Raw genomic sequence first — 72,089 nt, forward strand, 5'->3', positions numbered from 1 at the left:
AACTATGAGTGGGTTCAAAGTCCGCGGACACGAGATGATTAAGTTTGTTCTTTAATGAATATAAATAATCGTTTTTATTTTGTTAATTCGTTTAAATGTATCATTTTATAATATATATCCTAATTTTATAAAAAATAATTTAAATTGAAATAAAAACATACGGAACTGCTGTTTTAATTAAATAATTATTTCTAGATTTAAAAATAAGTATAAATTATGTGACGTCACACTGGACTCTCACAAACGTGACAAGGACGAGGGGAGGGGTCAAAAATAATGAAATTTGTGTGACGTAATTTATGGATGGCCCCTAACACGATTAGCACAGGTAAAATCTGTAATACTAACAGATAATCAACAATGATCATGGCTGAAACGATGGTACACACACACATACATATAAATACGTCTACATTCCGGTGCAGTGTAGATAAAGCCGACAGTGTCAGCTGTACGCGAGGACGGCGCCTCATAAAATGAGCAGATGATCGCTCAAGTAGCCGGGGTTGTCTCTCACGTGCCGCAGCAGCCCGCGCGCCGCCCGCGACACCGCCCGCAGCGCGTCCTCGCTGCTCGCCCCGCTCCCCGCCCCGCCCGCCGCCCCGCCCGCCGCCCCGCTGGCCGCTAGCGCGCCGCACAGCGCGCGCGCGTGCGCCGGGATGGAGTAGCGGCGGAACGGCACCACGTACGGGAGCGTCTCGGTTTCTAGGCACTCCAATCTGGAAACATCGAGGCGGAGGTTGGGATAATTGAAGATTGATTTTTAATGTCCAAAAGATCGATTTTGTAAATCGATATGCAGAATTGAATCGATGCGGGGAATCGATGTTTCGCGCTTGGAAATCGTCTCCTGATTTTTTTTAAAGTTAAGAAATGAAGCATTAACTTTTCATTCATGTAATAAATACTTTTTGAAAATAAATGTCTTCTTTCATACTTGATCAGACTTTAATTTGATTAAAATATGATTGTTATTATCGAATTGCCTAAACTAAAAAACCTGATAAAAGATTAGTTATTATGATATGTATCTTATTTTTTATAAAATGGATTTATATTTATACTAAGGTCTAAAAGATTGTTTTTTTAAAAGTACACTTTTAAAAAAACAATCTTTTAGACCTTAATTTTTTTGTGAAACAATCCGCTTACGATTCAGTTCGATTTAAAAATCGATCTTTTTCAGAAAAATGTAGATTATATACATTCGTTTCGATTTTGATTTAAGAGATTATACTATTACCGCTTACAAAGCGCATGTGTAAAAGAAGCGGCGGTACATACTCTAACTGATGAACTGCAGCATTTTCATCGGACGTCAATTTACAAATATGTCTACTTTAAAAAACATGAATGAATGTAGAACTAGTTGCGTGTGGCCACCCTAAATATAGGAAATATTGTTATGCAAAACAATACTTACTGGGCCAAATAATACTTGTTGTAGGGCGTGACCGTGCACACATCTTCAGCCAGGATCCTCAGCGCCAGAGACAACAGCGCGTCGCCGGGCGAAGGCTCCATGGGGACCACTCTGTTCAGTAGGGATGCGTCCGCGCCGGGGGAAGGGGGGACCACTGGAATATTGTTTGGTTATTTCAAAAACGTATTTAAAAATCTAGAGTTAGGTATATCAATTTATAATGTTTTTATTGTGAAATAGTTACAAAAAGGTGACATGCTATTTATAAATAATACAGGTATGAAACGCGGCCGTAATGTAATTTTATTTTATCTTGGACTTTACGAATCAAGTTACAATGATCCGTGGTCACCGAATAACTCGCTGACCATGAGTTTAATACCTGTATTATCTGTATAAATAAATATACCAGCGTGTCAGTGTGTATGTACATCAGCGTGTCAGTGTGTCAGTGTGTATGTGCAATTAGCGTGTCAGTGTGTATGTACATCAGCGCGCCAGTGTGTCAGTGTGTATGTGCAATCAGCGTGTCAGTGTGTCAGTGTGTATGTGCAATCAGCGTGTCAGTGTGTATGTACATCAGCGCGTCAGTGTGTATGTGCAATCAGTGTGTCAGTGTGTATGTACATCAGCGCGCCAGTGTGTCAGTGTGTATGTGCAATCAGCGTATCAGTGTGTCAGTGTGTATGTGCAATCAGCGTGTCAGTGTGTATGTACATCAGCGCGTCAGTGTGTATGTGCAATCAGTGTGTCAGTGTGTATGTACATCAGCGCGTCAGTGTGTATGTACATCAGCGCGTCAGTGTGTATGTGTAATCAGCGTGTCAGTGTGTATGTGCATCAGCGCGTCAGTGTGTATGTACATCAGCGCGTCAGCGTGTCAGTGTGTATATATGTACATCAGCGCGTCAGTGTGTATGTGCAATCGGCGTGTCAGTGTATAATGTGCATCAGCGCGTCAGCGTGTCAGTGTGTATGTACATCAGCGTGTCAGTGTGTATGTACATCAGCGTGTCAGCGTGTCTGTGTGTATGTGCAATCAGCGCGTCAGTGAGTCAGTGTGTCACACCTGTATGCGAGTAGAGCGCGGCGAGCGCGGGGGTCTGCAGCAGCAAGACGGCGACGTCGGCGCGCTGCAGCTGCTCGCGCAGCCACCACGCCGGCGCGGGCGCACTCTGACTCACTATTTCTGGACTGTAGAGATCGTACACCTGGATTATTAGAAAAAAGAAAAAGATTTATATTCAAACTAGTTTTCAGCAGCTTCGTTTGTGCGTATTTAACGCCATCTATAATACAAAACATAAGGGATGAAATATACTGTACTTCATTGTATTTTGCAGCAAATAAATCGTTTTTCATTGCCATTTTTTTTTCAGTCCTTATATGTACATTATACTGTCAAGAGTTAACAAACAAAAAAACTCGTACAATTCAAGATATCACTAAATGACGTGAAACACCGAATATATAAAACTATTATACTTTCGATCACTGAAATTTAAATCAGATTGACAATAAAACCCACATTATAAAGCCTCCGAGGATAACACAATACCACTCCACCACAAAGGCCATCAACTAACTAACTAATTAAAAGCTACTTTTCCGTACCTGCAACTGCGCACTCCGCAAGAGTTCCTTCAAAGCCATCACTAGCGGTTCCCCCGCGTCGCCCTCCCTCGCGTAAAGGAATAAAACGGATCGAAATGTTTCTGCTTGGGTCACGAGTTCGACGTCCTGCTTCCTGTAAACCGAAACAAATCATATTTGTAATTACAAAAATTGGTAAAACAGGGTCTACTAAACTAAGGTACACTTATAACAGATCTTCATAGCAATCCTTTCAGATTCCACACTATACGAAACTAAACTACAACTAGGTACTAAACTAATCCATATTATTGTAAAATAAATAAATATCTTTTATAACATGCATATAATTACAGTTTAATACAAAACAATAATGTTTATAAGAAAAAGTTAAGAATAATGAAATAAATCATTTTTATAAATTACTGAAATTCATTTGATTGAAGATAATTCTCTAATGGCACAATTTGACGTTTTTGACATACGTTTATAACTATGAAGATTTATGTGAGACGAATATCGGGTCCAAAAACGTTAATATCAAATTATAAAAATATAAAGTGATTGGGTCACTTAATTTGTAATAGCAATATAGAAAACATTGAAAATTATTTAAATTTAGTTAATAAAATATATTAAGTTACTTAAAATCATACCATTAATATGTTAGGTCATCAATATTAATGTGGTATTATATTGAATTAGGTAATTAATGCAATCCCTAGCTAGAATACTCCCAACTCTTTCCTACTTGGCTACATACAAGTGATTTACGTTACAAGCGTTAACGCTCGTAGAAACTATTTTTTTCTTTGCATTGTCAAATCCCACGAATAGCAGTAAGTTTATTTTCTGGTGCGGCAACATAAAAATCAACGTCACTTTTTTTGTGAAACAAGACATCAGCTGATCGAGAACCGCCATTTTTTAGACCAAGTTTTAACGTTATCTGTAGAAACCGAGCAAGCGATTAAAAAAAAAAACGTTTAAAGAAGACTAACTAAAAAACATTTAATAAGCAGCAGGCCTTAAATATGATTCAATCTCTCGAACACAATCAAATCGAAATCGCACTAAAATGGCGACCCGTTAACCATTTCCGGTTGATGACGTAATTAACATCGACTGAAAGGTTCTTCATAGTGACGCTACATTTTAAGATTTTTAATTTACAATGACATGTTTTATAAATTCTGCATTCTGTTTATAAAGAAAAACTGTAAACATGATCTTGTTAAAAAGAATTACGACATAATATAAGGTAAACGTTCAATTACGTAACATACAACAATTTGGCGTTATCTAGTGGGATGATCACCTGTTATCGGTCAAAAGATAATGCAATGAATGAGAGAATTACACGCAATTGGATAGACTATGATAGGTACTTAGAATTACAATCTAGGATTATACTCATTCGTTTGTTTCAGTGATAATGATTTCGACATGCAATTCTATCATTAAGCCAAATAGCTGAACGTGGCCATTCAATTTTTTCAAGGCTCTGTCTACCACGCAAGGGATAAAGACGTGATCATATGTATGTATTTCGACATCAGTTTAATGGTTCGCCAGCTGTTGCCCGCGATTTCGTCCGCTTTAAATCTCCTTAAATTTTAACTTAGGTGTAGGAAGTATAGTTATTACATAAGTTATTTATTCCTACAAAAGATAGAAGGAGAAAATAATCAATTTAAAATTTCTATATTATTCAACGTAAAATTTAAGAATATTTGACATAAAAATTATTTTTGATATTCTTCCTAACTAACAATCCCATGGTAACCGTTGTATTAGTATCAGTATAGTAAATACAAATAAGTATCTAAGTGTCATATAGAAGTTTAGATCTGAAAGTAAAAAAATTGCATTACAACTACGGATAAAAGTACATATCTACGTAAAGTCTTCAATAGCAACTTTCATTAGAATTTGTTGCCTCTATGAGGTCCTTCACCGCACATACAGTCTACAGCTACCACAACTACTAACATATATGTAATTTCAGAAAATATATCTTTAACAAACCTTAGTGTTATCATTATTAAGTTCATTTTTTGATTTCTTCTGTTTCCTTAAAATGCTTTATAAAATTGTCATTTCTGAATTCATTTTAGATTTTCTTCTTTAAATGTCCTTCCTTATATGCTATGTATTCCATTATATAATTTAAATTCATTATTAAATTGTCATCATTAAATTGTTATCATTAAATTGTCATCATTAAATTTATTTTCTGTCTTAAAACTCTAAGCGCAGCACACTCCTTGCAGTCATCGCATATTTTCATCTTTTTCAGATTAGTCTAGAATTTTTTTAAAGTATAATTATTAGTTATGTTTTGGTTCGCAAACTGTTAATTTCATACCAAGATGATGTTAAAAATGACGCCGTAGTTTGAAAATGAAAATCGGCCGTAGTCTTCATGTCTCATTTTAACGTTAAGACTTATTGAATCACTTTTAGGCTTCGGTTTTAACAACAGCGGGTAGGAACAACTGCTTGTAAACTTGACTAAAATAATTTTACTAGTTTAAATGCCAATTCATCATAATTAAAAAAAGAAGAAAAAAAAATTAGTAAAGACAATAGTCCGTGGACCGCAAATGACCACAATCCAAGAACCTACACAAATTGAAAAATTATGAGAACTTTGATTAATTATTGTTATATACTTTTACCATCGCTAAGATCGCCGCCATTAGTTATAATAAAGTCACGGGCCCGGTATAGAATATTTATAAAATACTAACTTGAGAGTGTTAAATACTAACTGCTTTGCCCGCGTGCATATTCTTTTAACGCAAATTCTACGGGATCAGTACTTTTTATTACTAATGTACACAGAAACATCAGGAATGATAAACACAAGAATCAAAAGTAAATTGGTTCTGCTTATTTTTTAAAGAAAAGTATAGTGTGTCGCGGACTTTTTTGTAGATATTTATAAGATCTACAATTAATTAAAACATTTTATGGTTCTATCTTTTGTAGTTTAGGCAGCGTACGCAAAATAAGTAACTGTTTGGTTGATTTAAACACAATATTTGCCATATGAAAAAAAAGACAATACTTAACTAAAAAATAATTAAAAATATATTTTACCCGCTTACTACAAGGCCGCAGCTTTATGTGTGCGGTAGTTAATTAGAGCGGGTGTGATAAAGCCATATTTTGGATGTCGTAAATTCATAAAATAAAGATGTAATGACGCACATGTTGTAAGTCATTTAGCAACATTTTAATGACTGATTTGACAAATCATACAGGGAAAATAATGGATGATACCAGATTTTTTCCAGTTTCATAATTATCTGGTCTATAATAATAATCCGGTGGTGGTAGTTTAGAAATCTTAACGATTTGTTCTTAAAATACGGCCTGAAACTCGTAAAATTGTTATGAACTTACATGCTTGTTTGTCTTACTATTTAACAAGATGGTATCTGATCAGGTTTATAAGTCATAAGTCAGGTCAGTCAATTAATAATTCTGTGCCAAAATGTGTCTTAAAAGTTACATTGGTACATGATGAAATTTTGCCAAATTACAGACATTACAACTATTAACTATAAGGTCTTTAACTATAATTTTAAAGTTAATTAGGATTTCTATACATACAATATTAACAAGAAATATCTATACTTTGCCGCAATTTCATCGTGCACCTATGCATCTTTTAAATAATTTACATCGTTATATTTAGATTCTTAACTTATTCAATAGCAACAAAATTGGTGTTACAGACACCATGTTTTATGACAAAGAAATGTTAATTTGGTAACTTTAATACCTTATTGAAAGTTACCAAGCCAAATGAGAAGATTATTATGTTAGGTGATTTTAATGGATGGGTGGGTGTAAAGCGTGATGGATATGAAAAGGTGCTTGGTGCGTTTGGTGACGAAAAGGTGAATGATAATGGAAGAAGTGTATTAGAAATTTGTCTAGAGTGGGATCTTTTTGTGTCGAACTCAATGTTTCAACATAAAGAGATCCACACCTACACAAGAGTGGAAGGTATTTTAAAAAGTATGATAGACTTTGTGATTGTAGATGAAAGATTGAAGAACAAAGTGCTGGATACCCGTGCATATCGCGGTGCTGGCATTGACTCGGACCATTTACTGGTGATATCCCGGATAAGGGGTATCTTCAATCGCTGGCGGCACAGGGTAAGGGAGCAAACCAGCGCTTTGGAAAGAGTAAAAGTAGAAAATTTGCAAGATATGGATGTAGGTAAGAAGTATATTAATAGACTGAAGGATGAATTTGAAGATTTAGAGGAAATGAGCGATATTGAAGATGGATGGAAGGAATTTAAAGAAAGAATTGTGAAAGTAGCTGTTGAAGTGTGTGGTGTAAGTAGAAGAAGGAAAGGAAAAAATCACAAAAATGCGTGGATGAGTAAAGATGTGCAAGAACTTGTGCGATTAAAGAAGAAAGCATGGCTGGATTTGTTAGCAGCAAAAGCTAACTTAAGAATGCAAGAGGTTATAGATGAAGATGTGAATGAAGCATGTAAGGAATATAAGAAAATGAAAGATTTGGTTAAGAAAGCTGTGATTAGAAAGAAAGAAGAGTATAAAGAGGATTTTGATAAAAGGCTATCAGAAGACTTTCAGTCAAATCTGAAAGTATTCTGGAAATCCGTAAAGTCAGCCCGAGGAAATACTATAACCAGAGAGCTGACTAGGATCAGATGCCAGGATGGTAGCGTTGTGAAAGGAGAAGAATGTGTACTAAAGATATGGAAGGACTATTTTGAAAGTTTATTTGAAAAAAGGAAGGAAATAAGAAAGATTTCTGCTATAGCGAAGAAAAAGAGAATGAGATGGAAGGCGAAATTGAAATGTTCGAAATTGTGGAAGCACTTAAGAGTATGAAAGCGGGAAAGGCTGCTGGGTGTGATAGAGTGTCGGTCGAGATGCTTAAAGCAGGAAAAGGCGTAGTAGCTAGTCAGTTGTACTGCCTTTTCAATTTGTGTTGGAGAAGCGGCCGAGTACCTACCAAAAGATTGGTGTAAGGCTGTTATCGTGCCACTTTACAAAGGAAAAGGGTCACAGCTGGACTGCAAAAATTATCGTGGTATAAGCCTGCTTAGCGTCGTCGGCAAATTGTATGCTAAGGTATTGATTAATAGAGTCAGGAATGAAACTGATGACAAAATATGGGATGCTCAAGCGGGATTTCGAAAGGGAATGGGATGTACTGATCAGGTCTTTTCCTTGCGGTGCATAGCCGAAAAGTTTTTGGCCAAGAGTCAAAAAGTCTATTGCACATTCGTAGATCTGGAAAAGGCCTATGACAGAGTTGAGAGGAATGAATTGTGGTCAGCACTTTCTATGCATGGGGTGAGCAGTCTCTTAATACGAGCACTGAAATCCTTATATGAGGATTCGAGTGCTTGTGTCAGGATAAACGGAGCGCACACTGAGTGGTTTAAGATTGAGAAAGGCGTTAGGCAAGGATGTGTTGCGTCACCGTGGCTGTTCAACCTATTTATGGATAGCTGTTTGACAGATTTGAAAGAGTCTAAAAGTGGATTAAGGATGAATGAGTTACTCGTCAAATGTCTGCTCTATGCCGACGATCAGGTTATACTGGCGTCATCAGCGGAGGAGTTACAGGAGATGGTAAACTGTATGCATGAAGCTTTAAAAGAGAAAGGAATGAAAGTGAACGTAAGTAAAACTAAAACACTGGTTTTTGAAATGGAGAAAGAAATGACAGCATGTAATATTTTGATTGGAGGAGAAAAAGTGGAGCAAGTGAAAGAGTTTGTATATCTAGGATCAAAGTTTACATCAGATGGCAAGTATGATAGTGATATTAAAAGGAGAGTGAACACGGGGAACATGGTGAATGGAGCTTTGCATGCCTTTATGAGCAGTCAGAAACTATCCAAAAAGGCTCGACTGGCTGTGCACAGGGGCGTGTTGGTCCCGACATTAATGTATGGGAGTGAAAGTTGGGTATGGCAAAAGAAGCATGAAAGCAGAATAAATGCAGTGGAAATGAGAGCGTTAAGGAGTATGATGGGTGTGAAATTGAGTGACAGGATAAGGAACAGCGTGATAAGGGAATGTTGTGATGTGAAAGAAGATGTAGTTACAGGAATAGAAAAGGGTATGTTAAGATGGTTCGGTCATGTGGAGAGGATGAATGAAAGCAGGTTGACTAAGCAGATATACAAGGAGAGTGTGGAGGGAAAGGTCGGAGTGGGAAGACCTAGACGAACGTATCTTGATCAAATTAAGGACGTCCTGGTAAAGGGTCAGGTCAAAAGTACCCGAAACCGCCGAGCTTGTATGAAGAGAGTTATGAATGTGGACGAAGCGAAAGAAGTATGCAGAGATCGTGGCAAGTGGAAAGAGGTAGTCTCTGCCTACCCCTCCGGGAAAGAGGCGTGATTGTATGTATGTATGTATGTATGTTAATACCTGTATCTTTTTTTATTCAATATTGAATTAGGCATTTGTCTTCCACGTGTCACATGATGGTTAGTGATGATGAAGACGAAGATATTACATACATGCCTTTCTAAGAGATACCCATTTATTCCACTTTTTAATGTTTTTGGCCTGGGAATATAGACGCAGGCAGTTCATTCCACACCTTAGCCACTCGAATCAAAAAGAAACTACGAAGCGTTTAGTTCGACTATTTAGTATTACAACGACAAAAGGGGTGAAATTAATGCCTTTTTTTTACCCTTAATCTCTACTTGTTTATTTTTTCTAAGCAGTTTAAAGAAAAGTTTAAAAAAAGAATCTCTTATAGATACAAACATTATCACGTCTACATCCCATACAGGTTAGACAGAGCCAACGGTCTTGAAAAAACTGTAAGGCCACGTTCAGCTGTTTGGCTTTATGATAGAATTGAGATTCATATACTGACAAGTTGCTAGCCGATCGCTTAAAAGAATCTCTTATTGGCATCAATTTTTAAAACATTCAATTTTAATGTCTCTAGTGCTGTATATTCTTTAATAAATAAACAAAACATATTTTTTTTTTAAAAAAACAGCCTTTGCTCACAGTATTCCTAAAAAAAAAACTGTTAATAGATAAATGTTATTATTCTTTGAACGATTTTTTATTGATGATAAGCTATAGATTTATTTAATTATTTTATGAATTCACATTGACAATTTTTTTTAGGTATATTTTCCTTGACAATGAATTATTATGTATGGATTAAATTTGATTTGTAATTTTTTTTATAATAATTATAATACATGAACCTTTAATATTTGTATGCTTTAAACAGCAAGACATAGCGAACTGTATTACTATTCAACAACTGTATCTTTGTTTGACAAATAAATTGACAGATTAAAAAAAAAAAACAAATTTAAAAATTCGAATCTCGAACCAACGTTAGCAAACGCACCTGTTCTCGTGCCACTGCGTCCACACCCGGCGGCGCAGCGCGCGCGCGGCCGCCACGCGCGCCGCCACGAGCGCGGCGCCCGCGGCCGCGCCCGCCGCCAGCGCCGCGCCGCACCACCACGCGACGGGCGGCGCCGGCCGGCTGATCGTGTACGTCACGTTCAGTATCTCTGAGGGACAAAACGATATTAATCGCTGATACACGTGTGGTTCCCGGCACCAGTACAAAAAAGAGCAGGACCACTCCGTCTGTTTCCTGTGGATGTCGTAAAAGGCGACTAAAGGATAGGTTTACAAACTTGGAATTCTTTTTTTAGGCGATGGGCTAGCAACCTGTCACTATTTGAATCTCAATTATATTATATATCATTAAGCCAAATAGCTGAGCGTGGCCTATCAATCTTTTCAAGACTATTGGCTCTGTCTACCCCAAAAGGGATATAGACGTGACCATATGTATGTATGTATGTACACGTGTGGTTCCCGGCACTAAGGCACCCAAACTAAGGGATTTCTTGAAGAAGATGGCCCGTGTCACTATTTCAATCTCAATTCTAACATTTAAGCCTAACAGCTAAACGTGGCCTGTTAGTCTTTCTAGACTGCTGGCTTTGTTTACCCTGCAAAGGATATAGACGTGATTATATGGATGAATGTACGTATGGCAGTAGCAACCTGTTAGGCCCACCGCCTAAAAGAGAAATCCCGTTATCAGCCATTTCCTTCAGCACACCAAAAATTGGTTTTAATAAAAACACCAAGTACTTATAGTATCATTACTCATTAACGTGTAAAAATTTCCTTTTCGGGATAATGAACCCTGTTATTTTTTTAAATCATATTTGCCAATACATACTAACGTACCTAATTATACAAATCGTCATTGGGAAGACCCGAAATTGAATGAAATCCTGATTGTTGACCAAGGAAAATCTGCTCTAATATGATAATAGACCATCAAAACAAACCAGTGTGTAATTGATATCACGAAATACTGATAACCCTCGATACGGGCAGGCTCAACGTAACATACATGAATTACTACAATACAATAATAAGGAAAGTCTTGACCGTGAACTTCATTCGTCTTCACTCGTGACAAAACCCACATAATTATTTATAATTGTACTTTTTAGATATATACAATACAACATACATACATACATATGATCACGTCTTTATCCCTTGCGGGGTAGACAGAGCCAACAGTCTTGAAAAGACTGAATGGCCACGGTCAGCTATTCGGCTTAATGATAGAATTGAGATTCAAATAGTGACAGGTTGCTAGCCCATCGCCTAAAAAAGAATCCCAAGTTTGTAAACCTATCCCTTAGTCGCCTTTTACGACATCCATGGGAAAGAGATGGAGTGGTCCTATTCTTTTTTGTACAATACAATAATGAGGAAAGTCATGACCGTGAACTTCATTTGTCTTCACTCGTGACAAAACCCACATAATTATTTTTAATTGTACTTTTTAGATATATAGGTACAATACAACATACATATATACATATGGTCACGTCTATATCCCTTGCGGGGTAGACAGAGCCAACAATCTTGAAAAGACTGAATGGCCACGGTCAGCTATTCGGCTTAATGATAGAATTGAGATTCAAATAGTGACAGGTTGCTAGCCCATCGCCTAAAAAAGAATCCCAAGTTTGTAAACCTATCCCTTATTCGCCTTTTACGACATCCATGGGAAAGAGATGGAGTGGTCCTATTCTTTTTTGTACAATACAATAATGAGGAAAATCTTGACCGTGAACTTCATTCGTCTTCACTCGTGACAAAACCCACATATTTATATTTATTTTTATATTTAGATACTTTTTACATAGATAGATAAAAGCTTTGGGCATCGCATTTTGAAAATAATATGGAAAGGCGGGCAGGTTTATATTACATACATACATATAATAACGTCTATATGCCTTGCGGGGTAAACAGAGCCAACAGTCTTGAAAATACTGATAGGCCACGTTCAGCTGTTTGGTTTACGAGAGAAAGAAGAATTTCAAGTTTATAAGCCTATCCCTTAGTCGCCTTTTACGACCTCCATTGGAAAGAGTTGGAGTGGTCCTATTCTATTTTCTATTGGTCCCGGGAACCACACGGCACTATAAAGGTTTATATTTTATTTATTTATTTATATATTAAAATAAAATAAAGGCGCTCACCGAAGCTGTACTGAATGATGACCTGTTTCTTGAACACGGACGACACTATCCAGGGCCCGCGGTTTCTCAATTGCATGAAGTATTTGCCGTATCTGGGGCTAAAATCAATCAATGCATACATATAGAAAAATCTGTAAGTGCGTCTGTACTGTCAACGGCATACCAAACTACCCATATTCACTGCAAATTCGCATCTATTACCGCGTCATTGAGTACCATGTGGGGTAACTTGATATGCGGTTGAATGAACCATAGAAAAAGGAATAATATAGGTATATAATACTAGCTGTGCCCGCGACTTCTTCCGAGTGGAATAGTTATTTGTGGCATCATTGAAGCCCTCAACGATAAATAATTAGCCCCGTTTTATTCATATTTTCCATTATTTCTTCGCTCCTAATAGTTGTAGCGTGATGTTATATAGCCTAAAGCGAAATTCCTCGATAAATGGTCTATTCAACGCAAAAACAATTTTTCAATTCGAACCAGTAGTTCCTGAGATTAGCGCGTTCAAACAAACAAACAAGCTCTTCAGCTTTATAATATTAGTATAGAGGTAAAACAATTCCATATTGTACTTGAAACTATTGAAATTATTAGTCATTTAGATAAGAATTTTTACACAAGTAGGTAATTGTAAATTTGTGAAGAAATTACAGCTTTGCTCTGCTCGAGCCTCGAGTTTTCCTCGTACGGTTAGTAGCCTTCCCCTCATATTAAAAGGAATATAGACAAGTTTTTCGATGCCAAATTAGTTTTGACGTTAAAATCTAGCTTTTCTTCGCGGTATTTTTTTCAAAAAGAATAAGATCATTCGACCAAAAATTTCATGGAAACTATTATATTTGCGTCGAGAAATTCACTAAAATAGAAGAATTGATGTAATTATTCTATAATTTTAGAAATCTGATCTGGCTTTATTCTACCATAGGAATGGCAATACTGCTATGCTGTTGCCCAGAATATATCCTATATTTAACTATAAGAATTCAAATTAATACACTAAATCACTAATCATTTCACTTATGCCCATTTGCACCAACGATTCTTAAGTTTTAAGTGTCACCTAAACAGCATTTAGTGTGTCTTAATAAAATTCCTTTTTCACCACTGCTTAAGTGTCATCTCACAACAAGGTGAGCCCTTAAACACTGTAATGAACATTATTTGTCATTTTTAAAGAAAAAAACTCTTCACAAAACGTCACTCAACTAAGTCCCCACCAAACAGGTAACACCTAGCGTGGTGAAAATGTAGTTAGATAAGTATGTTATTTTAGGAGGCCCCCCAGCTTAGGTAATAAATATAAAATAATAAATATACACGGGACAAATTACACAGATCGAGTTAGCCTCGAAGTAAGTGCGAGACTTGTGTTACGAGATACTAACTCAACGATACTATATTTTATAATAAACACTTATATAGATAAACATCCATGACCCGGGCCAATCAGAAAAAGTTCTCATCATGCTCTAGCCGGGATTCCAACCCGGGATCTCCGGTGTCACAGACAAGCGTACTACCGCTGCGCCACAGAGGCCGTCAAACAGAGGTAATACTTAGTTAGGAGCTAGTTAGGGACTTGTTGGTGAAACCGGGCTGTCTTAATCTTAGTTTGTTTAACTCACCCCGTGATGCATATTATATCGTGCGGACGAGACACGGGAACCGTACAGTTGTCAGTTATCCGCTCGCAGTTCTCTTCCTGCTGTTGGCAAAATACTTTTATCACGACTTTATCCCTGACGGGGCAGACAGAGCCAGAAATCTCTTAAAGACTCGAAGGCACTTATACTTATTACTTGGTCAACAAGTTCAATCATGATACGTAAATAGATATTAGCCCGCCATCTTTCCCGGAGGAAGCGTAGGAAGTGATTACTTCTTTCCACTTGCCACTATCATTGTATACTACTTTCGCTTCATTATAATGTATAACTCTCTTATCTAATCGATTACTCAAATTCAAAGTTTTTATTCATTATTATAGGATACTTCATATCGCTTAATGATTGTCAAATCTTTTGGTTACATTGGTTGACGTCAAATAAATTACTTAAAACTAAGTTTACTGCCGCTTCCAAGGCGTCAGTGCAGAAGAAGCGGAAACAAACTGCACTGCAGCATTTTCTTCTTACTCTTGACCTGACCTTTTTTTATGACGTCCCTGATTTGTTCTAGGTACACAGTTTCCATTCACAGTTCATTGATAAAATTAACATAAAACCTTGCCTGAAGAGAATTACGGACGAGGAAAAAGCGATAGAAAAAGATATCGTGGCAAGTGCAAAGATGTCTCTGCCTACCCCTCCGGGAAGGCAACGTTATTTCATGTTTGCATATAATAAGGTCCCATTTAAATTTTTGCATTGGTCATGGTAAGGAAACAAGGTCAAAAGTCCATAAAGTATAGGAAAATGTTTACCCTATATTTATAAGTACTGTCTTAACCTTGGCACACATACATACATATAGACTTTTTATGTAGAACTGGCGGCCTGCCGCTTGTTTTATTAGTAAACATACATATAATCACGTTTATATCCCTCGCGGGGTAGACAGAGCCAACGGTCAGTCAAAAGACTGAAAGGCCACGTTCAGCCAAAAGACTGAAAGGCCACGTTCAGCTGTATGGCTTTATGATGGAATTTAAATTCAAATAGTGATTGCTAGCCCATCACCTACAAGAGGAATCCCAAGTTCATATCTCTCAGTCGCCCTTTATGACATCCATAGGAAATATATGGAGTGGTTCTATTCTAAAGTGTCGTAAACCACACGGCACTGCCGCATGCATAAAAAATTACGGAATAAAAGAGGTTGGTATAAATTATTTGAAGAAGAAGAATTAAACATACGTGCTCTGGCCAAGTCGTGTTCTTGCACAACATCATGTCGAAATTTTTGGCGATTATATTGCCCAGGTGCCAATGGACTTTTAGATAATCCCTGAAAAAAATTTATTTAGCTATTTTATTGTCCGAACGAGCAAAAGGAATGACTATCTACCAATAAACTTAAGACGAAATACACTACAACTCAGAAAATTCATTGGTACAATGCCGAGGTAGGATTTGAACAAGCGCATTTTAGCCAAGGCACCTTAACGTGACTCCTATGTTCATGACCACTCCTATGTTCATGACCGTCCGATTCTTATAATCACGTCTTTATCCCTTATGTTGCCAATACACATAGCCAACAATCTCTAAAGGACTGACAGGCCATGTTCAGCTGTATGGCTTAATGATAGGATTGAGATTCAAATAACGACAGGTAGCTAGGTCACTGTCTTAAGAATCCCATGTTTAAAAACCTTTGCCTTAGTCAAAACGGCACCAATACAAAAAAGAATAGAACCACTCCATCTCTTTCCCATGGATGTCGTAAAAGGCGACTAAGGGATAGGCTTATAAAATTGCGATCTTTTTTGGCGATGGGCTAGCAATCTTTCACTATTTGGATCTCAATTCCATCATTAAGCCGAGCACCTGAACGTGGCCATTCAGTCTTTTCGGGACTATTGGGTCTGTCAAACCCGTAAGGGATATAGACGTGACTATGTGTATGTATACATAAACCTTTACCTTAGCTACTTAATTCTTTTAATCTTATTCTAATTAAATCTCTTTCTAAACTTACTCATGATCAAATGCATCAGCAGTGACTTTGTTCTCAAAGAAGGACTGTCTTGTTAAATTGTTAACGATGTATTCGCCGTAGAAATCGCGGCGGGAGCCCATGGCCGGCAGCCAGTTCTCGAGGACGTAACACCCGGTGAACACCATGTCCAGAGTTGTGTAGAAACATAACTGTAATGAAAAGAGAAACACAGACATATTTAAAATATATTAAAAAAAAAAAGAAATCGAAAGGCGAGTAATGGATAGGCTAATAAACTTGGGATTCTTTTAGTAGGTGATGGGTTAGAAACAACTGGACTGATTTTGATGATATTTGGCACAGAAACAGACAAACACCTTTAGGAATAAGTTTTTTTTTTCTATCTAAATACCCACAAAAATGGAGTTTCACTTCAGTGGATGATACACATCACAGCAACACAACTCTTGTTTTGTCGGTTAACTGATCCCTTCATGGGATAAGTCCACCACTGCAAGTGATTTATTTCTTTTTTAACTAGTATTACACAGTAAGTGTGAAGTAGCGTTTATTACACAGTTACAACAAATAGAAGGTACATGTACCTTGTTATAAATAAAATTCTGTGTAATAAAGATTTTGCACACAAAAAACACAATCTGATTAATGAAGAATGATGATGCATACATACATATGGTCACGTCTATATCCCTTGCGGAATAGACAGAGCCAACAGGCTTGAAAAGACTGAATGGCCACGTTCAGTAATTTTGCTTAATGATAGAATTGAGATTCAAATAGTGACAGGTTGCTAGCCCATCGCCTAACTAAGAATCCCAAGTTTGTAAACCAATCCCTTAGTCGCCTTTTAGGACATCAATGAGAAAGAGATGGAGTGGTCCTATTCTTTTTGTATTGGTGCCGGAACCACACGGCACTGCCAGAACCACACGGCACTGCCGGTATCACACGGCACTGCCGGAACCACACGGCACTGCCAGAAACACACGGCACTGCCGGTATCACACGGCACTGCCGGAACCACATGGCACCAAGAATGATGATGTATTCAGAAAATACCATATCCTATCTAGCAGTGTCAATACCGAGGTTCGTTTAATCTTAAAATCCTTGCAAAATCTTGTGGCAATTACCTATACAACTTAGAAAAAAAGTGTAAGGTAGATAGTTTGCAATACTTACATTTGTACAATTTACATCCTCAGGCTCAAAATACGCCTTGAAATGTGAATGTTTTTGCGCCGGTAGGGTCCTGCTATCACAGTTGTGTTGGTTCTTGAACAAATTGTAGCTCAGGATCATTTCCCATACCGTTGCATTCAGTTTTCCACTAGTACACCACTCTAAGTCGAATCTTCCTTTAACTCCGTCCTCTGAAGGCTTGAAAACAGTTTCACTAACACTCTCGTTCATGCATTTTACATTGTATTCCGCTGTGGTAAGACTAACAAGGGTTAATAACACAAACAACAACATAGCAATGGACGATAGCGTCATTTCCGAAATCACTCTTTTATATAATTAATTGTCAGCTAAGACAGTAATACCGTAACATAATAGAGAGCCTTACTACACAAATTGTATTTCCAAGTATTAACAAAATAGTATTTCTATTCTAGCTCATTAATTGATTCCTCGAGAATCCATGACAAGAAGATCAGCTGCGATGTTCGCGATACGATGCTTCGCGTACTGCTGACATGACAAACAAGGCTAGGGCTAAGACCATTAAGTGGCGATCTGATATCGATTATTCAAGTTAAAAATCGATTTCTTAAGTTAATATATGGGACTGAATCAGTTCAGGGAATCACTATCACCCTTGAAAATCTGAATGTAGGAATGGCGATTCTTTCCGAAAAAAAATCGAGGTAATGCGGATTTTTAAAGAATTCTCTTCGTCTTTAAAAATCTTATATTCGATGAAAACAAAAGTAGCAGAATAGTGATTCTGCTAGCGTTCCATTATACAGATAATGTAAATGGCAAAAACCTCGCGTGACCTAAAGAACAAACAACCCTTTGTTGTTGTAATTATGATAAGATACAAATTTAATAAATTGATAAAATGTATGAACAGAATTATGAATGTGGATGAAGCGAAGCAAATATGCAGAGAATCGTGGCAAGTGGAAAGAGGTAGTCTCTGCCTACCCCTCCGGGAAAGAGGCGTGATTTTATGCATGTATGTATAAAATGTATCTAATTCCCGGATTTTACTGATAAAAGATCGTCAATTATAATATTTATGGTTTATTATAAAAATAGATTTTTAGAAAGCCATTTTCTAGAACTATATTTTATTATGATTTACATAATTATTAGAATAGTATCCTTTGGTTACGATTTAAATCGATATATTAGTAAATCGATTAATAGGGTGATTAAAACATCGATTTTTCGAAAAATTCGCATGCCTTGATACGTCGGCTGACAATAGCCAATAGCAGAGCTAATCACATTGCCAGACAAATGTTGCCATGACTATAATTTAAAAAATATACAGCAGTTGTTCATAACATTCAAAGAATGCTATTTCTAACGGTACCATACGAACAAATTGCCGATTCTGGATTCTTTGTTAAGTTACCGACATTATTTATTCAAATAGAGTATAACGACATACATATTTGAGAAAACGATTTAACGTAAATCGCGCACAGGCAGTTCGATTTAGCTACGCATACTTCGTTACAGCTTAAAAAAGGAGGATAACGATGCGAGTTGGTTCTTTTTTTACAAAAGTTTTGTCCTAATTTACGGCAAAGGCAAAAGTCCCAAATGCAAACAAATTTCCTTTTCTCGACTATTCACATATCATGGAGATGGGACAAAGAAGCCGCGAGGAAGCAAATAAAACACAACACACATCTTAAATCACAATTTTTATAAATAACACATCCACACACGCATTACTTTTATTGCAATCAACCCAATCACATTGACATAGGACTTATATTCCTATCTGCTGCGCTAACACGGCGTACATGCCGAGCGCGGCGAGCCCGGTGCCGGCCGCGTGCAGCGCGCGGACCGACACCAGCGCCCACGCACTCAGCCCGAGAATACTGCCCACCGCGTCTTCTAGTAACCCTGAGAAAGAGTACATACATACATACATATAATCACGTCTATATCCCTTGCGGGGTAGACAGAGCCAACAGTCTTGTAAAGACTGATAGGCCACGTTCAGCTATTTGGCTTTAAGATAGAATTGAGATTCAAATAGTGACAGGTTACTAGCCCATCGTCTAAAAGAGGAATCCCAAGTTTATTAGCCTATCCCTTAGTCGCCTTTTACGACATCCGTGGGAAAGAGATGGAGTGGTCCTATTCTTTTTTGTAATGGTGCCGGGAACCACACGGCACTAGTAGAGAAAGAGTAGATTCCATAAATACGTCTCTATATGAAAAAGACTGCATGGCTTAGGGATGGAAGAGTACAGGTTTGGCTAATAAATCCTCCCTGGCATTTGTCCTACACACTATTATTTTGTTTTTATCACTTACAGAATAGACACAGTCAACAATGTTGTAAAGATGTCTGTCCTGGTTGCAGAATTACGAGTTACAGTTGGAAAATCAACTAATTATGCAGACAGACTCTGTTAACAAGTGAACCTAATCCAGGTTATAATTAGGTTATAGTATTAGGCGGGATGTAATGGACCTATTTAATAACCATTGAGATATTACTAGTAACAACTTGTGCATGTTTATTTGGTAACAATTTTCATCTGCAACATTAATAGTGTAGAGGTTATGTTGCTGCAAAAGTACACAGGACTTGTTGATGGTCAGTAACTAACCTCTAAACGGAGTAAGTGCTAGCAACGTGACCACAATAGGAGCATGTTTCTTCGGCAGATCACTCCTCGTCCACAGCCATACTAGCGCGGCCGAGGCGGCGTGTTGTATGAGAGACACGTTGGACTCTGCGCACGCGCGCACGTAGCGCCAGTCGAACTCAGACCCGCGGGCACCCACCCACAGTAGAATGCTGCGGGTCACTAATACCTGGTGAAATTAAATTTACCATTATTTAGAATAAAGAAAAGTCATAGTGTGTGCCAACTGTTTTTCTTCCTTTGCAGCTCGTAAAAGTCTATTAAGTGAAACACTTAAAGTTGGGATTAGAAGCAGCAAACAATTACTATTGGAATGTGAATTCCGTCATTATCACTTAGCATTTGCCATAGCTGTCAAGTCTTATCTCAGTCTACCCTATAAGGAATCAAAGTGTGATATGTATGCCATGCAAGACATCTGCGGTTATGGCAGGCTAGGATTTTTTTTTATAAACTGTTTACATTACATAATTATATTACTTCAATCAATCTTTAAGCCAAATAGCTGAATGTGGCTTTTCAGTCTTTTCAAGACTGTTGGCTCTGTCTACCCCGCAAGGGATATAGACGTGACCATATGTATGTATGTATTATATGTATTACTTGTTCTTCAGTAATTTTTAATATCAGGTATCATCCATGTGAAGTAATGAAGGCCGTAATATATTCGTAAGATATCATAAAGTGTAACAAACCTCGGCACTGGCCCATCCTATGGCTGCGGTGAGAATCTTCGCGTGACCCTTCCCCGGGACGGCATTCAGCGCAAAGTATATGCCCAGCAGGTCAGCAAAGTCCACTGTTGCTTTTAAGATTTCCTAGAAAGCGCAAGAATATATTTATAGATTTATAAGAACATAAGATTAACAGATTGAATTTACATGATGTGAGAAAAGTCAATATGAAAAGGAATCTGGTATATATGAAGAAATGTTCAGTCATCTATCTCCTGGTTGTTTTCAACTTCCTGGGATATTTATGATCAGTAAGTGGGTAACATAAAGTCTAGTCTGACATCGATAGTGTCTCGTAGAATATAACTCAGTAAAGACCATGAGAGATTCAAAATCAGATATATGTATGTTTGAGATTGTATGGGAAATAGAGTTTTAGATAAAAAATACGGAGTAATTACCAAAAACACATCATACTCTCCATCAACTTTGCTATCTGAATCTGGAAAGAATGTGGCAAGAAGCAACATTTTGCAGAGCTGCGTGAAGATGTACAGTCCGCCAGCATATACACATTTTGAAAATGTAGCATATTCCGATCTGAAAATTAGAGTGAGAGATTAATTTCATATGTTTGAATAGCAAAGGATAAAAAAAAGAATAGGACAACTCCATCTCTTTCCCATGGATGTCGTAAAAGGCGACTAAGGGATAGGCTTATAAACTTGGGATTCTTCTTTTAGGCGATGGGCTGGAACCTGTCACTACTTGAATCTCAATTCTTTCATAAAGCCAATCAGCTGTACGTGGCCTTTCAGTCTTTTCAGGACTGTTAGCTCTGTCTACGCCGCAAGATATATAGATGTGATAGATTATATGTATGTATGTTAAACAGCAAAACATAACCTCGTATACAATACTTACATTCCAGAAAATTTGTATGCCATATGATATGGCGCATATACTAATGCTAAACAATTTCCAAAATGATATAGCGTCATTTTACTATGTTGCTAATACAAAAAATTATAATTTTATTAAATTAAGCCTAAAAATAAGGTCAAACTTTGCTACTCCCTGCTCCAATCCAATAAATAATGTCACTTTGACATTGACGTAAGCAACTTTTCATGCAAAATGCGATAAGAATGTTTTTGGCTTCTGTTTTATTTTGTTGATTCATTTCATTATCTATATATATAAAACTCTTCCGTTACTGAGTGACTGACTGACAGACAACGCACAGTCGAAACTACTGGTCGTAGACAGCTGAAATTTGGAATGTAGGTTCCTTGGGATATGTAGGGGAGCACTAAGAAAGGATTTTTGGAAATTCAACCCCCAAGGGGGGGAAAAGGGGTAAAAACGTTTCTATGAAAAATCTTATTCCTTGGGTTTATAAACTTGAAACTTGGCATGAACACGTACATAGGCAAGTAAATATGTTTGACATTATAAGTTTTTTCAAACTACCCTCCAATCGTGATTTAGGGGGTGCGATTGGGTGACTGATTTATTAACGCACAGCCGAAACCGCTCGGTATAGGAGTCTGAGATTTTGAACAGGTTCCTTTAGTAACATAAGTGAGCACTAAGAAGGGATTTTTGAAATGTCAACCCCCAAGGGGTGGAAACGGGATAAACTGAGCCGGGGCTGCGGGAAAGTTCTAACGAGATACCGTGGCCCCGGAACGCAAAGGGCAACTGAAGGAACGAGGTGGGTTTTAGTCAGTAAAAGTCTGACACTCCCTACCGTTCCACCCAGAGCGGGAGAGGTCATTTGATGATTTCCCATCCTTAAAAAAAAAGACTTTGTATGACAACTTTCAGTCGTCTCTTTAACATACATAATAACATACATAATTATGTACATACATGCATAACATTAATAACATCACGCCTTTAAATCCTTATTTTGTGTTAACACTACCCATACAAACAGCTAAAAGGAAACAAGTGAAGAGACGAAATTTGTCCGCATCCATTTTCACCTAAATTCTTAACGTTAATGAGATTTACTTTTTATTATCAGGTCAACCTAATAGCCTCACATGTACGTATAACTTCGTAAGAATTTTCTTTCAACTCCTAACCGTTGAGGAGTTGTACCTTCCATCATCAGCTCATTCACATGGGATGATGACTATCAGACGCAAATACTTAAACAGATCTATGAAATTGTCAAAAACGTAGTTGCCTGTAAATTTGAGGTTTGCCCTTGATTTATTTAATTTAATCAAAATTAAATAATGTAATAACATACATACATACATATAGTCAGGTCTATATCCCTTGCATTGCTGCATCTGAAAGGCCAGATTCAGCATTATGGCGACCGTCCCAAGTGCAATGAAACGTTATTCAAATGTCAGCTAACGTCAAAAACTCAAAATACACCAAAATTCAAAATTCTTTTTCTTCCTTCTGCATTTTGTAAAAAGAAATTAAATACGTTGTTGCATAAGTTTACAATTTACATTGGTAGTACGCATTCATATAAAATGCCCGCGTGAACAGTACCATCAGTGCCCAAACCTATTAAGTATGCAAAAATTCATGGAGATAAGTTCAGTGGTGGTAGGTAGGTAAAGTGGTAAAAGATAAAAAAAAACTTACTTTCGCATTTATGATGCTAGTTTAATGGATATGGAACTTACTTTCTACCTAATGCTTTTAGTGTCTGGAAACATTTACGTGTAAGTATTGTTTTTATACTAATTTACATAATAAGATACTTAAGTTATTTAAATATTTATGATTATTCCTTATTTCTATAACAAATAACTGATTAGTAGGTATTATTGTCTCATTCACAGATTATTCAAACGTTACACTTTTTGCCAGTTTTTTAGGGTTGCGGTGAGAAAGGGGTGAAGAAAGAGATGCAAAATGAAGGGTGATCTAAAAAAGGGGTAAGTTCTTTAACCCTTTCGTTTTTTAGCACAGGCGCAAAAAGGGTGTGGGGTCTAACATCCAATGGCATTGTAGAATGGTAAGTTTTAGGATGTTTCCGCAGGAGACTCCATTCTCCGCTCGGTGGCCCCTCGGATCTCTCCGCAGTGGGATATTGAAATTTGCTGAGGTCACCTGTCTCTTGTGTAATTTGAATACAGTGGTGTAGTGCTTGCTAATATTAGTGGCTTGAATATAAGTTTGGTGAAATATTGTGAAGCATTAAAATTTATATTTTGGAATTGTGCGGGCCAGTTAAAGTTTATTTTGGATTGTCTTTTGAGAGATTTTGTGTTTAGGTGAGTCAATAATTTATAATTGTGTTGGTTATATTATTAATGCTGTATTTCTTAAGAAAAATTAAATTAGTTATTATTTTTAATTATTATTAAACTTTAAATTTTACTAATCAGAATATAGTATTTAAAAACAATTACATTATTTTGATGAAATTATTTAAAAAAATATTTAGGTAATCCCTCAGTCTCAATTGTTAAACCTTGCAGAGATTGAAATATTTAAAATTAAGTTATATTACTTGACTATCAGAGGGCAATAGTTTATGGCTGGATTGTGTTACAAAATCAGCCTAATAAATATTATTTTTACTTTGTTTTAGGTCTTTGTAGGTTATTTAAGATTTTAATTTTTTTTTAATACATGTGTGTAATTTTTACATAATAGTCACAATGTTTTCCAAAATCTGAACCGCAGTAAATATGATTGATGGATCCTATTTCTAAGGACATTATTGAAGTAATTGTTTGATTGGTCTGGAAAATCATGAAGAAAGGAAATGAGACCATCATAATAATAATAATATTTGTCTGAAGTTGGCTACAAGTTACAGCAACAATAATGTCTATTAGGTACATTCAAGAACAAAATTATTGAAAATCGGCGACAGTAGGAAATTTGCGTTTCTTTTCACATTACCTATGTATATGTATAATAGATATAAGCATAATTTGAAATTTAACAAAACTCAACTTTAATCACCTAATGCACTTATGAGTTATAAAAAATCCCCATTAAATACCTACATTATGTATATGTAGAATACCACTACGCTAATCGAATTCCAAATAGGGATCGGGAGTATGCGACTATCGGTGTAAAAGATTATTATGATCATCGAAGATAATTACATTGTATAGGTATTTACTGGATTCATGTAAATTATCGTACTTATAAAATTCTAACTCGCCAATGTTTTAAAATCTGCCGAGTAGTCTGGCTAACCAACTGTTCAATTAGAAAAAAAAACATCATCGCGAAATAAAAGTGTAATTTTCTCCCTATCATCAACTGATAAAATAACGAAATAATCAAATAAATATTATTTAAGTACATACATATGGTCACGTCTATGTCCCTTGCGGGGTAGACAAAGCCAACAGGCTTGTGACTGAATGGCCACGTTCAGCTATTTGGTTTAGTAATGATAGAATTGAGATTCTAATAGTGATAGGTTGCTCGCCCATCGCCTAAAGAAGAATCCCAAGTTTGTAAGCCTATCCCTTAGTCGCCTTTTACGACATCCATGGGAAAGAGATGGAGCGGTCCTATTCTTTTTTGTATTGGTACCGGGAACCACACGGTACATCACATATATTATTTAAGTATATCTGAACTTTTCCATCTATATGCTTCCAGCGAAATATGGTTTCGAGTCCTGCAAATAATAAAGGGATTAACACATGATGTGGTTTAAGTGTGTTGTGAATCACCAAGAATAGGTATAGATAGATCCATAGTCCAATATCGCCTCTTACGCCAGTGTTGCAAAGATCTTTACTCACACAATAGCAAGTATCTGAAAGGGACTTGCTCGGCATTGTGCTATACATATTCAGCATTAGAACCGCGAAATAAAAGCGTGCGCGTGTTCACGTCATCGCTCCATTAGAGCATTGTCCCGCGACAATGGACACGGGGATAAAGAATCGGAGACATTAGGTAAATTTCCTTATTCATTTTTTGCGACACCCTCCGTAAAAAACTCTAGAGAGGGTATTTGTCATGCCTAGGGCTGCCATGCGACTGATATATCGTCTGTGAACATCATAAAGTAATGACCGGAAAATGTTTGTTGTAATAACGTTTAGTGCACGGATATTTGGCTATTTATGTATACTTCTTTAAACTTGAGATGCTATTCTAATCGAGTTTTTAAGAAGTATAATTTAAGCCGCATGTTGATACAACTTTTATCTTTTACTCAGCCGGCAAAATCCCTCTGCTGGAGATGTACTTTTAGTTATCCCAATATCCCTAGTTTAGCTGTAAGACTTTGAGGCGACGTTTGGAAGCATACTTAATTGTAAATACCTATTTGGCTCCTGAACTTTGTAGATGCTCCAACAAAAACCTTCTTGGAGTCTCATAAGAAGCAGGTGATGTTGTTTTTTGATTTCAGGCAAAATGTTTCAGACGAAGTCCTAAAAATATTGGTAAACCTAAGTTGGATAAAAAATTGGAGAGTTCTTTGAGCCCCTGCAAGATCTTAGCGCAATCTTGTCCATACTTTTTGCGAATGGTGATTGTAATCGATGATTTTCTTCTAAATTCTTTTAGAATAAACCTGTTCTTATAATTTTTAAGAAAACTTCTCAAAATTTTCACCGTTGTGAATTTTTAGATGGGTTTTTATATAAGTGCCGTGCGTGCCGTGTGGTTCCCGGCACCAATACGAAAAAGAATAGGACCACTCCATCTCTTTCCCATGGATGTCGTAAAAGGCGACTAAGGGATAGGCTTATAAAATTGCGATCCTTTTTTTTAGGCGATGGGCTTGCAACCTGTCACTATTTGGATCTCAATTCCATCATTAAGCAGAGCAGCTGAATGTGGCCATTCAGTCTTTTCGGGACTATTGGCTCTGTCTACCCCGCAAGGGATATAGACGTGACTATATGTATGTATGTATGTATGTTTTTATATAAAGTGAATAAAGAAAAATAAGTAACTATGCAGGAATCTTGGCAAATGTAAAGACCAGAGACAATCTATCAAAGGCTACCTATCACTCTGAGGAAAATGGTGTGACTTTAAATATTTCAAAGTGAACTTTTCCGAATCTATCAAGGGAGTCTTCTCATAGGCGATGAGCTAGATACCTGCCACTATCTTTGAATCTTAACTTTCATCCTGCTAAATGTAATCTTAGTTTAGTGTATTAAGTTAGTCGTTATAGTTAAGTCGAGATGTGTGTGAGATTTCCTTAATTAGTTCGTCGTAATACATACATATCTGTGGGAATATATCTGTGAGAGTCAGGAGTATTTCAGCTCCTTTATGTTGCACTTACGGGTCAGCTTTGTGAAGATGCAAAACTTAATTACTTGTTAAATGTTGCATTACTTCCGATAACCATACGATACGACTGAACAGTAAAAGATTTCTTATTTCATGAATCACTACTATTCCTACATTTTGTTATAAATAAGAAGACTTCGCTATCGCATAATGACAGATTATTCATTCATTATAGGTAACTTAAAATAAAAGTATAAACGGACTACGTACCTAATTCAGCAAATTTTCAAAAGGGGCCGTTTCTATCTGACGTCAAAAATTTGCCGCCTTCTAAAATCTGTTATCGCGCGTGTAGCAGTGTTCACAGTATAGGACGAAAATAAATATGATTTCAATTTGAGGAGTGACGGGGATGCATTATTCTGATCACGCGCTGCAGCTAGTGGCGAGTGTCGGACGCCAGATAAGCCCGTGTTGGGCTGTGCGTAGACTTCTATGAAATGGAATCGAGGGGTGAAAGGCTATTTGGTTTAAGCGACATCTAGGCTGATATTGAGTTATATACATATTCGGAATCAGCTAATTTTTCTCCGTCGGTTGATGCAGGATTCATTAAAAACAGAAGACTTTTTTGGCGTTTGATACAATACTATTTTTGGGAGGTTACCAAAATAGCAATGTCTTATCCGACATACATTTTGCATTTTTTTTTAAGTTATGTGGTTGAACCATACTATGATTAAAAGAACCGAGACATAAACCAATTAACCTTTCTCAGATAAATAATTCAATAACAGTTAAACCTTTTTTCCTGTTTTTAGTGTTTATGGAGATGTAGCTTAGATCATTTTGACTTCCACCAATTGTATGGTGTAATGTCGCTTAAACCATTTGTCCGTCACCGAAATACGACATGGAATGTCGCTTAAGCTCTTTCAGCTGCATCTATTTTTCACACGTGGTGCTACTTAAACCAAAAGTCGTCCCATTATTTTTTAAATGTATGTCGCTTAATACGGACAAACAAATGAAGTGATGTAATGTGAATCATTTTTACAGTGTTAATATAAATACGAGTCGGTTTTTCACTTAATACATTTTAGTATAAAACATTGATTCAGCAATTCGAAAAAGGATACGCCTTCCGTAATTGGTGAAAGCGACGCGACCGAATCTATAGTAACAACATTAGGAAGTACCTCTTATCTTGAACAAGTCACTGATTTCAGTATGCTTCTCCCTGGCCATGCGGAGATGCCAGTAGACAACATTCACTCTACAATTGAGCAATCCGTAAGAAACATTTCTGTATGGGCCCCTTCGCAATGGGCTACAATAAGCCAGATAGCGAGAAAAGAACCGGCACCTTATATTGTGGAAAACCTGACACACGAGGATTTCTTAAATTTTGATGCTATGTCTGAAAAGTATTTCAAGGGTAACCTTATTGGTAAAATAAGCAAAATCCATACAGCGACATTTAAGAAATCTCACCTGAATCAGATGAAAGTAAAATTTCCAATGGAAGATAATCTTCGGAAGAAGTAATACAAATTATTGCGAAACCTAAAGTTGTCAGTCGTAGATATAATTCCAGTTTATCGATTACCAAAGCCAAATACTTGGATCTAAAGAAATTGTGCGGCACTGGGGTTATACCCAAGATATTTCATAAGGAATACTTAAACCTGCAACACTGCAATTCCAAGGATATTCTACTGCATACGGACATAAAGGATACAGTGGAAGAAATAAGTAAATGCGTGATTTTTTATTGTATTGTAATTATTATCAAGCAATGCCTGTGTCTTATCTATACCTACTAATATTATAAAGCTGAAGAGTTTGTTTGAACCCGCTAATCTCAGGAACTACTAATTCGAATTGAAAAATTATTTTTGTGTTGAATAGACCATTTATCGAGGAAGGCTTTAGGCAATATAACATCACGCTGCTACTATAAGGAGCAAAGAAATAATGAAATATGTGAAAAAAACGGGAAAAATTATTCACCCTTGAGGGCTTCAATCATGCCCAAAATAACTATTCCAAGCGGACGAAGTCACAGGCACAGCTAGTAATTAATACAATAACAATAAAAAATTAAATTCTATAAAAAAAAAACCTTTATTGAATTTATATTTCTTTGTCAATAAAACTTTATTTGGTGATAAGAATGATTAGTTTGAGTTTTTATTTAAAAAAATAGATTATGATTTTGGAGATTTTAGAACTTTTTTTAGTTGTTTTAGTAGGAAAGGTTTGTGGAAGACAAATCTCACGTAAAACTGAATAAATAACTAATTATAGTTGATATTCCTACTTTGAGACTGATTTTACATGATGGCTACACAAAACATATCGTCGTTGTTTAAGACTAAAAAGTGAATTAATATCATTGTTCCCACATAGAGACTGTTGTACTTTATTATTATTCTAAGTAAATACTTTAAATAATATTGTGTTGTGTGTATTTTTATTTATTCAACGTAAGCATCTGAAATGTTCAGTGATTGAAATTTATGCGGGTTGTTTCAATAGCCATTGATAGTATTAGACTTAAAAAAATGTAACATCAAACATTATATTTTCATTTTTATATGGCACATAAGTTAATTAGATGGTCAGTCATTTGAAACTTGATTGTCACTTAAGATAAATGGCTGGGTACTATTAATTTTGGGCTATATCACTTCATGCTTTTTAGCTCACTCTAAAAATTAACTGCATAGTCACTTAAATCTTTCTTCCATACTCTGAAAAATAAGAGCTTAGGGCCATTTGTATTAAGCGACATTTATCTTTGCGATTAAAGCTCCGTTTTATTTGGTAATAGCATCAATAACTCAATTGATTTAATTGAATTTCAATTAAGTTTACCCCATTAAAATAGCTTAAGAAGATTTTTTGTTATGAATTTTTTTCCCAAAATTGGAACATTAAATAGGTCTCCTGTAAAGTTGCAAAAATGTCGCTTAAACCAAATAGCCTTTCACCCCTCGGAATGTTTTCAGTAAAAAAGTTTTCGCATGTGAAAAGGAGTTCTTTGAGATCAAGAGCGTTCGGCGCATTCATAAATAAATACTTTAGGACATTACATACAATGAGGTAGTTTTAAAGTAACTTTGAGGTAATGTTATTGGATACTTGCTTACCGAAAATTTATTACAAAAAACATGCATAAAACGATGGCTGAGAGAAGAGTACTTTACCGTTGCCTTTTGGCTGAACAGGTGGCCAAGAAAAAATATATAAATACGCATTAAATTTAAATAAATATAAATAAATAATAAATGTATTACGTAACGTTACCTTGCTTCGAGTTGGTACCGCAAACTAAATCTACATCATCAATATAAAGTACGCGTTAAATGTGTGTGAATTCTATTTACCTTTAAAAGTTCAAAGGTAAAACATTGGAAACAAGTCTATCTCAAAAGATAAATACAAGTCAACGGGCGAATGCCGAAAGTTGTGTGCCGGGGGGCCTTATCGGAAACGGCTTATGCTGACCCCATGCAAACTCCCTAACGCGACATCGCTCACCAACCCCCTGGCCCTCCGGGGCCCTCGGCGATCGATCTCGATGCAAAATTGCTACCAGACAGGGGATACCATTTTTGTTTCACGCTCGTAATTTTTTTTATTGCTCCATCTCTTTATGTTTCATTATTGTTAGTGCTGCTTGCGATGGTATTTGAATTTTGAGTGATTTTTGCTTTCGTTATTCAAATTTGGTGTATTTTTGTACAAAATGTCTGTTGGTTAATGCCTTGTGAATGCATTATTAATTTTGAGATGAATATTAATGATTAAATGAAAATGATTCAATACACGGAATAACCCCAAGTACTTTTATTAAAACAAAGGTACTACCTATTACAAAATAGGCCTTCATTCAGACTTCCTCTTACCCTGGATTTTGCTTTATAAATTCGATGGAGCTTATATATTTCACTTGCTTCAATTAGCTCGTTTATTATTTTACATACATACAATCACACCTATATACCCTTGCGGGCTTAATTATAGAATTGAGATTCAATTAGCGACAGGTTGCTAGTCCATCGCATAAAAGAAGCATCCTAAGTTTATAAACCCATGCCTTAGTAGCCTTATACAACATCTATGGGAAAGAGATGGAGTGGTCCTATTCTTTTCTCTATTGGTGCCGGTGCTTTTTAACTAATTTAATTTCTATTAGTTGTAATCTATCGATATCTAACAGTTCTGCATAATTAATAGCGAATACAGGCTTTAAACTTTTACAAACAACATTTTACAGTATCCAATATCGCCGTAAACATTTAACCTGAACCAAACTTGAGTTTCTTCAGATCTGATCTGACTTTGAAATTTCATATCATATTAGGGAGGTTGCTCTCATACATAGATGGCGGGAATATATTCCGGTCTGGGCTGATCGAAAAGTCCGCAACGGTTTTATATGCCACTGAATATTGAGGCCGCATCTCATACCCTGATCTAATACATATTTGGCGAAGGTAGGTTTGTGAGGGAATTGGGAATTCTTTATGTTACTAGGTGTTCGTTCTATTTTGACTTTCTGTGTGATTCATAATCCATTATAATAGCTATACTTATACGAGTATATACGGGTATCCTAGACCGAGATCAAGAAAAAAAATCATTTTGACCTTACCGTGGATTGAACCCAGGACTGGTGGTTTACAGAGAGATACACTACAATTACACAAAACAGAGCGTCTGTTCTGCTATTGAAAACCACGCGATAGAAGTTCTGGTAAACAATAAATATATCATCAAGGTACATAAAAAGGAAAACCAAATTTTCTTGACATTTAAATAACCAATGCACAAAAATTGAATTTGAAGTCCGTCCTTCAACGCTACCTTCGTATATTATTCACGAAACGTGTATCTTTATTCGGCCATAAATATTAAAGGCGCTCGAGGATTTTCAATTGGAGAGATCCCCTTAGATTTTAGGCTTTCTCGTTCTGCGGATTAGAACGGTTTGATGTACGGCCGCGGGTGGCGGTAAATCAAATTTTGATTGCTATTTTCTTTGTGAAAGTCGGTTTTAGTGTTGTGATGGAATTGAGTCTTTGATGTTACACTTATCTTGAGCAAGGAGTTTTTCAAGAATTTCCCTTTAATGAGTGTAGTGCCTTATAGAAACAATTTCTTAAGAAAAGTTAAGATTTATTATTGTATCTGCAAGAATGTTGCTTACTATATCGTTTTTATTCTAAAGTAATAAACAAAAATATTATTTCGATATACAATAGGTATTTTTCACCTGTAGAAAATAGAAACACCCTTAAAAACTATACAAAACGGGTATAAATCATTTTAAGACTACTGGCACTACAATAGATAAAAACTTTGTAAAAGCTTCTCTGCCAATCAACCTTTAGTAAATAACTCGACTAAAACAGATAGTGAAATGAAAAAAAAAAACGAATGCAAATAACGAACAAAATTGTGTTAGTGGATGATGTAGTCTTTGCCTACCCCTTCGTGAAAGAGGCTTGACCATATGTATGTAAATTAACTTTTAGATTGAATGTAATATTTGTGAGTCTCGCGATCCATCATAGGGCTCCACAACACTAGTCGCCGGTCGTGTACGTGGGTTAACTGCTCCCCAGGCGCGGAGACGTCTTGTGGATTGTGGATTCCTCTCTAATGCCTATTATTTTTTGGAGGATTGACGTGAAGCCAGTGGTTCCCCTTGCCGCAGGTGTATTTAATATAGTTGTCCTAGGCTCGCTTTGTCGAGAATGGTTTTAGGTCTATTCTCCGCAACTAAAATGTTAACAAATTATCATTTCTATTCGGACTGGTACTTTTGGAACTTGGGTATGTTTTATTTGGACTTAAGTTATTACTATCCCTGAAACTTACCGTCATTATTAGCTAGTCACGACTGTTGGTTCTGTCTAGATAGAGATAAAGACTGAGTCCTGTTTTTCCGCAATATTTTCTCTTAACCTAGGATCGTGTTTCCATTTTCATTGCCGTGGCATTTTGTATGTTTGAACGGTTTTATACATTAGGGACGATATGCTGTCTTCCTTTATATTTAAAACCTTTATCATTCAAGCATAGTCGAGACTGACAGCCAGTTTTACTTGGAGTAAATTGGGTGCGGTTGACTTGCGTAAATCGGAAGTGTCTCCCCGAACGGCCGATAAAAATGTCGAAGAAGAATTGATATAAATTTGGGTTTACTTAGGGCTATAAAATCGAATTTGCGTTAAGTTGATTTTAGTGAAATAACATGAATGAAGAGACGGGGGGCCTGTAACCGCTCGTGTGATCCAATTGCGGGCCCGAGGAATCCAATTCCGCCGCCCTTTTAAATATTTGAGAATCTGCCGCGGGCGTACACCGCTGAAGATATTTAATTTGTTTGAACATGGGAAGATTGCTTTTGAGTTGCATTTATGTAACTTTTTGTTGTTGATTTTCCATCGGGGATGTAAAAGTGAGCTTTCTTCAGAGTTGTTTGTAAATATGATATATTTTACCTTTATGTTTTTATATCTTTAGAAATACGATCTGCTACGTCTGCTTGTTCTGATCTCTAAAATAAACTCTCAAAATTCACCATCTTTAGAACGGCCGATAGAAAAATATTACTTCACCATTTGAATTTTCACAACAGAATCCACACAGATCATATACATTTTTTATCCATTTTTTGTCGATTTTACATGCGTTTTTACAAGAAGCAAAATGTTTAAATCCAAAAGAAGTGAAATGCACTTAACTAAATCACCTAATAATACAATAAGTAAATATGAACGTTTCTTGTATTTTATCAGCACATGATATAGGACAGGCGCGGGCGGTGGGCGGAGGCGGGGAGGGGGGTCCACCTCCGGATAAAAAAGGATCTCCAGAAATTCCCGACCCTTTTTATACTAAATAGATAGCTAACACGGCCTGAGTGGAGTTTCAATAGATGCTTTCTCGGCGGAAGAAGCGACCTGTAAGGAATCGAGGGGCTGAAACACGGCGTTATACATACCTATATAAGTACCCACGCGTCGCTTTTTCCTTTTATTTTTTACGCGTCCCTCAGAGGGATAAGAGGTGGAATTCTTTTTAAATTGGAAATGTTTTCTAAGAGGATTACGATTTGCGAAGGTGCCTCCGTCGCGAATAAAGGATCGCCCTCTGTTTTGTATTTAACATTCTATAAATTCTTTCTCTGTGCGTTTTATCGGGGATTACGCGTCGCTTGGGGCACCGTGTTTATTTTTGTTTACTTAACAGAATTAGATTAAATACCAAAAGACAGATAGATTTTCTTTGACAACATATATGAACGTAAGTAGATAAGCATGCGATGGTTACAATACCTACATCAGATTACTTTCTTTTTAAGTGAATTTCAAATTAATACCTAAACGTGATCCAAAAGAATTACGAATAATTTCTCAGCAGCAAATTATTGAACCGTATCTTCATTTGGGTGCTAATACGTGGTGTTAACACGTCGAAGTGCATTATAATCCGTGGGAACATTTCAAGCGCTGCCGGCGTAAAACCAACTATAATTTTTCTCATAATACTCACTTAATCCTCATGCGAATAAAAAACATAAATGCAATGTTATGAGAACTGTATAATGGCGCTAATATAGTGAATGTCCGTCTGCCTGTCACACTGCAGTGTAAAGTTGGACACAAAGCTAACAAAATTGCTGGAAAGGAAGGAATAATACAAATGGCTATTATGCAATGAATTTACAAACTAATATAGACTTATTTGAATGGTAATAAAGTGTATATTGGTTCGGAAATGTGCTAGTAAAGTGCAGAATGCAACAAATGCATGCGATTATCCCCATGGTAGGGGATTTACTTTAAATTTTCACATTACCCCGCCCTTCGGAGATGCAATTTGAGTAAATTTTGTCGTTACTCCAGGATAAGTAGTGTATTTGGTGACTACTTATTTGTGAAGTTGAATTACTAATGAATATTTATGGGTTGGCTTCGCGCAAAGATGAGAGAATTATTGTCATAGGAGTCTTCTGCTCACAAATCATACCACACTGAACGTGGCTCTGTCTACCCTGTGATGAAGGTGTAAGGGTAATTAAATGTATGTATGAGAGCGAGGAAGGGGTAATTTAAACATTAGTTTTACAAAACTGGGTCTACATGAACTCTTATGTAAATTCTAAAACGATCATATATTTTCTTTATTCGAAATCCTGTAATACTACTTATGCTGAAAATTAACTTTTATCTGTCTACGTCGCACGCTACGAAAAATTTAAACATTGTTCTTTTGAAATATTTGTCCTTTTTTTGAAATAAATATATATTTTTTTTAAATATATATTAATAAAATTTACTTTAAGACTTATTTTCTTCAACGTTCATTGAAATGTCTACAAAAATTTTGTTTCTTATTTAAATTAATTTAAATTATTATAGACGTATATACATTAAGCATTCCTATTTAAATCAGCTTAGACGAAATGTTATTAAGTCTACATAAAAATATTCTTCCTAGCTCCTATACTGCAACAGGCGAGGGTGTGCCACATAAAAAATATTTTCCTTGTTACGAGTCAAGCTTTAAACTACCCGTATAGAGTCTACTGTACTCTACAATGCTATTATGGCCCAATACAACACATTACGCAGGTGGTCAACTCACATTTTAATGCTTTCTATCGTTATTTAGATAATTAGTTCTCAAAGTCTAAATATCTATTATGTGACATTAGTACTTATAGTTACAATTTTAAAAAGAAGCTATTGGAATGAATGAAACGTTTTTATTTAGCACAGATAGGCTAGATCTTCAGGAGTAAGAAGGGTACTTTTATTATTTAATTTCTAAGGTTACTAAGCGGCACAAGTCTAGTTAACTTGTAGGTAAGTAGGTAGTTTCAGGCTCCACACCATCCATCATTTATTGAGGATACACGACAACCCTTTTATCCTTACTGACGCTTCTTATAATGACGATATATCTTTAATAACTGTCTCTAATATAAAATAGTAGGTTTTTACCATAAAAGTCTGAAAAATATATGTAGGACTAATATTATTGAGATTTCTGATAGTTCTTTTTTTTCTAGCAGCTCAGCATTTCTGTTTCTAGCATTTCGTGTGAATTTGAAAAATGTAGTTATTTAGTTTACGTTTGACCTTGGGTTGAGAAAACTATATAAATAAAACAAAATAATATAATAAATTGGTACCTACTTAACTTTGAGTTTGACCGACGAATTTGAATAAAAATATTTAATGAAATTATTAGTTTATAAAGAAAAATCAGGGATCGTGACAAAAAGCGGTCAAAATTTTGTTCTCGCCCATCTTTTCGGGGGAGATGCGTGAGGTACGATTATTTTCTTCATTTTTTTATAACTTAAATTCGTTTAGTTTTATTTTCCAGTCCAATTGCTAATCCGTCCACATGAGAATCTGTCCAGTTGAGAATTTGTCCACATACGAATCTGTCCACTTGCTTTGGAAGTTTACATAGTAAGGGCATATAGCAGGGCAGGGCCCGGGTTCATTACTACGTTCCTCACCTACTACATAACAGAGATAATGTCAAGACGGCGACAAAAGCGGCCATCCATCACTCACCGATACACAGCAACCCTTTCTTCCTTCGGGAGCACTCGTACATCATCGTGTTAGCAAGCGAGCTTTCACGCTTCGCTGACAAGAATTATTAACTAGCTTATGACCCTGGATGTTCTTAATGGGCACAAATTACATAAAACACGCTTTTGTGCCAAAGGGGTAGGCGAGACTGGAAGTCCACTTTCAGCTGGATAGCTTTAAGCTATGATCATTATGTAATTTGACCATGATAGAATAAAGATTTGAGTATTTTGAATAGTAGATTTACCCATCGGAAATATAACTAGCTTTATATAACTCGTAGAGTCTACAGTTAAGATTTAAATAAGTCTCAATCATAATTTATTAAATCTTAATTTGTGTTTTGATAACTAACCAGATTGAAAACTAACCGCATAATCATGAGCTGCAAATGTAAGTCGTGTAGAAATAGTTTAAATTCACTTTATAAAAAACGGCGATGGAAAAAGTCCAATAACTTATTAAAGAGCCTCTACGAATGAAGATTCCCAGCCATAAAGTTTAAAACAAAGGACGTAAAAGAACTAATTGAACCGTGTCCAAATAACTTGAAGCGTAAAGATTATTACGATGGACATATCCCAGTTACTATGTCCTAGCAGAAATTATAACTTCGGCATTATGCGGCCGTGAAAAAGACAATAAAATATTTAACTACCCCCGTGTACAAACTTAGTTTTACCATTGTTAGTGGCGCCATTCTCTTCTTTTTCTTTCTAGCGTTAATCCTGGTTACACCCTAACCTCTCTGGAGAGGAGCCCGGGGTGCACCTTTAAACCATGACCCTGTTCTGACGAAAGCATGTATTTCAGTGCTATTGGTCTCGTGTAAATAAAAATTGTATTTTAGTTCCGGTTTTCGCCACCGGCAAAAATAAGTTTGTGGCGTTGTACATTCGTCCACGCCTCGCGTTCCCTTGCAATGATAGTATCCCTTACGATTTATAATGTATCTCTTTTTATTACCATAGGGCGTCGGCCGTTTCCATTTGTGGAATAGAGTGGAGCCGAATAAACTACACTTTAAGAATATTTATCACCTGCTTAGGCCTGTGGCTTTGCTTGTATGAATGATGGTTTTTTTTGTCTTAATACCGACTTTTTACATCTTTTACTATATTAACGGCTTTTTGTCTAAAGGGCTTTTAAAATTAGACTATTTTAATGATTAAATCTAACCTAAAATGTTATTTTATAGCGCAACACTCTTACTGTGAATAAATGAATTTTTCACGAACATACATATCTTGTAACTTACTTTTTATATAGATAGATTTATTTCCCTAAAAAGTTACTAGGTGGCGGCGTAACTTGGCTCGAAGCCAAGATTTGATGTCATATTTAGAAAAAAAGATTTTACTTTCAAAATAGTTGTAGTTTCGACGGACCCATACTGAGTAAGTTCAGAGAGGCGCTACTTACAAGAACTATCTTTCTAGAAGCCGGTTGAAGAGTCACGGCCTAATAACAATAGTGACAATATTAAAATTGCACTTATTTGGACATTCGGTGTTATGCCACATTCGGTATTATGTCGTATTCGGAGTGATGGCCGCTGTCTTTACGACCGCACAGGATGGAACCTCACTAAAATGATAGCTGTATCTCGTAAACCTCTGCTTTTCTACTAACATGTTGGAAATATTAACGAATTTATGATTATATACGTCAAAAATATCAAAAACTTAGAATATAAATCAAGGATTTCTTGAACTAAGTCTCTGTAATCTTTACTCAAATATACTTGCTCTACTTATGTCCAAAAACGAGTGAAAGCAGTTAAGAAAACCTATAACTCAAGAACTTAGAGAAAACTGTATTTCAAGACACGAGGTCAAGATTAGGCGTCATTTGAGTCGGACAAAGTCACAGTTCTCAGTAGTTTAGTCTTGAAGATATTTGACGCGGGCCCTGGATATGATTAACCTTATAGCTAATGAAATCGATTTGTTTGGCTATTCACTAAGTGAATTCACGTGAATAGGATTAGGAATAATATATTACAGGATGTAAATCTTGCTGCACTATCGCATTAGGTTTTTTTCAGTCATGATAGCTGTAAGATGTATAGTAGACCTTTCTTATTGTAGTTGAACATTATTATCTTGTCATAATGATTTTCATCCTTAGTGAGAATCGAGGCAAACCGATCCGATCGAGCAAAAGCGCAGCTACTCATCAAGTGTTTTACGAGTAATCATACAATTCTTTACTATCTAAGATCCGTAAACATCATAGCAATCCAACCTCAAAACCAACCTTACATTAAACACGATAAATATTAATTTAAAACATAAAAACAGCGGGCGCATCATTACGCGGCTTATCGTCTACCCGCAAAAAGTTACCGAGAAAAACGCACATGTTTATTGCATGAGTGGCTGAATTTCGCAGTGTTTTTTCAGCTTTAATGGATTGACTCTGTCCCCGAAGCGATGCGGGACGTGTCGACTTTCCCATTTAAATAATACATGCGCCAGCCATCTTTAATGCTTCCTAAGTGCATTTCATGTTATACGTTTCCGCTATAAAGAAAACGACTATAAAATTATTACACTTAGTGTTTGAGAGATTGAGGCTGTTACTGTGACAAAGTTTCAGTTCTACTTTATACATCTGAATCTATATTATAATTTAAAAACATAATAACAAAATCGCTGAGTATAGAATAAATTTGTTTGAATGATTAGGTGAGGTTAGGTGTTATAAGTATCTGGGAAATCCCGTCTACAACGAGTCAGAGGTTGCATTTTTATGCTTTTATATGCGATTTAGACACTTCGCTGTTATTGGTTGATGGCGTAGCGTTTTTCAGTAGTAAGTAGGTACTACAAGCGTTGAAATTTACCAAGTCTAATATCATGGCGCATGGCAAAGGCTGGGCTAATCTCGAGAGAGGTAAGGATGGAACAGAGACTAGAGGCAAGAAGAACATTCTATGCTTGACTTCTTAAAAACTATCATAAAATACGACAAAGAAATTAAGAATCAGTTGACTTACTAACGTACCTACTTGACAACAAAGAGATGGGTTTAACTTGTTGAACTTACCAGCGCAAATGACGTGCGCGCAGAAGATAAGCCCGACAGTAGCTTGGAGCAAGTCATGGGTGAAGTATTAATCATGTCGGGTCCCGGTCTCATACGCTATGCTAATGGATAGATCGGCTTCTGAGTGCCATTGCAAAGTGGACTCAGTTTAAAACGCTACCAGCGTTGGAATGGAATTATATTTATATCTTTGGCAAATGATTTCAAAGAATTTTGATAGCAATATTGTGCCGAGCATAATGTAATACAGCAAATTAATGCTACCAACGGAATTTAGAATAAGTAAGAACTAAATTGTTTGCAGTGCAAAAAAATATTCGTCTCATTGTTCACATAGGGATGTGTATTAGTGTGAAAGTTACTTAAAATAGTTTCATAATGTATTTTATTAGATAATAATGGCCGAGAGCTTCTAAGACATAGTCACTGAAATATGACAGTTTGGATTTCTTGCGATTGTAAGTTATTAATTCTATTTCAAGAATTACGATCTCTCGTTAGTAAGTTAAAAGTACACTTAGTACGCATTTTAAGATAGCCGTGTGGTTCCCCGTCACCAATACAAAAAAGAATAGGACCACTCCATCTCTTTCCCATGGATGTCGTAAAAGGCTTATAAAATTGCGATCCTTTTTTTAGGCGATGGGCTAGCAACCTGTCACTATTAGGATCTCATTCCATCATTAAGCCGAGCAGCTGAACGTGGCCATTCAGTCTTTTCGGGACTATTGGCTCTGTGTACCTAGGGTTGCCATCCATCCGGGTTTCCCCGGATTTGTCCTAGTTTAGAGGGCGTCCGGGGAGCGTCCGGGGAAGGTTTTTTTTGTAGACCGGGTTTAAAAATATTAATAAAAAAAAATAATAATAAATAAAAAAAAACATTGCTGTAGGTCTAAACTTCAAAAATTTTCTGATTTGTTGTTTAATATTCAAATGTCTTTTATTGCATTGTATATGTTTAAAAGATCTTGTTAACATGTCCGGCTTTCGGACTCTAAAATCCGGGGTTTTCACGCGTCTTGTCCGGTTTTCCAAATTTTAGAGATGGCAACCCTATGTGTACCCCGTAAGGGATATAGACGTGACTATATGTATGTATGTTTAAGATAGCCTGATGGTTGCAAATTGTTGATAAGTGGCACTATTAGAAAAAGTACGATTAATACCAGTCCAGTTTGCCAGCGGGGCGGGCTGGCCGACCGCAGGAGAAAGCTGCTAACCGGCCAACTGCGCATTATGAAAATTGTTGTTCAATGCTGAATAATTACGTTTTTGTTCCATCAATAAACTTCACCGGTTATCGTTGCTTAACGTTAAAGATATTTACCTAATCATCGGAAGGAATATATTAACACACTAGTCATGGTACGCGGTTTTACTAATTTTTTTTTCAACATTTTGTACCTATTGTTCAGAAATTTCTACTCAGATACTATATCAGCTATATCTAAATTTTATATAAACGTTGCCGGTCTCTCAAACTATATACATACATTACATATGGTCACGTCTATATCCCTTGCGAAGTAGACAGAGCCAACAGTCTTGAAAAGACTGAAATGGCCACGTTCAGCTATTTGACTTAATGATAGAATTGAGATTCAAATAGTGACAGGTTGCTAACCCATCGCCTAAAAAAAGAATCCCAAGTTTGTAAGCCTATCCCATAGTCGCTTTTTACGACATCCATGGAAAATTGATGGAGTGGTCCTATTCTTTTTGTATTGATGCCGGGAACCACACGGGAATCTCAAACTATATTAATAACTTATTTTCTACGTGTTATTTTTAAAAGTTAGGTTCTATAAAAAAAGGCTCAATAATGTTTTAGCAATAAATAAATAATCATTTCCTACGTGAATTCCACGTATTCCTACAAGTGACGTGGGGTGCCTTACCATTCGCCCTCAGATGGGGGTTGAATGCTGGCCCCTCATTATCGATTCCGTCTGTTTCACTACCGTTCCTATGAATATGTTGCGAAAACAGATTTCTTGGATATCTCCTTTTTGTTTTCATTGTTTTTATGATAATTCCCGGATGTAGGTGTGCTATTATAAAACATTATTTGCAAACAACACAAACAAAACAATAATCGTAAATATATATATGATGTTATATTCTATTTGTAAAATATATATATTTTTATATTTAGTCTTTACAGCAAAAATAAACAATGCACATAAAATTCTCGTGGAGGTAAATACGTTAATTATAGATTATCATGATACCCATAGGAGAACTAAATACATAAATAAATGAATAAATTAGACAACAGGTTAGTCTTGAACTAAGTTGTGTTACCAGATACTTAGTCAAAGATAATACGTATATTTTATAATAAATAGAAAAGTATCTACTTACATAGATAAACATGGCCAAATTTTCATTTATGTAAATAAAGAAGAGAAATTAATGTAGGAAGCGGTGGATGTGTTGAGCCATTATTTCACATGTCAATGCTTCTAGGCAACCTTTTGCAGAAGTATTTAGCAGCTCAACGTCAAGTCTTAGCGGATTTCAAGAATTTAACCTGGGATTTAACAACAAAGTGTCTTTACTGATACCAGAGATAGTGGGCGCATCCATAAAACATTTCATACTAAGGTGTGTGTCACACTACAATCTGGGCTATGCTACAAGATCGTATTATTTCTTCATAATATGATGATGGCGAAACCACTATGGCATGCAAGGAACAGTAACGTGTAAAATATAACACTACAGACAGCCACTATTGTAAGTTATTTAGGTACTTAGAGAACTTTCCTGTTGACTTTGACGTCCGAAGTTCAATTACATACTTAAGAATATAACAACGCACTAAAGTACGAGAAAAATAAAGTTGGCTTTCAAGCGATATTTTCAGTAATTACACTAAATACGTGTCGTCCAAAAAGGACTTTACAGTAATCGCGCTTAAGTACCCTTCTTCCAAACAAAACATTTGACAGTTACGCCAAGCCAAGAGGCGCAACATCGCTCGAGCAGCAGCGATGTCAAAATAGTATAGCTCTCCATGAGACCTGTTCTTTACCAAGTAAAAACCGGCGTCCGCAAGATAAGACGCATCAATTTTTTCCCACAAAATCCCCCGACGACGGCGGGTAAAATATTCCCCGGTTTATGCGTGGAATAATAAGGATCGCGCCTGGCCACTCGCGCCCTCCCTCATATAATACTGTCTGAATGTCGATTTTTCTTACTTTAATATTAATGGCCATATCAATCTGAACCCTTGAGGCGATGGTGCTTTATTTTTCTAGCACTAATGCAATAACTTAGGTCCCTAGCGATACGGACGTGTAACGTTTGGTGTCTTCGGCTTTCGGTATTATTTTTTAAGTTGGTACTCACAATCCTACTACTATTATAAAGGCGAAAGTTTGTATGGATGTATGGATGTTTGTTACTCTTTCACGCAAAAACTACTGAACCGATTACCATGAAATGGTATGTAGGTAGCTGAAGACCCAGAATAACACATAGGCTACTTTTTATCCCAGAGTTCCCGCGGGATTGATAGGGTTTCCATGCGGACGAAGTCGCGGGCGGCCTCTAGTGTATATATAAGAAAAATGTTTGCCTGACTGACAGATAGTGTAATAACGGTATCTGAATAAAGAAGCGCAATGCCAAGGGAGGTTTTCAAGTTTAAATCTTATCGCGACCGTGTGAGAGTACTTACAATGACTCTTTATTGAGTTAGTTTGAGTAGGTACTGACCGTTGCTGTCACTGTGAGGGAAATCGTCGTAAGAAAACCCGTGTAATTATGTAACAGTATTGGTTCAGTTCCTCTGCATATGTTGCAAAGGTCAGCCGGGTATCGTTTCGCCGACCAGGACCATGGACCATGGTCAAAGGCACAACATGGGCGCTGAACTTGAGAAATTTATGGAAAGGTTACGCTAGAAAGGGAAGTACTATGTCTGAAGTAGATACTCTATGGCGTTAAAAAGCTTAAAAAGTATATATACATACACACATATGGTCACGTCTATATCCCTTGCGGGGTAGACAGAGCCAACAGTCTTAAAAAGACTGATAGGCCACGTTCAGCTATTTGGCTTATTGATAGAATTGAGATTCAAATAGTGACAGGTTGCTAGCCCATCGCCTTAAAGAGAATCCCAGTTTGTAAGCCTATCCCTTAGTCGCCTTTTACGACGTCCACGGGAAAGAGATGGAGTGGTGCTATTCTTTTTTGTATTGGTGCCGGGAACCACACGGCACAAAACTATATATGAACTCAATATTGTTTGGTACCCACTTGACAGGGACACAATATGGGGGATATTAGCATGGTTCACCACGAGTGCAGGTCACCGCAGCGGGCGGCCGGCGCTTGCGACGCCCCGCCGGCATTTAAACATGTTTACACAAAAACATGCCTATTATTAGTATTCGCAACTCTTTATTGTGGCAATGATTGTATGATATCGTCAAAGAGCCAAAAAGTGCCTGTTCCCGTTTCTGTAAGGTAAAATGAACCAATGACTCTTTCCTGAGATATGTATGATCTTATGGTGAGAAAAATCGCACATTAATGCAACTGGATGAATTTGTAACCATATTGTGGAGGTCAGATGGGAGTCGCTTTGTACAAAAACCTTACTGGTCCAATTCTGGATTATAGAGAAAAGGCGCACCCTGGGCTCTTCCAGAGAGGTGATCCCAGGCGGAAGAAGGATATATATATAATATGGTCATCTGAATGTGTTATAGCTTATATAGTTAACTGTGTTGGGTTCAGTGAATTCAGGTTTACTGGTTTTATTACGAGTTTAACTTGCAACCTAAAGTAAAGAAGTTTCCACTTCTATCCCTTACATCGTGTGGTCGGGTAAAAAACATAGACAAAACCAATTATGCAACTTTTTTCGTAGAGATTGCAAGGCTTATGCCGACTATCATCTCGTGTGCGTGTGTCTGTGCTGTGCCGATCGCATAAACTACGGTTTAATTAGTATTAAACGCAATTAAACTTTATTAAACGCCGCGCACGCTGGCCCGGCCGCCGCCCGCAGTGCGTAAAATGCGCATGCGCATCTCAAGTTTTGACCCCGTCGTAAAAAGGAGGTTCACGAGTATTTCTATTGCAAGGAAGAATAACTTTTTTTTTGCGAGATTCTTCATCATTATCTTTTAGACACCAATTGTGATGGAGATCCACAGAAAATATGCACCAGTCCTACGTTAGTCTACGCCTCTATCTGAGAGGTAGGCAGAGAATATACCTTCCGCGTGCCACGATCTCTATAAACTTATTTCTTTAACATCATCCACATCTATCTTTTGGTGCAAACTCATCAGTTTAGGGTACTCTTACCCGAGACTTGTCCCCGTCCGGATTTGTCTTATTCTTCTCTCTATTAGAATTAGAAGGTTGCGGAAATTCTTAGAAGGTAATGCTGTAATTTCATGGCAATAACAAAAGTAATATTGATACAAGTATATTTTTGACTCAGATAAATCCTTTTGATCCAGACAGGCACGTTACATTCTACGACTGCTTGTAACCAAATTCTTTTAGGATTTACGATCATCGCTCTGCGCACGCGTTTCTGCGAACCACTCATGAGAACAGCTACATTAGGTGAGACCACTGGTCATTACTTTGTTATCGTAAGTTTCACAATAATATGATTGTTATGTACAATTCCAAAGTATAAAGGAATTTTATTAACCTTAAACATAATATGAAAAGAACATTTACCTTCGACCTTATCTTGCTTTACCATAAGGCAGATTGCCGTCAGATGTACTCAAATGTTCAGTAAAATAGTGCAGTTGAAAGTTATATTATTGGAGCATCCGTATTTAGGAATCTTAACTATAAACTTAACTATATTCTCAACTATTCCTCAACTATATTCTCAACTATATTCTCAACTATATTCTCAACTATATTCTCAACTATATTCTCAACTATATTCTCAACTATATTCTGAACTATATTCTCAACTATATTCTCAACTATATTCTCAACTATATTCTCAACTATATTCTCAACTATATTCTCAACTATATTCTCAACTATATTCTTAACTATATTCTCAACTATATTCTCAACTATATTCTCAACTGTATTCTTAGTTATAAAAATCACTTGCTAATCACTGGCTATTTCACTTGCGTTTCATATCGCACAGTCTGACTTTGCCACATCTCCGGTACCGTGGCGTGGTTCATACTAGTCTATTTACGACCACATATTATCGCATATGTTATGGCCCCTCCAAGATGCATACCAGCTAGCAAACCAAATCGGATATGTTTTTTAATAAGACAGTAATCACAGATTATTGATAGCACTGAACGTAGAAATGGCGTGTTGTACAAGTTTATTAGTCAGAAATGAAAATTCGGCTTTCAAGTTAAGTTGATATTTAGTCTGTTATTGATAACTTCTTTTCTTTTATCATTTTATTTGCAAATTGTAGAGTCCCCGGGCAGCATCAACCTGTGGGATTATGCCCAAAAGGCTGTTTTCTGAACTAATATAATTTCCAGCACTCCGATCACTAGATGTCTAAGAAATAAACTCTAGCTAACTAAAGCTGGTGGAATGGCGGTCATAATAAAAGTTTCTTCAAATGCTGTTATGTATAACAGCATTGGTGTGTGGCGAGTGTAAACCACTCGACCACAAAGTTTAGCAAAAAGGGTCACACTTCAACATGTCCCACATTATGGACTTTTCTGTTTTTCGTTATCACTCATATTTTTAACTGCTGCTCTTGTGGTTTAGAGAAAACCTGCAAATTCAGGCAACTGCATAGTGACACTACCACGATCCAATATGGATAAGGTTGTGGAACTTAGACGGGAGTCACATCTTGTAAAACCTGAAATACCACCACTATTCGACACGTGATCAAAAAGGAACTCCGGGTTTTTGTCCAAGGTAATGTGTAGGTATCCCGGACTATTCAACGAGCGAGCGAGCGCGCGACTTAGACTTAGACATAGCTTAAGACATAAACTTGAATTGTTCCACTTAAATCACCTGGCTGAAGCAACTAAGTCTACTTTTTGGTGTACTTAAAGCACATGGGGTTGGGTGTCTCAAGTCTGCCACAAATACATACATACATATGGTCACGTCTATATCCCTTGTGGGCTAGACAGAGCCAACAGTCTTGAAAAGAATGAATGGCCACGTTCAGCTATTTGGCTTAATGATAGAATTGAGTGTGGTTCCCGGCACCAATACAAAAAAGAATAGGACCACTCCATCTCTTTCCCATGGATGTCGTAAAAGGCGACTAAGGGATAGGCTTACAAACTTGGGATCCTTTTTTAGGCGATGGGCTAGCAACCTGTCACTATTTGAATCTCAATTCTATAATTGAATCTGCCACAAATGTTAATGAAAATTAGTTCATGTAGGCACTCTATACTGTATCTAGGTGCTTTAACTCCAGTCAAATAAACTTTGAAACTTTGAAGCGCGAATATACCTACCTTCTCTCTCCACTCCTTTTAAACTTTATTCCCCCGGCGTTCGATTATTAAATTATAAGCGCACGCGCATCTATGGCGGAGGCTGCGGTCACCGGCGGTCTCTTTGTGCCACCGCAGGACCCCTCCCCCCCGCGGGAACACCCGCGCCTCCCTCCGCGAATCACGAATGTCTAATGAGCCCGTCGCGACTCCAGGGCTGCTCAATTTTTTGTGTCACCTTTTTATAAATAATATCTTTTAATCTATCACATTAAACGTCATCTAATTCGGTGTAGATAGAGCCTAAAACCTTATTGTTACATTTGCACTTTGCAAAAGACTCTTAAGGCCTTGTTCGTCTGAGTGGACAAATTGTGGAATTAATATTAAGATAGTGACAGTTTATCAGCCGATAGCTTATAAGAATACCAAGTACTTAATTAACCATGGAAATTTATAATTTTAGGCAATTTCATCTAGATTATTCAAGGATTTTTATGACCGCCCGCAAATGAACGCACTAATGAAACCTGATAAAGTCACATAATACATCTTGTATGAAAAAAAAACAAATTTACAACACAATACCTATTCCAACTTTACTTTAGACTTTTACGTCGTTATCAGCCGCATTTTTCATTTGTACATATTGACATAAGGTTATTGTAACTTTAATTGATTTCTAAGTAAATAAATTTAAGTCAGTCTGTACTGTGATCTAGAAAAACTATAAGCTATGGGTGCTGCCGTCACCAAATGAGCCGCTGTAGACACGACTGCTACTATTTCTATAATTATCGCCATAAAGTAGTCCATAAAGGCACAAGTCCATTGCTGCACATGCCTTAGTGCATTCTGACAAGTTTTATACGTATAAACGCATGTTTTTAAGTAGAATACAAAATATAGCATGTAATGTAGGTATGTAAATTTTTTGTTTTATTTTCTGATAGTGATTCACGGATTTTAGACGGTAATAAAAACGTTTTTGATTTTTTTTAAGTATTTTCATAATTTGTTACACAAAAACGAAAATAATCCACTATATATTTAGCCGTTATATCTAAGATCAAAACAAATTTTATTTATACGGCCTGAGCTAATTAAGAAGTAAGGTGCACAGAAAAAACGCTTACTGTTACATTTGCACTCCTGCCTAAAGAAGAAGAAGAAGTCATTTTATTGTTTTTATGAGATTTACATGTTTTTCTAAAGAGCTTTGAAAGTGTTTTGTCTAGGTTATATTTCGTTGAAATTTTTCCAGAAACGTACGTACAGTACGTGGAAAGACCTACAATAGACGCTGTAGAATCGTAGTTTTAAAACGGGCCAATGGTTCAGCTCCCCTGACTCTTTGCGGCGCCGCCGTCAGCTGTCATCCATCAGTCTGCGACAACGCGCATGCGCATACCGAAAGCGAATTCAAATTTAACGGGATCGCTTCATAGGAATGCAACAAGACAAAAGAGCGTTACTCTTGGTTAGACACGACTGTCGTACGAAATTGCTTATCAATACGATATCGATGGTAAAATATATGATTAAGATTATCTTTAAGTTATTATTCGTTATTTTGTATTTATGTTCATAATATATTTGGTCCCGGTGAAAGATTTGGTCTCGTAACTTAAAATAAAGAGCTTACATGCAAATAACGGTGAAACTGGATGAAGCAAAAAATGTATGCCCAGATTAGAGGGAAACTGGAATTTTTAATGTATGAAATTTGACCAGGTAAATGTAGGTATCATGAGAAAGTGAAGACAAACGTAAGTATCTAGCTCAGCATAGTGTAGTTTTAAAGGTCAAATTAATACACGATGACTTACAAAACGCAACTGCTTACGAAAATCGTTTGCAACTTCATAGTAAGAGCGAAGTTTGCATTCCGTTTTGGCCAGACTAGTTCGGACGCGACAAAAACCTCGCTTAGAATGGAATGTATGATAATGTGCTTTCTCCTACATTTGCCTTGGATTTCAAAGATATGCGGTAGACGAATCTTTCTTATTATGCAGCTGATTGATACCCACATGCCCTTATTCTTCCTGGTTACATCCCCACCACTTTCTGAGGTGAATTACTCAGATTTTTATTTGCTAGCAAACCGTCTAGAACGAAGATTTTAGGAAAATTCTAAGCGGGAAAGTTCCCAGAAATACCTATATAGCAAATAAATTTTTGCACGTGACTTCGCTTACGTAGGAATTTCTAGAAAACTTAGACTGTAATGTTCCGTGTGGTTCCGGCACTTTTGAATAGGGCTACTCCATCGCTTTCCCATGGATGTCGTAAAATGCGACTAAGGGAGAAGCTAATAAACTAAGGACTCTTTTTGTAGATGTAGATGGAATAGCAACCTCTCACTATTTAAATCTCAATTCTATCATTAAGCAATACAGCTGAACGTGGCCATTCAGTCTTTGCGAGACTATTATCTCTGTCTCCTCTGTATAGGATAAAGACGTGATTATATGTTTGTATGTTGCTTCCTTAGGTTTGGTCTGTTTCTATGCCAGATATAATCAAAATAGGATCAGAAGTTTTTGAGTTTATTCGTTACAAACAAAAATCTTATTAGTACGGATGGATAGGGTACAAGCAGCGGCGAGATGTGAAGATCTGTTGGCGTCCCTAACATCGCTCCCAATTGCCTAAATTAGCATACTGATGCCCTTCGGAGTCGCTTGTGCCACCATCAAAGAATAAGCCGACTTCACCCGAAAACAGACCTTCCTACCCTATAATTACAGCTCAAATTCTATTGTCATCACAATTGATTGGGCGATTTCGCTACTAAATAGCTACAAACTTTTATAAGCCTTAATGAGTGTGGTTAAAGTTAGTTTTAGATTGAAGTTTGGAATTAAAAATGTGTATTACGTTAGTTAGACATCGAACTTTGACCCGTGGTAATGGGCGCAAATTGATCGCCAGGCAAATTCAACTCATTATATGCGGGCTGCGTGAGAGAATACGGAAGGCCATTATGGATTTTTTTGCTTGTTTTACACAAATATAAATATATACAGGACAAATTACACAGATTGAGTTAGCCTCGAATTAAGTTAGAGACTTGTGGTACGAGGTACTAACTCAACGATACTATATTATAATAAAAACTGATATAGATAAACATCCAAGACCCAGGCCGATCAGAAAAAGTTATTTTCTCTTCATGCCCTGGCTGGGATTCGAACCCGGGATCTCCGGTGTCACAGACAAGCGTTTTATTGTCGTATTTCATCGATAAGATATTCACAAAAATGTGTGCCGTTAGGGTCAGAAGGCCATCTATTTCGTAAATAGTACGAATTACTATATTGATTTAACTCATCAACCAAAATGTGACGAAATTGATTTGTAGTTTATGTAAGTACTTACCTTAAATTTATTCTGTAATATACTAAAAAAAAGTCAGCGTAAAGTGAAAAATACCGTTAATTTCCCATCGGGAATTTTGGAGAATCCTCTCTTAGAGCACCCCTAGTCCACAAAAGAAAAAAAATCTAGTCTCAGTAATAAAAAGAAGTCTATTTTAGTATTAACCCAACAGTGGAAGTTAAATAGCAACTGTGTAAATAATTTAATATAGAAACAATCAATGATTGATTATAGGTAGACATGTTAATGAGCGGATCGCCGGTCGATTGTTAGATTATCAATTAACAGAAAACAATTAATCAACCCAAACCATTGACAACACAATGCAATGCTACCTATAATCTGTAATCCAAGGTGCCACGGCCGCAATTGTTTTTGAAAAGCACGCCATCTTTTATTTGCGGAATTTAATTACTAATTAATTAGTATGCCATTTGCATGATATCATGTCAGTTAGATGACTTCTGGCTGCATTTTAATATTCATTACCATCATTTTCCTGAGTTTATCTCGAATGCGTCCTAACATCATTGGAGAGGAGTCTGGGATGGGGGTTTTGACCTCCGCGACAATAAAAGTAATATTTGATGTGTGAAATTTCTTAAGTACAAGGCAAGTGGAAAGAGGTAGTCTCTGCCTACCCCTCCGGGAAAGAAGCGTGATTTTATGTATGTATGTAGGTATGTATGTAAATTTCTAAGCAGTCATGTCATTGCCTACATGTAGGATTTATCCAAGGAAATAAAATAATTTTAGAAATGCGTCGATAAATGTATTACAAAAGATATAATAAGTACTAACATTAACCGTAGTATAACTGTACTTTTATTTACATTAGGTATTAATAATCCTGTGTTGTAAGTATTGTTAATTGGCAGTTCTTTTCGCACTTTCTCTTCATTTGTAAGAGAATATTATTTTTTAAAAATTATAAAGGTTAACTCAAAATTGTACACTTTTTAATGTCATTCGTAAGAACTGACATTGGTCAGCTAGGCGTGCGTGTACCGTACGTTGACTTGTTCTGACTTTCTTCGCCTTGACCTTTCGTTTCCTCGCAGTTTTATCATTTTTTGCACAACTAAATACCCTATTGACTACACTTTCTCCTCATTAGCTGTTCTACGTGGCTCAATAATTAATTCTTTTAACAATTATGGCCTGTAATGCCTTGGTATAAAGGGTATAAGGTATGATACGCGCATATTACAACAATTTTGACTTGTACGCTTATTAACAGTTAAATTATTTGAAGCTATCCGTTGCGGTCATTAGTCGGTGTACTCATGGGTGTAATGTGGTATTTTGTTGGCTAATATAACGGAATTATTAATAAATAATATTTAAAACTTTCATTTATTTTAAATGAAAAAGATAAAATTCCTTTTATTGCGCGAAAGGAGTGTTCAATTAACTGGTTATTTTCAAACTAATGTCCCTACATCGCATGGAAAAGGAATCTTCGGCTACCAAAAGTGCAGTGGGCTTCGAATCCTAGTAGTTTAATACGGGTACATTTACTAAGAGTTTTTTAATTTGACCACTTATCCAATGACGCTCTTTTTGAATTTTTTACATTTGAGATTATTTATATACGCAGCGGCTGGTAGTCTTTCTCCCTTTTTATTAGTCTAATAATTGTGAAAGTTATAACAGATGGAAAAATAGAGAATTATCACAGCGATTTTACTTAAATAAACACTTTAATATATTTAATAAATCCGAGGTAAGAGATAGGTTCCTCTTTTTGCCTTCGTCAGCGAAGCCCCGGGCAAAAGATAGTATTATCTAAGAGTGCAGCATTTCTGTCCATTGTCCGCACTCCTCTTAACTCTCTATCTCACCGCAATGTAAGTATTGTTAATTCACCGAGTGCCCTATTCAACTGTAGCGACGTCTAACATACATTTATACATAAAATCTCAAAGTGCCGTGTGGTTTCCGGCACCAGTACAAAAAAGAATAGGACCACTCCATCTCTTTCATATGGACGTAAAAGGCGACTAAGGGATAGGCTTTCAACCTTGGGATTCTTTTTTTAGGCGATGGGCTAGCAACCTGTCACTACCTATTTGAATCTCAATTCTATCATTAAACCAAATAGCTGAGCGTCTTTCAGTCTTTTCAAGACTGTTGGCTCTGTCTACCCCACAAGGAATAGAGACGTGAACATATGTGTATGTATAAAATCTCACTTTTCATACATAACAACATTCTCTCAAAGAAGTGCGATTTTATAGAAGTGAAGGCAGAGAGACATCTTTCCACTTACCACTTTATTAACTTTAATAAAATTTATTCACCGAGTTTCAGATTTTGTATCGAAGAAACCTTAAACAATAGCTGAGACACCTTAATTTCGCATCCTCTCAATTCAATACCAATATTGTGTGTCTTGTCAAGTGCCCTCGCCCCGGGAAAGTCGTTTAACAATTTCAGCGGGTCCTTTGTTTGATGTTCAAGTTTCCATCCCCCCCCTCCCCTTGAACCCCCCTCCAGTCCTCGTAGCCCGAAGGCGCAATTTAATTACCAAATGGAGCGTTTTTTTGCGATCCGCCGACCGTGTAAACACGGCTTGTTGTAACATGTACTGTGTGTACACAGCCTAATACCGCTACCGGGCATTCCTATAGTTGAGAACTGTTATTATTTGGTTTATATCATTTTACGTTGCATTCGAAAACGTAGGATATGAGAGGCGAGCTTATTCTACTGCAATATTTTCATTTAATCATTTATCTAATACTAGCTGTGCCCGTGACTTCATCCGCGTGGAATAGTTATTTTGGAAATTATATATAGCCTAAAGCCTTACTCGATAAATGGTCTATTCAACACAAAAATATATTCTCAAATCGAACCAGAAGTTCCTGTGATTAGCGCGTTCAAACAAACAAACAAACTCTTCAGCTTTATAATATTGGTATAGATGTTCCCGTGGGATTTGCGATAAGTTACAGTTGAGCGAGCGGAGTCGCTGGCAAAAGCTAAAACTACTTATTCCTGCGCAATTGGTGGACATTTTATTTATTCTATAACTTGTGAAGTAGGTACCTTACTGTCGTACAACATAGTACTAAAAATTTTTATGGATGGAGCTTTATAATTAAAAATATGTCATAGAATTCTGTATAATAATTTATTCAGATGGGGTCTCGCCCCAATGCAAAATCGTGATTTCAACATAGCGTGATTTTTATAATGCGCAGTGCACGCAATTCTTCGTGATATTAGCACACGCAATCTGACAACTTAAACGAATGTAGAACCTTCTCAATGTGCACTGGGTTATTTGCTTACATTGGGAAATTAGGTGCCGTGTGGTTCCCGGCACCAATACAAAATAGAATAAGATCTCTTTCCCATGGATGTCGTAAAAAGCGACTAAGGGCTTACAAATAAAAAAGTCTTACACACTTGACTTTTTTTAGGCGATGGGCTAGCAACCTGTCACTATTTTAATCTCAATTCTATCATTAAGCTAAATAGCTGAACGTGGCCATTCAGTCTTATCAAGACTGTAAGCTCTGTCTATCCCGTAAGGGATAACAAGGTGATTATAATGTAGGTACCTATAAAAGTAACATTATACATTTCATCAATGTACGCTCACCGGAGTACTGGCTAGACGTCTCGTCCCCTCGTTATTTTAAACAATTCGATAATGACCCCCGGCCCCCTGATTGGACACAAAAGGCCCCCTAATGAGGCCGGGAACTTTGGAAATGAAGCTGTGTACCCGCCGGCGGAGTTGGTTTGTGTAACTAATGAATGTATGGAGGTTTATTCTTAAACTTAGTGGACCTAATTCATGAAAATGAAATAAATAAAAAAAAACTATTTATTTTCATTATTTACTACCGTTTCGGAGAAAGAAGGTTTCATCTGTATCTGTGTTAAATATTATCAAAAAACGCTCCAATAGTTTTGGTGTAAAAATTCTACAGTCATACATACAAATGTTACTTTATTATATTATTTGTATAGACTATAGCTCTCGGCTTCCTTCGAGTAATTTTAAATAGCAAATATTAACGAAAAATAAATACGTTTTTCGGGAATTATTTTTGTTTGTAACCGACCTTCTGAAAGAATGTCAAAAATATTTTGGACGAAGTAACCAACAAACTTTAAAAATACTCGATGGAATTAAAAAAAATCCACAGAGAAAGATAAACTTAAGGAGTAATAATTATGTCACTTAATTGTATCTTTCATTGTTCCAGAGAAAATCCCCGCCCAAAATTAGTTTTTCTAATTTTTTATCGAATAAAAATCTGAAAAACATTCAGATATACTTAGCATAGCGAAACAACAAAGGTTTGAGATTATACTAAGAATTAAGTAACGTCGCGTCGGTCATTTTACGAATTGTATAGATACAATCATCAACATGTTTTACTGAGTCTCCATATCAACTTTGTATATTGGAGCGTGTCATCGGTCTCTACCTACCCACAGTTTATTCAAACCAGGCATATTATGTAGATAGATAATATTACAACTAGTTATGTCACATCATACCTGTTTTCCGTAACAGCGAATGAAATTCAAGCGGTTTACAAAACGAAAACAAACCTCATTGCGCAAGACTGTCCCGTACGCAAATCTGCACCAATCAGGAAGCATCATGTAAATTCTATATTCAAATCAGTTTAAAATCCGAACGCGCATGCACGCGCCGACGTTTTTTATTGGAGCGTATGCAAAGGGCTTTTTAGGGTTGAGAGTGCCTTCAAAATAGGGTTGGCTCCCTCGAAGATGCAACCCTTTGGTAACCCTTTTTGATTTGTTTTTTTAGTAGTGGGCACGCGACGGGACGTTTTGACGCGTTTTTTGCGATTTGGTGTGAATGTCGCGTGATTTTGTGCACCTGGTGCTATTGTGATTAAAAGTTCAAACAATTTTTTTGTAACATCCATGAGAGAAAGTGTTTGCTTAGACTAAAATTTGTAAAATTTAAATATTACAATTCTGAAAAAAAAATAATTCAAAGTGTGTTCTTAATTATTGTGTTAACTTTCTTTGAAAGATTAAAATAACAACGTTAGTTAAATTTAGATAAACAAAATAGAATTTGCTACACTGCGTCTCTACTCTTATTAAGAAAAGCCAATAATTTCTGACAGATGCATAACATATTATATATTTTTTTAATTTAATCCGTACTTAATTCATTATAGACCATTTAGAAATAACAATAGATACAATTGTAACATTAGACGTAAGGAAATGTCCGTGTGCCATTGATTGCTATAATAGAGTAATTGAGACATGTTGCGACACGTCGGAAGTTACCTCAGAGGCGGGGCCGGGCGCGGCGAGTCAATATTATAGCTCGCAGTGGACAATCAGCTAATGACGGATCAGGTTACACAGGAAGCGGGATCGATGTTGTCTGAAGGTAACGTTTTATAAGCGCGTCATTATATTATTAAAAAGGTGTGACATTTGAGCCACGATTGACACGGCTTACGTACGAGTATAATGAATTGTTTTTTTTTAAAGAGACTGTTAGAAATATGCAGCGATTTCATATGAAAAAGAAATTTTAGCGTCCGTGTTAGAATGGTTAATGATTCTCAATTGTGGAATGGTTTCATACATTCCATCAAGGTTATGTATAAATGAAATTTTTTAAGTTAAGTAAGTACGTTAAGTACAGTTAAGTTAAGTAAGTTTAAACTTACTTTTCAAGCCAATCGATACTTTAACGTTGTGGGAAAACATACAGTGCCGTGTGGTTACCGGCACCAATACAAAAAGAATAGGACTCCATCTCTTTTCCATGGATGTCGTAAAAGGCGACTAAGTGATGGGCTTACAAACTTGGGATTCTTTTTTAGGCGATGGGTTAGCAACCTGTCACTATTTGAATCTCAAATCTATTATTAAGCCAAATAGCTGAACGTTTGGCTCTGTCTACCCCGCAAGGGATATAGACGTGACCGTTTGTATGTGTGTTTATTTGAAATCGGCTTTTTCTTTGCTGTTCATACACTTTAGATGATACATACATACAACCACGCCTCTATCTCGGAGGATGATGATGATTGGAAAATAGATTTTGATACCTACATCACAAATATTTATCGGGTATCAATGGTAAAATTCTACCGGAACTTGTCAGCGGTACCGCGCTAAATGAAGGAGGAAATTGTACTTCCGGCGCTCCCGCGACACACTGGCATAACATCTTAAGAGGAAATGTAAAAAAATACATTTCCTCTTAAGATGTTATGCCAGCGTGTCGCGGGAGGGCCGGCTACCGACTGCTTACTTACTCTTCTTTAGAATAGAACCACTCCATATGGATGGATCCATCCATATAGAGTGATACTCCACCTATATATCCCTGGTTAATAGTCCTATCCAACGATAGGACGGAGTATCTCATGGATGTAGGACCATGGACTAAGGGATAGGCTTCTAAACTTGGGATTCCTTTTGTAGATGATGGGCTAGCAACCTGTCACTATTAGAGTCTTAATTCCATCATGAAGCCATAAAGCTGAACGTGGTCTTACAGTCTTATCGAGACTGTTGGTTCTGTTTACCCCGTATGGGATAGACGTGACTATATGTATGAAGTGTTAGAGTAACTGAACTAAACGACGTTGGGTTATGAGTACCTACTTCACTTTGATTCTCTTTGAAGGCCAACGGGTCACCTCGCTGGCTGGAAGCGGCCGCCGTCAGTAATATTAGCGAGGGTAGTTCCTGCTCCTGGCAACAAAGCGGTAGGCGATGGCACCGTGTGGTTTTACTGGTTTCAAGCCACACATAACCCGTCCGGCTTCTCGTAGCCGACCGGGTAGATCAGCACTTCTCTAAATAGATTTTATGTTAAAAAATCTTTCAGACTGGAAGCAAAAGTCGCAACGTAGTAAGTAACCCGAGTCTCGTAACATTTCAGACAAATAAGCTGTGAGTGAAGGCAAATATGGCGGAAAAAAAACCGCCATGTTTGTCCGGCGCCGTGTTTGCCGGGAAAAAACTCAGCCATTCCATATTTATCTAACAGGCGTAAGCAAACATTGCTCCTTTTACTAAGTGATGGTTTGTCATTCAATTCTATTTACTACTAGCTTTTGTCCGGGGCGTCGCTCCCGTTTTCAGAAACAACCTATATTAATTCATCATGAAAAGCCGTCCAGCAGTTTAGACGTGAGAGCGCAGCAGATGGAGGTAGACTTTCGCATTTAAATATTAGTACGGTTAAGAGCAGTAATTTTTTTTGTGCGAAACTTCGTCCGCGTAGACTGAAAATAAGGCCCGGAAAGCAAGGTCGGAAGCGAAGTTTCAAAGCCGAGTTGTAATACAGAAAACTTTGAACTCTACTGTGAATTGAAACGCAGGCCCGCGTTCAAACTGCCCTCCCGCCGCGCTGCAGTGTGACGACTTTGAAGAGTTTCTTATATTACAACTTGCTGCAGACCCCCTTAAAGTAGTGATATAGCAGGCGGACCCTGGTTTAATCTCTAGACTTTTCCTCTGAGGAAAAGCACGCAATGGACTCACGCTAAAAAGATGATAAACCTCATCTTCCCATTCAGTACAAATGAAAGATAACTTCTAAAAAGATGAAAATAAAAAATCAGTGCTAGTCATGTTTTGCGGAGGACAGCCCAAAGGCGACTATTCAAAAACTGCAATTTATCATATTAAATCCATCGGTCACGGCTTTCATCAAGTTCCAGTCACCGCGTCCTCCTGTTTAGTCAGACGTCCTGAATGGTGTATTTTCCAAGGAATTTCGCAAAAGCATGGTGACTGATCAATTTGAGTATAGTCTAAGAGCTGGGGTTACATTGCGATGTGTTTATTTTTCTGTTCGGAGTTTGTATGTTAAATGAAATACTTACAAAAATACTTTGTTGTCTCCCCAAATTGATTGTATGTTTTAATTATTTTGGTCTTCCTGAGTTTTGTGACTATACGTTTCCTCTACTCCTTAAGGAACAAATACGTTACGTACATATTAATAACTAGAGGCCGCCCGCGAATTCGTCCGCGTGGAGTCTCTCCCGCGGAGACTCCGGGATAAAAAGTATAGCCTATATGTTATTCTGGGTCTTCAGCTACCTACATACCAAATTTCATCGTTATCAGTTCAGTAGTTTTTGCGTGAAAGAGTAACAAACATCCATACTGACATCCTGACATACTCCCAATATTCGCATTTATATTTGTAGCGCTCCCTCGGTTAGGGATCAAAATCCGCTTCAAAATAAAGGATTAGCTGAATATGGCAATTATTTTAAGGCACTTTAGATGCTGTGAAAACATGATTCTGCCTAAGTTGCTGTTACTTCTTCTTGCCTTCCACTTTTAGCCTCCAACATCGTCAAGCTCTTATACTAACCCGGCCCTTTTGAGCGACAATTTGTGTATGATAAATGATCCCGCGTCCTTCGGGAACACTCGCGGAGAGGCGGGACGCACAGGAGACGGCATGCTAAATGTTGTCCTCTCTAGGGGAAACTGCTTCTAAATTGGAAGAGCATTGAAAAGTTTAGCAAAATATATTTTATCTACATATTAGTATAAAATAGTCAATCGGCCGAATCGAGCTCCCGAAGACGATTTTTTACAAAATTTTGAAAACATTAAAGCCAAAAACTACTTACTTTGTTCAACATATTCATGATGAATGTTTTTACTTCATTTTTAAGGGCAATAGAGATAATTTGTACATACTCGTACATACATACATACATATGGTCACGTCCATATCCCTTGCGGGGTAGACAGTTGCCCCGCAAACTTAAAAAGTAAATTTATTAAATTTATTTAATAAAAATCAGACCGGCGATACTAAAATATAAACAATTATACTTACAAAAAAATTATATACATAAATGCTCCAAGTTAATTGTTATTGGGTATTTTTGAACTTAACTTTGAGACCGAGATAGTTATTCACATAACGTCATACGTTCTTAAATGTCAAAACAATCCAAATTTCACCCATTATTTAATTCAAATACATTCAGCAGGTGATCAATCTTCCACGTAAACGATAGTAAAACGCGTTTCTAAAAAGCTCTCTCCCTCCCTCCGGGGTAGACGATCATTTTTCACGTTTCATGAAGCCCGGCCAGTGGATTAAAATACATTTCTCCGGGTGATGGATGATGCCAAGGGAAAGGGTTGCTCCCTACCCCCCCTCCCCCTCTCCCGCTACCCCTCTACTGCTGCGGGGGTGATAAACGTACAGACAAAGGAGGATTATCTAACTGTTATATGAATGAGTAATTTTATTTTGTCTTGGGTTTAATTTTGCATGCAAAGAAATATGCAGTAGTTGTGATGGGGTAGACAGAGCCAATATTCGCGAAAATATTGAAAGACGTATTAAAAAGTTAAACGTATTCAATGGATGGGCTTATGATAGAATTGGGATTCAGAGAATGACAGATTGGTAGTTCATAACCAAAATGAGAATCCCAAGTTTGTGATGATGTTAAATGATTAATAAGATTATAGTGAAGATGTCGGTGGATAAAATACGTTTATATAATTATCTATATATATAAAACTCTTCCGTTACTGAGTGACTGACTGACAGACAACGCACAGTCGAAACTACTGGTCGTAGACAGCTGAAATTTGGAATGTAGGTTCCTTGGGATATGTAGGGGAGCACTAAGAAAGGATTTTTGGAAATTCAACCCCCAAGGGGGGGAAAAGGGGTAAAAACGTTTCTATGAAAAATCTTATTCCTTGGGTTTATAAACTTGAAACTTGGCATGAACACGTACATAGGCAAGTAAATATGTTTGACATTATAAGTTTTTTCAAACTACCCTCCAATCGTGATTTAGGGGGTGCGATTGGGTGACTGATTTATTAACGCACAGCCGAAACCGCTCGGTATAGGAGTCTGAGATTTTGAACAGAGGTTCCTTTAGTAACATAAGTGAGCACTAAGAAGGAATTTTTGAAATGTCAACCCCCAAGGGGGGGAAACGGGATAAACTGAGCCGGGGCTGCGGGAAAGTTCTAACGAGATACCGTGGCCCCGGAACGCAAAGGGCAACTGAAGGAACGAGGTGGGTTTTAGTCAGTAAAAGTCTGACTCTCCCTTCCGTTCCACCCAGAGCGGGAGAGGTCATTTGATGATTTCCCATCCTTAAAAAAAAAGACTTTGTATGACAACTTTCAGTCGTCTCTTTAACATACATAATTATGTACATACATGCATAACATTAATAACATCACGCCTTTAAATCCCTATTTTGTGTTAACACTACCCATACAAACAGCTAAAAGGAAACAAGTGAAGAGACGAAATTTGTCCGCATCCATTTTCACCTAAATTCTTAACGTTAATGAGATTTACTTTTTATTATCAGGTCAACCTAATAGCCTCACATGTACGTATAACTTCGTAAGAATTTTCTTTCAACTTCTAACCGTTGAGGAGTTGTACCTTCCATCATCAGCTCATTCACATGGGATGATGACTATCAGACGCAAATACTTAAACAGAAGGAAATCCTGTAAGGCCTCTTCGTCCTATAAATCCTGTTTTTTTTTCTTTTAAGACGATGATTTTGTCTCGCTTTACATTTTCTATATAGATTTGTATGTATACTAATATTATAAAGAGGAACAATCTATTTTTTTATATGTTTGTTTGTTTACACATGTAATCGATAAACTCCGAAACTACTGAATCGATTTCAAACATTCACCATTAGAAAGCTACATCATCCCTGAGTAACACAGGCTATATTTTAATTCCAGTTGTAACAAGATTTCAGCCTGTGGAAGAAAAAGCCCTGTCGAGATCATTAAAAAACGCTATATATAACCGAATTACACGTGGGCGAAGCCGCGGGCGGAAAGCTAGTATAATATAAAACCATAATAATTTTATTAGATCAAGACAATTGGTATTCATAACCCTCTTTAAAAGAGTCTTTATTTAAATAACAAAAATCATCCCTCTCCTCTGTAAAGGGTGACAAAGTCGACCGGACCACAACCCCTAAAATAACTTTAAAAGGGCGTGCACACTCCATTATCTGATTTAAAAAAATCATATTCAAAATCGTATCCGACCGAGCGGCCGCCATTCTGCCGCGACCTGCGCCCTCTGGCGGAATTCCATCGAAGCGCAATAATAATAAAAAAATGTCCAGAGCTTGTCGCGTGCAAAAGACGTGCGGTCACGCGTCCCTCCCCTCTCCCATCTTCCAGACCCTCCTGCTCGAATATAATATGCATTATGCGAAATCCGTAACTCTTATAGAGGAGAATACCTTACTGAGACCCGCCATTCTAATTCTAACCTAAAAACTAAGAGCCTTAAAGTTCATTTTGAGTTGTGATAGCCAAGAGGGGGTAGGGTAAGGTTCCGAGCTCGCCTGCACTCCACAGATAAGGTCGGGTATTAATCATAGTATTATCGGCCGGTAGTCTTTGTTATGACGCCGCGTTATTGCAGTTTTTTCTCTATCTACCCTCGGCGATAAAGTTGAGAGTGAATTTTCCGGGACAGATGTTTTAGTAATCCGGGAAAGGACATGATGACGTGATAAGCAGGCAGATTGAGACGTAAAATATGGAGATGTTTTATTCGGCACTCGCTTTTATGATTGGCGATAAAAAAGAAAGCGTTCTTATGAATATAAATCGACGTTGGATCTATAACATACAGTAATTCTTATCTAAAAGCAAATAATTGCTATTATATATATAAAATTAATTCTATGTTTTTAATTTAACATGTACTGTTGCTAACACGTTTTGCTAAAAAGTTTTTCTTGGTTTATAAAAACTCTATCCATTTATTTGAAATATAACATAAATTTATTAGTAATCTACAATTAATTCGAAAAGAATCGATAGATTTATTTAATATCATTGTTGTTGATTCAAACTTACATATTATGTACATAAACCGATCAAATAAAAATGTATTAAAAATAGTAGGCAGTAATATAATAATTAGTGGACGCAATTAATTTTCCGGGTGGTTGCGCGCAGATTAAACAAACGATTAATGGCGATGTTAATCTTAGCCTTCAGGCGCAGGTGGAGATACGATATTGGCTAGTATATTAACAGAGGCGATCCATCATGAAGTCAAAGCCGAATCAAAAAAATATGATGTTTTTTTCAAAATGTTGTTTTAGCTTAAATCAGTTTTGTACAAAAATTAAACGAATATGGCAGATGAATATTTAAAATAACTACAGTTTGTTTCTTGCAGTAAACGAAGAGTTAATTTTAAGTTAATGAATTAATTTTTATTTCTTGCAAACTCAAAGATCTAATTTTGATCTGACGCACGTGTTAGAGCTCTTTAAACAAGTTTACTTTTTATCCTGAAATTCTATCATGATTGAGAGCTATAATGACATTTAAAACAAGGACTGGCCAAATGTCCAGTGACTTTGAATGAGACTGGGATTATTACGACTATTTCTCGGAATATTTTATAGAGCTCAATCTCCTGGCTTTGCCTCCGTTCCATTTACTGTATACCACGAGTTCTCAGCGCATTATCAATTAATTGCCAACGTAATATGAGAAATATCGGCGAGTGCAGCATATTATGACCCTCCCTTCTTTACCTCCCCCTATCCTTCCCCCCAATACCCCCTATCTCCTTGCCGACTACCCTTGCTGTCATATGCACTTATGACTATGTAAATAGTTTGTTTTATGTCCAGTAGCTCGGAATAATATAAAATTGTATTATGTTCGTATGAAATGGTTATTCTTTTTATTATTATTATTTTGTTATCATGAATTATCTTAACATTAATTGAATCTAAGAAACATGGTAACAGTTGCTCTTTTCTCTCGTAAAAATCACAAAAGCCGATCAAGGGCATTGTTATTTTTACAATCATCACACCCACTGATTTAGACATCCCTGCGAATAGAATTTATAAAATGGATTTATATTATCGTATTGAAAAATATAAATAATTACACGGTTTTTTTTTGTTACAGATGTCAATATCAAAGGCGAGTTAGCGGAATTAATAGGAAAATAAAGATAAAACATATTGTCAACCTGCCCATCTCGAACATCAGACTAAGGAATGGACACGAACACATATTTTTTTGATAAGAAGAATCCGAAATGAATTGCTTTTTTAAAACAAGATCGTATAAGTCTCTATTCAATCACTGTTCAGCAGTAGCGGTTGAACTTCGGGTCTCTATAAGAGCATGTACGTATTATTTTTAAGGTTCATAAATAAACCATAAATATTGCGAATCACGGCTAAACAGTACAGTTTAAAATTATCCTAGAAATTTGTACAAAATTTCTTTTTAATTTCAGCTTGTCTTAGTATCGGGAGATTGGACCTAAATTTATAAGTCAGCGAGCAATCGATGTTACGATGGTAAATTCACTAAGAGGTAATTTACTTATAATAATTTTTCATTGATCTGTATTAAAAAAATATATGATTCTACTTATGCAGAGTTGGAGAATATAATCGGATATTGAAAATACGTGTTTGTTTTTTTCGAACTCGACCGCTTTATAGAATTTGTGTAAATTTAACAATTATTTCTCAGAAATTAAATCTAATAATTATTATTTCCTTTTATAAGAACAAGATGTGCAAGGTATAGTTATACAAATATAATTTAAAAACACATTTTTATCAAGTTTCAGGACGACTGAACTGCGTGCTACGCCGTAGCTGCGCACGCGGCGCTACGAGCTACGAGGCTACGGGACGTGCTACGAGGCAAATGCTACGATCATCTTTAAAGATGCTTTTAAAAAGTATGTAATATTTTGTTTATTAAGTGAGTCAATTAACTAGTAATTAATTTTATATCACTTATTTATTTGTTTTGAAGTTGACAGAGCCTATACTCTTGATTGGGATTCTTCTTTTAAACTATAGCGAATGTTAAGGTCAAGATTACCAGAAACAGAAGAGACTTATGCGCATGGATGAAAAGAAAGGAGTGTGCAGGGATCGCGGCGAGTGGAAAGATGTAGTCTCTGCTTACCCCGCCGGGGAAGAGCATACGTACATATGGTCACGTCTATATCCCTTGCGGGGTAGACAGAGCCGACAGCCTTGAAAAGACTGAATGGCCACGTTCAGCTATTTGGCTTAATGATAGAATTGAGATTCAAATAGTGACAGGTTGCTGAGGACCCATTGCCTAAAAAAGAATCCCAAGTTTGTTAGCCTATCCCTTAGTCGCCTTTTACGATATCCATGGGAAAGGGATGGAGTGTACCTATTCTTTTTTGTATTGGTGCCGGGAACCACACGGCACATCAATATATTTGTAGGTATGCATGTGAAATTTAACGTCGTCACAAAAATCTTAGCTATAAACACAAAAGTTACAAAAATCACCTTGAAACTTGATCGTATTCCTCCCGATACGAGTCTGTACGTCTTTCCTACAAGTGTGTGTGATGTCGCCACTAACAAATTAAACTAGAACCCTCGCTTCCCATTCTGTTTCTCTTGAATCGTCCAGTTTTATGAGCAACAGGGAGGCGTGGTAGGTCAAGTTGTGCTGGTGATGGACCGTACATATTTCTGCAATTGATTAGGCGGGGGCGGTTGCCATGGAGACCGGCTGCAGTCCCCCCACCACACCCCCTCCACCCGTCTCTCCCCCAGCGACACTCATTGTACACGGTTAGCGAAATTGTTGCGATTTGACTTATAGTTGTTTAAATATATAATGTCCGTGTGGTTCCCGGCACCAATACAAAAAAGAAAAGGACCACTCCATCTCTTTCCCATGGATGTCGTAAAAGGCGACTAAGGGATAGGCTTATAAACATGGGATTCTTGTTTAGGCGATGGGCTAGCAACCTGTCACTATTTCAATCTCAATTCTATCATTAAGCCAAATAGCTGAACGTGGCCATTCAGTCTATTCAAGTCTGTTGGCTCTGTCTACCCCGCAAGGGCTATTGGACGTGACCATATGTATGTATGTATGTTGTTTAAATAATTTGCTTCTCTCTTGAATTATTGAGCAGACCGTTACGAGGTAGACAGAGCCAATAGTCTTGAAAAGACTGATACGCCACGTTCAGCTTTATGACTAGATGATTCAAAATAAAATTTATATTCAAATAAACTGGAAATTTATATTCAAATAAATAGTGATAGGTTGCTAGCGCATCGCCTACAAGAAGAATCCCAAGTTAATTAGCCATTTTCTTAGTCGCCTTTTACGATATTCATTGTAAAGAAACGAAGTGGTTCTATTATAAAATTATGAGAACCATACGGCATGAAAATAAACAATTCAAAACTAACGATGCTTGCTTATAAACTTTGAATTCTTCTTGTAGACGATGGTCTAACAACCTAGTGACACTATGTGAATCTCAATTTCATTTTGCTCAGCGTGACTTTACAGTGTTCAAGACTGTTGACTTTTCTACCCCGCAAGGATATAGACGTGATTATATGTATATATGTAAACAAACTAATTTAATTTATAACATCGGTTTAGTAGATATCAACAGCAAACAGCATATTTATTCGCCATAACAGTAAATTGTACGCTGCAATTCAATCCGTCCGCGGAACGACGCCATAAAGTGCGCTCGCTCCCTTCACTCCTAAAGGCGAGTGCATACAGAACGGACCTACCAACCTAAATAACATTAAACTTTAACATACATAAATATCATCACGTCTATATGGGATAGACAGAGCCAACAGTCTTGAAATGACTGAATGCCCACGTTCAGCTATTTGGCTTAATGATAGAATTAAGATTCAAATAGTGATAGGTTGCTAGCCCATCGTCTAAAAGAAGAATTCAAAGATTATAAGCCAATCCCTTAGTCGCCTTTTACGACATCCGTGGGAAAGAGATGGAGTAGTACTGTTCTTTTTTCTATTAGTACCGGGAACCACACGGCACATTAAATAAATAAATATATACGGGACAAATTACACAGATTGAGTTAGCCTCGCAGTAAGTTCGAGACTTGTATTACGAGATACTAACTCAACGATAATTTATTATAATAAATAATTATTATTAGATAAACATTCAAGACCCAGGTCAATCAAAAAAAGTTCTTTTCTCATTATGCCCTGACCGGAATTCGAACCGGGACCTTCGGTGTCACAGACAAGCGTACTACCGCTGCGCCACTGAGGCCGTCAAATTATATTATGATACCAAGTACCTTTATGAATAAGTTAGTTTTGAACGTCACTACTGTCTTGTTTATTTTCTAAGAATCTGAATTATTATTCTTTAAAGTTTAATCTTTAGGTATACGAGTATACTTTCTTTTCATTTTCAATAATAACTTTGATAATTTTTACTCGCAACTCCTTTTTATGTACCACAACTACCGTCATTGTGAATTCAACTTTAACTTAACCCCAAATACCTGGTTCATTAATTGAAATTGGCTGCGAGCTTAATTACGTCGGCCATTGTCTTCTAAAATAGAGCTTGGAAGCTCGAGAGCTGTCGACTTTCAAGTTAATTTGCTGGGACTAATCCGCGCGTCTAATTATTGCATCCCCTTGCTGTAGAGTATTAACTCTATGGCAAGAACTGTATTATCAGATCTATAATAAACTGATACTGAACGTATACTTTATTATATTTCTACATACATACATACATATGGTCACGTCTATATCCCTTGCGGGGGAGACAGAGCCAACAGTCTTGAAAAGACTGAATGGCCACGTTCAGCTGTTTGGCTTAACGATAGAATTGAGATGGAGTGATCCTATTCTATATACATTATATTTCTGTACATTGAATAAACTTATGTAGAAACAATTCAAGCGATGATAAAGAAGTGATAGAATAAGAAGAAATAAATAAACTCTGTCGCTCTTTCTTTGTACACGCTAATCTCCGGAGCTGCTGGACGGATCCGAATGAAATTTTTTAGTTATATAGCTATTAGGCCTGGGCAACATATAGGCTATAAATAATTTTGGTGAACTTGAACACTTGATGAAATAGAAATAGATTTATTTTCATGATGTTCCAGTTAAATAACAATAAATGTAGAAACGACGTTTCGATAAAAATTGTTTAGCCTGATGAGGATATTTGTAACACCTGATGCAGCACCAGAAGTTGTCGGCATCAGATACGAGTAGTATAGAAAACATTATAAGCGTCAGTAATTGAACGGAGTAGATAGGAACTTTACAAATTGTACTTTACAAATTCTAATTGTTACAATAAAGAATAAATAAATAAATAAAACCCTCTGTTCCTCCGTAGTCGGGTAAGTATTTAGCAACCCCGCTTCATTCATCACGGGTCGATACTGCACCCTCGCTGCATACATTATATTTGCATAAGCCGCCTCTCATTAGGAAAGGGAGATGAATTGTGTGTTGTGGAGATGAGTCACTATACATATATAACATTGTGTATTACGCAGTGCCAATTTTATTCCATTTCAATACATTTAATATGTCCAGAATGTTTGTAAAATTTATTACAAAACCTCCTTACATGTCACTGGCCAGTTAGAGAAATTGAATATGTTTTGTTTCATAATGGAACCTAATGAAAATAATTCAAAATTGTAATAAGTACAAATATTGTTAAATCTAGTGCAATAATCATTGACGTACTAGGCAATAATACAGATTTCTTAGTTTCAATTGTCAAAAGTTTATTTATCCCGACTTGTTTCCCTTTTTTTTTCCAGTGACTAACTTATTCATAAGTTCATCACTAAATATAATAAAACAGTACAAAAGAAATTTTTGTACATCCCATCCTAATTAATACAATAATTATGCGAAAGTAAGTTTATTTATTTATTTTAAACTTTATTGCACAAAAAAAAATGTACAAAAGGCGGACTTAATGCGGTTTGGCATTCTCTACCAGTCTACCAGCTGACCAAACAGAAAAACTTATTATAATTTGTTTGTTTGTTATTTCTTCACGGGTTCTCTACTGAATTAATTTTCTTGAAATATCACGTATATAATTAAGAGTACCTACGAATATGACGAGGGACACGGAGTACCTTTCATCCCGAAACTATAGTTCCCCTGAGAATTGCGTAAGACTTGTATTATTTTGTAGGTGACTCAAAATTTGTTGCTTTTTGTAGGTGGGGTTAATTTCGTCGCATGTCTTCAGGCATTTTCGTCAACTTACATACATACATATGGTCACGTTTATATCCTGTGCGGGGTAGACAAAGCCAACAGGCTTGAAAAGACTGAATGCCCACGTTCAGCTATTTGGCTTAATGATAGAATTAAGATCCAAATAGTGATAGGTTGCTAGACCATCGCCTAAAAAAGAATCTCAAGTTTGTAAGCCGATCCCTTAGTCGCCTTTTACGACATCCATGGGAAAGAGATGTAGTGGTCCTATTCTTTTTTGTATTGGTGCCGGGAACCACACGGCACTTCGTCAACTTTAGTCGTTGAAATATTAAATAGTCGAACTAAACACTCTGGTAGTTCGTTTTTGGTTGGAGTGGCTAAGATGTGGAATCAATTGCCTACGTCTATATTCCCAGACTAGTACTGGCCGAGAACATTCCAAGTGGAAGGGTATCTCTTAGACAGGCATGTAACATCTTCGTCGTCATCGTCACTTACCATGATGTGAGATGGAAGACAAATGCCTCATCCAATATTTAATATAAAAAAAGCTATCTCCGCGCACGCGCCGGCCGAAACGCGTTTATTATGCAGACGGTGCATACATTTGCATCGCACCCCACGTCGATAATCGATACTGCATTTTCATTTACGTACTTATTCATCTCGTTTCTATTTTAGATGAATGTTTCGTGAGCTGAGGGATCAGTGCGAGTTTTACTCGTTCAAACGCGTCGAGCAGGTAGACGCGAATTTGTATGTGATTTTATCAGCGCCACCTAGTGGTAACGCGATGGCATTAATTCAATTTCATAAAAAATTGTAATAACTTGTGCTACGCGTTTGATCGAGTAAAACTCGCACTAACCCCTCTGTAGATCTAAACTAAGTAAGTCAGATAATCCTATATTTTAAACTGATTTAATATATAATACATTAGTCTAAACTTATAAAATGTTTCTATACTGGGTAAATAAAACATACATATTATCACGTCTTTGTCCTTTACGGGGCAGAAAGATAACATATTGGACAATGCAAGTGTAGTACGAGTATAAACGATGTCCGTGTGGTTTCCGCCACTTTAAATAGAACCACTTCATATCTTCCATATCTTTACCATGGAAACGGTGACTAAAGAAAAGGCTTTCAAACTTGGAATTCCTCATGTAGGCTCAGATGGGCTAGCAACCTGTCACTATTTGAATCTCAATTCCATCATAAAGTCATACAGCTGAACGTGGCCTTGTAGTCTTTTCAAGAATGCGGGTTTTGTCTACTCAGCATAGGAAAAAGACGTGATTAAAAGCGGGAGAACGAGAGAAAAAGAGCTGTTGACAAAAGCTGTAGGTACTACTACTTATAAAGCGTAACATGAGCCATATTACATTGTTCATAGTCCATGTTTAACGATTGGGCCGGCCGTCTATAAACCGGGCGGACGGTTTAATAATTTTAAGTGCATTTTACAGCGTCCCCGCTCCCCGCCCCGCTCGCCGCCCCGCCCGGCGGTCTATTACGCCCTTTATTAACTGTTTAACGCAGATCCAATATATGGTGGGATCTAGACTTTCCGAAACATTTTACGGCTTTTTCTATACTTGCTATGATCTTTGAGTTTGCCCGCATGTAGAGTGATGCGGAATTCTGAAAGCAGTGCATACGTACATAATATTATCACGTCTATATCCCTAGTGGGGTATAAAGAATATATTGAATAAAATAATATAAATACAGGACAAATTACATAGATTGAGTTGGCCTCGAAGTAAGTTCGAGACATGTTACGAGAATATGACGACGATGGTATTTATTTGTTTGTATTTTTGTAAATGTGAAAATTTAAAGTCTGTTAGATAAATATAGGTATAAGTATAATATTATTTTTTACCGCGCAATTTTTAACTCGTTTGTAGATTTAACCCTCTTATTGTTCTTACTCTCCACCATCATCTATTTTAGGTTTTTTCTTGTTAGATTTCAAAGATCAAGTTGATTGGACGCCAAACCGACCAGCTGACAGAAACGATTCATGTATGTGGATGGAGCATTAAAGTATATAGTAAAATATAGTCTCTGCCTACCCCTCTGGAAAAAGACGTGCGTAGGTATGTTTAAGATCAGTAAAGGAAGTCGCCAGTAGGCGCCACTAATTAGTCGCCGCTGAGTCGCGCGATGGCGCGATTATAGCAGTTTAATTTCGACGCTCCGGAAAGATTTTTCAATTACCAACTTTGTGCCGTTAGCTCCAATCTCAGTGCGCAGAGTACTGTTAGTATACAGAGTAATACGAAAATAATAAAAGATGACTTTTATTAGGAGTGATAAAACTCTTTATTGCACCATACTTCTTCTTCTTCTCTTTCTCTATCTTTTACTTTTACGATTATCAACAAATTCTATTGCGGACAAAATACGTATGACTCCCACCAATGTAAGGTATTGTAAATACATAGCGAAAGCAACCTGTCGCTATTTGAATCTCAATTCTATCATTAAGCCAAACAGCTGAACGTGGCCTATTTGTCTTTTCGTGACTTTTGGCTCTGTAAACTCCGCAAGGGATATGACGTGATTATATGTGTGTATGTATACACTTTAAATGTAGAACATAAAAAACATCTAGCTTACTCTGTCCACTCGCCCCTTACTCTATGCGCTGTGGAATTCTTAATATCAGCGCTAACTACGGCCGTATAATATTGGCTGCTGGTCGGCGGGCGGAATGCCCCCCACCCCCCGTCTCACCCCCGCCACTGTCTTGCAGACCTTAGGCTGACGACACACGGGAGTTGACATCTTCATTCATATCTCATTATAACACTACGTCAAATATAATTGAACCAACGAGATAGTGGATAGTTGCGTAGGAGTCTCTGTTTTTGTTAGTCCGATCCTAACGAAAGGTAAAGCGGTGTTTATTTTTCACGAGCTAACCAACAAACCCTGTTCAACTATTTGTAATTATACTTAGTAACATATTTTTAACTTTAATATTATGACAGAATTTTTGACAGAAATTTTTCATTAATTGTGACAGAATTATGTTATATTTACCTAAATATCTATAATCTATTGGATTTCATTAGCTAACAACATATTCCATTATCTTAGAGGGGTAGGCAGACAATACGTCTTTCCACCTGCCATGATCCCTGTCAAGGGCCTTGCAAACTTCTTTCTTTTTATCCACATATATATAACTCTCTCATGCAATCTCATTGGTTTTGGGAAAGTTTAGTTGACATCTTCATTCATAGAACGCTAAAATATGTGAGAAATTTTAGTGCTTTGATCGGAAAAGAAATGAGTGTTTCGTCGCCCTAAGCACATAGTCTAAACGCTACTTTTAAATTGGATTCCTGTGACGCGCCTTTTGTACATTTCCAAAGACCTCTGTCTCCCCGGATTGATTCGAAAACGTATGTGCAGTTGTGTTACATAGAAAAGTTTTTCAAATAAAAAAAAGAAAATTAGAGTTAAATTTTCGTGTTAAGAAAAATATTTAAGGAATATTACTGGCCACTTAT

At 36.8% G+C, this 72,089-nt stretch overlaps 2 protein-coding genes across 2 annotated transcripts; both read right to left on the minus strand.

Moving 5' to 3' along the window:
* Positions 1 to 469: 469 nt before the first annotated feature.
* Positions 470 to 17,917, minus strand: LOC106137281 (uncharacterized). Its single transcript, XM_013338087.2, has 10 exons — positions 17,406 to 17,917; positions 16,242 to 16,411; positions 15,458 to 15,548; positions 14,228 to 14,307; positions 12,597 to 12,694; positions 10,415 to 10,583; positions 3,038 to 3,170; positions 2,493 to 2,634; positions 1,424 to 1,577; positions 470 to 719 (listed from the first exon to the last, which is right to left on the minus strand). Exons 1-10 carry the CDS (start codon positions 17,718 to 17,720, stop codon positions 470 to 472), a joined length of 1,602 nt encoding a protein of 533 aa, XP_013193541.2. The 5' UTR covers positions 17,721 to 17,917.
* A 1,174-nt stretch (positions 17,918 to 19,091) lies between these two features.
* Positions 19,092 to 21,847, minus strand: LOC106137282 (BOS complex subunit TMEM147). Its single transcript, XM_013338088.2, has 5 exons — positions 21,670 to 21,847; positions 21,207 to 21,345; positions 20,767 to 20,889; positions 20,033 to 20,240; positions 19,092 to 19,316 (listed from the first exon to the last, which is right to left on the minus strand). The coding sequence occupies exons 1-5, from the start codon at positions 21,744 to 21,746 to the stop codon at positions 19,177 to 19,179; spliced, it is 687 nt and encodes a 228-aa protein (XP_013193542.1). The 5' UTR covers positions 21,747 to 21,847; the 3' UTR covers positions 19,092 to 19,176.
* Between the last annotated feature and the right edge of the window lie 50,242 nt (positions 21,848 to 72,089).

This window comes from Amyelois transitella, chromosome 14 (assembly GCF_032362555.1).
Source record: "Amyelois transitella isolate CPQ chromosome 14, ilAmyTran1.1, whole genome shotgun sequence".
Classification (NCBI taxonomy): domain Eukaryota; kingdom Metazoa; phylum Arthropoda; class Insecta; order Lepidoptera; family Pyralidae; genus Amyelois; species Amyelois transitella.

Coding starts and splice junctions, on each gene's coding strand:
- LOC106137282 (XM_013338088.2), bottom strand. CDS start 21,746: ATGACGCTATATCATTTTGGAAATTGTTTAGCATTAGTATATGCGCCA. Junction 21,346..21,669: donor GCATACAAATTTTCTGGAAT/GTAAGTATTGTA, acceptor TCTAATTTTCAG/ATCGGAATATGCTACATTTT. Junction 20,241..20,766: donor TAGGATGGGCCAGTGCCGAG/GTTTGTTACACT, acceptor TAATTTCACCAG/GTATTAGTGACCCGCAGCAT.
- LOC106137281 (XM_013338087.2), bottom strand. CDS start 17,720: ATGACGCTATCGTCCATTGCTATGTTGTTGTTTGTGTTATTAACCCTT. Junction 12,695..14,227: donor GATATAATATGCATCACGGG/GTGAGTTAAACA, acceptor GATTGATTTTAG/CCCCAGATACGGCAAATACT. Junction 2,635..3,037: donor TGCGGAGTGCGCAGTTGCAG/GTACGGAAAAGT, acceptor CTAATAATCCAG/GTGTACGATCTCTACAGTCC.